At 34.8% G+C, this 70,023-nt stretch overlaps 9 protein-coding genes across 12 annotated transcripts in view; 3 read left to right on the top strand and 6 right to left on the bottom strand.

The window, feature by feature from the left end:
• Positions 1 to 2,666: 2,666 nt before the first annotated feature.
• Positions 2,667 to 3,440, bottom strand: LOC115951910. Its single transcript, XM_031069034.1, has one exon. The coding sequence runs from the start codon at positions 3,438 to 3,440 to the stop codon at positions 2,667 to 2,669; it is 774 nt and encodes a 257-aa protein (XP_030924894.1).
• Positions 3,441 to 3,545: 105 nt separating this feature from the next.
• On the bottom strand, positions 3,546 to 4,214 carry LOC115951909. The gene has a single exon (XM_031069033.1). It carries the CDS (start codon positions 4,212 to 4,214, stop codon positions 3,546 to 3,548), a length of 669 nt encoding a protein of 222 aa, XP_030924893.1.
• Positions 4,215 to 15,186: 10,972 nt separating this feature from the next.
• Positions 15,187 to 20,595, top strand: LOC115954176 (acid phosphatase 1). Of its 2 annotated transcripts, XM_031072082.1 has the most exons (5): positions 15,187 to 15,254; positions 17,596 to 17,725; positions 17,985 to 18,368; positions 18,849 to 19,061; positions 20,325 to 20,595. In XM_031072082.1, the coding sequence occupies exons 3-5, from the start codon at positions 17,989 to 17,991 to the stop codon at positions 20,500 to 20,502; spliced, it is 771 nt and encodes a 256-aa protein (XP_030927942.1). In that variant the 5' UTR covers positions 15,187 to 15,254; positions 17,596 to 17,725; positions 17,985 to 17,988; the 3' UTR covers positions 20,503 to 20,595. The 2 variants fall into 2 exon arrangements, with proteins under 2 accessions (XP_030927942.1, XP_030927941.1); XM_031072081.1 differs by lacking the exon at positions 15,187 to 15,254 and having other exon boundaries at positions 17,654 to 17,725; positions 17,936 to 18,368.
• A 2,103-nt stretch (positions 20,596 to 22,698) lies between these two features.
• On the top strand, positions 22,699 to 26,428 carry LOC115953373 (V-type proton ATPase subunit E2-like). Its single transcript, XM_031071000.1, has 6 exons — positions 22,699 to 22,937; positions 23,549 to 23,649; positions 24,056 to 24,212; positions 24,795 to 24,988; positions 25,122 to 25,221; positions 25,967 to 26,428. Exons 1-6 carry the CDS (start codon positions 22,836 to 22,838, stop codon positions 25,988 to 25,990), a joined length of 678 nt encoding a protein of 225 aa, XP_030926860.1. The 5' UTR covers positions 22,699 to 22,835; the 3' UTR covers positions 25,991 to 26,428.
• Positions 26,429 to 26,603: 175 nt separating this feature from the next.
• LOC115953372 (BTB/POZ domain-containing protein At3g08570-like) lies at positions 26,604 to 31,068 on the bottom strand. The gene is made up of 4 exons (XM_031070999.1): positions 30,796 to 31,068; positions 29,409 to 29,475; positions 27,905 to 29,056; positions 26,604 to 27,436 (listed from the first exon to the last, which is right to left on the bottom strand). The coding sequence occupies exons 1-4, from the start codon at positions 30,867 to 30,869 to the stop codon at positions 26,912 to 26,914; spliced, it is 1,818 nt and encodes a 605-aa protein (XP_030926859.1). The 5' UTR covers positions 30,870 to 31,068; the 3' UTR covers positions 26,604 to 26,911.
• Positions 31,069 to 35,271: 4,203 nt separating this feature from the next.
• On the top strand, positions 35,272 to 36,957 carry LOC115953970 (protein RETICULATA-RELATED 3, chloroplastic-like). Its single transcript, XM_031071808.1, has one exon. It carries the CDS (start codon positions 35,554 to 35,556, stop codon positions 36,682 to 36,684), a length of 1,131 nt encoding a protein of 376 aa, XP_030927668.1. The 5' UTR covers positions 35,272 to 35,553; the 3' UTR covers positions 36,685 to 36,957.
• A 2,372-nt stretch (positions 36,958 to 39,329) lies between these two features.
• LOC115952803 (putative zinc transporter At3g08650) lies at positions 39,330 to 45,687 on the bottom strand. 2 transcript variants are annotated; one of them, XM_031070080.1, is made up of 6 exons: positions 45,329 to 45,540; positions 44,153 to 44,850; positions 43,410 to 43,694; positions 41,660 to 41,788; positions 41,259 to 41,356; positions 39,330 to 40,448 (listed from the first exon to the last, which is right to left on the bottom strand). In XM_031070080.1, exons 2-6 carry the CDS (start codon positions 44,627 to 44,629, stop codon positions 39,635 to 39,637), a joined length of 1,803 nt encoding a protein of 600 aa, XP_030925940.1. In that variant the 5' UTR covers positions 44,630 to 44,850; positions 45,329 to 45,540; the 3' UTR covers positions 39,330 to 39,634. The 2 variants fall into 2 exon arrangements, with proteins under 2 accessions (XP_030925940.1, XP_030925941.1); XM_031070081.1 differs by lacking the exon at positions 45,329 to 45,540 and adding an exon at positions 45,616 to 45,687 and having other exon boundaries at positions 39,635 to 40,448.
• Positions 45,688 to 53,985: 8,298 nt separating this feature from the next.
• Positions 53,986 to 57,876, bottom strand: LOC115954184 (histone acetyltransferase TAP1-like). 2 transcript variants are annotated; one of them, XM_031072094.1, is made up of 8 exons: positions 57,718 to 57,874; positions 57,397 to 57,488; positions 57,245 to 57,305; positions 56,081 to 56,261; positions 55,421 to 55,520; positions 55,183 to 55,283; positions 54,485 to 54,578; positions 53,986 to 54,336 (listed from the first exon to the last, which is right to left on the bottom strand). In XM_031072094.1, the coding sequence occupies exons 1-8, from the start codon at positions 57,750 to 57,752 to the stop codon at positions 54,257 to 54,259; spliced, it is 744 nt and encodes a 247-aa protein (XP_030927954.1). In that variant the 5' UTR covers positions 57,753 to 57,874; the 3' UTR covers positions 53,986 to 54,256. The 2 variants fall into 2 exon arrangements, with proteins under 2 accessions (XP_030927954.1, XP_030927955.1); XM_031072095.1 differs by lacking the exon at positions 55,421 to 55,520 and having other exon boundaries at positions 55,183 to 55,308; positions 57,718 to 57,876.
• Positions 57,877 to 66,420: 8,544 nt separating this feature from the next.
• Positions 66,421 to 70,023, bottom strand: part of LOC115954163 (KH domain-containing protein At3g08620) — a 5,695-nt gene continuing 2,092 nt past the window's right edge. Inside the window, exons 4-7 of the mRNA XM_031072068.1 lie at positions 68,398 to 68,514; positions 68,151 to 68,267; positions 67,813 to 67,956; positions 66,421 to 67,084 (exon numbers count right to left, since the gene is read on the bottom strand). Of these exons, the coding sequence (XP_030927928.1) occupies positions 66,938 to 67,084; positions 67,813 to 67,956; positions 68,151 to 68,267; positions 68,398 to 68,514 (525 nt within the window). The 3' untranslated portion in view covers positions 66,421 to 66,937. The remainder of the gene's footprint in view (positions 67,085 to 67,812; positions 67,957 to 68,150; positions 68,268 to 68,397; positions 68,515 to 70,023) is intronic.

The raw sequence follows: 70,023 nt of genomic DNA, 5'->3' as shown, positions 1-70,023 counted from the left end.
GATGTTCGCTAAAGGTTCAGTTTCAATCCATTTAGTAAAGTAGTCAGTGCCGATGAGTAGATACCTTTTGTTCCCTGCTGCCTTGGGAAAGGACCCGACGATATCCAAGCCCCACTGAGCAAATGGTCAAGGGCTGGACAGGGGATTGAGGATCCCTCCTGGTTGATGTATGTTTGACACAAATCTTTGACACTGGTCACATTTCTTCACATATTCATATGCTTCTTTCTGCATGTTTAGCCACCAATAGTCTTGGGTGATGGCCCTAGGAGATAAGGACCTGCCTCCTGTGTGGCTTCCATAAATCCCTTCGTGTAATTCCTCCAGGATTAGTTTTGAGGCCTCAGGGTGTAGCAGAGCAAGTATGGTCCAGAAAAGGAACGTTTATATAGCTTCTGGTCCACGGATAGCTAGAATCGAGAAGCTTTTCTCCGTATCTTATTAGCCTCGGTCTTCTCTTCAGGTAAGATGTCTTCCTTCAGAAACAGTACAAAAGGGTCCATCCTGCTAGGTCCCACTCTTACCTGGTGGACATGGATCACTCCTCTCTTCGTTACTGAGGGTTTGTATAGATCTTCCACAAGGATGACCCGGGGTAAACTTTGAGCCGAGGAAGTGGCAAGCGTGGCTAAGGAATCAGCATGTGTGTTTCCACTTCTAAGGATATGCAGTAAGCTAAAAGAATTGAAATGTGACTATAGGCGTTTAGCTTGGTCTAAGTATCCTTGCATTCTTTTGTCTCTTACTTTTAATTCCCCATTCACTTGGCCAACGACCAGTCTTAAGTCTAAGAACATGTTTACTGCTTTTCCGCCCAGTTTCTAAATCATGGATATCCCCTCCAGTAAGGTCTCATATTTAGCCTCATTATTCGTGGCCGAGAAATCCAGTCTTAGTGATTTTTCGATGGTAATCCTTTTAAGGGAAATCAGAACTAGCCTCACTCCAGAGCCCCTTTGGTTTGCTATGCCATCAACATATACTTTTCAGCATGTGGGCCCTTGTAGAGAGATCGTGCCAACTGATTTCTCATCCATGTCTCACGTCCTTGCTTCTTCTTCTAACGAGGGTTCAGCGAATTCAGCCACCAAATCTGCGAGGACTTGGCCCTTGACGGAGGTTCGAGGCATGTACTTGATGTCAAAAGCTCCTAGAATCGTGCCCCATTTAGCAATTCTCCCTGTATAATCGGCACTCTGAAGTATGGACCTGAGAGGAAGCTGGGTCAGAACGATAACTGTGTGTGCTTGGAAGTAATGGGGAAGCTATCGTGTTGCTTGAACCACCGCTAGGATGGCCTTTTCTAGTGGTAAGTAACGGATCTTGGCTTCATGCAACGATTTGCTCACGTAATAAATTGGTTGTTGTACACCGTTGTCCACTCATATTAACACTAGGCTTACTGCATGAGGGGCCACAACGATGTAGGCGAACAAGACTTCATCGGCCTCGGGACTGGACATGATTGATGGCCAGGATAGATATTCTTTAAGTTGTTGGAAGGCCAAAGCACATTCCTCAGTTCACTCAAATCCCTTCCATTTATTCATCAAGAGGAAGATGGGTCTGCACTTGTCTGCCGACTGATAAATAAAACGCTTTAAGGCAGTAATCATACCGGTAAGCCTTTAGACCTCCTTAGGATTTTGAGGCGGTTGCAAGCTGTTGACAACCCTGATTTGATCGGGACTGACCTCGATCCCTTTTTGGGTCATCATATAGCCCAAGAATTTTTCCGATCCTACCCTAAATAAACATTTGGATGCATTGAGACGCAGCTTGTGTCTCATCAGAATTTCAAAGATGTCTCCGAGGTCTCTCACGTGCTCGGACACCACCTTACTCTTTACCACCATGTTATCTATATAGACTTCAATGCTCTTACCTAGCTGCAGTTCAAACATTCTAGTCATAATTCTTTGGTAGGTGGACCTTGCATTTTTCAAACCAAAAGGCATCACCTTGTAATGGTAGTTTCCGATAGGAGTGACAAAAGCTGTCTTTTCTTGGTTGTCTACGGCCAATGGTATCTGATGATATCCTTGAAAGGCATCTAAGAAGCTCATCTGAGAATGGCCCGCGGTCACATCTACCAACTGATCTATTCGAGGCATAGGGAATGGATCTTTTGGGCAGGCTTCATTCAAATCCGTGAAGTCTACACAGACTCGTCATTTTCCGCTCTTCTTCCTTACCACTACAGTATTGGCCAACCACTCAGGGTAAAAAACTTCCTTGATAGCCCCTGCTTTTTTAAACTTCATCACCTCGTCCCTAATAGTGTTAGCATGTTCCTTTGACGGGCGCCGAGGTGGTTGCTTCTTGGGAGTAATGGATGGGTTAACATTTAGATGGTGGCAGATGAAGCTCGGATCAACCCTTGGGGCCTCGTAGGCGTCCCACGCAAATACGTCCATGTTTTCTCTGAGAAACCCAATTAGCTCTTCTCTCTCTTGGGGAGGTAGTTCCGAGCCGACTTGAAAGAACTTTTTCGGATCATTGCCAACAGCAACCTTTTCTAGGTCCTCACACTTCGTTTCCTTGGTTGATCCATTACCGGGCAATGCCGGGGTTGTTGATTGCTATAAGCCCTTTTTAGCGGAGGCAGAGGGCTCAGCGTTGGGTCGGCGTGAAATGGCAGCGACCATGCACTGTCTAGCCACAAACTAATCCCCCACAATCTCTTTAACCTGGCCCTTTGACGGATACTTCACCTTCTGGTGCAGAGTAGAAGAGATGGCTCCTAAGGCATAAAGCCAAGGTCTAGCCACAATAGCTGTGTAGGGTGAATAAGCGTCAACCACAATGAAATCCACCTCTACCACATCTGAACCGGTTTGTATGGGCAGTCTAATCTGGCCTCTTGGAGTAACGGTATTTCCCTCGAAACTTACTAGAGGGGAATCGTACGGCATTAGGTCCTCAGGTTTTAAGTTCAACCCCTTGTACAGGTCGGGGTACATTACTTCCACGGCATTGCCCTGATCTACTAACACTCTCTTCACATCATATCCTCCTATCCTAAGTGTGACTACTAGAGCATCGTCATGGGGTTGGATGGTTTCGATCTTATCTTCGTCCGATAAGCCCAGCATTGGTGAGGCTTCCTTCTTGGCCTTTTTGGACTTCCGATCGTCGTCCTTGATGGATAGTCGAGCCACAGACATCACTCTGGAAGGACAAGAGCCGGTCCTTCCCAGAGCAGCAAGAATGACATTTATTGTGCCTATAGGAGGTCTTAAGGAGGTGTCTCTCTGGAACTCCGAATTCGCCTGTTCTTGTTGACCACTGGAATGATGCAGGAGGTGCCTTAATTTTCCCTCTTGGACCAGCTGGTCTACGTGGTTCCTTAAGTTCCTGCAATCTTCGGTGGTGTGCCCCGGCTCTTGGTGGTACTGGCAATACAGGTTTTGGTTGCGCTTCATGGGGTTTCCTACCATCTTATTTGGCCATTTAAAGAATGACTGGTTTTTTATCTTCTCCAGAACCTGATGCACTAGATCTCGGAACATAGCATTAACTGTCTGCGCGTCGGCAGATGCGAATTATCCTGCAAAGTCTCTCCTCGGTCGGTTGTTGTTATTAAATCGGTCCGACCTGAAGTCCCTCCTCTCTTGAGGGATAATCTTTGCTTTAACTTTACCCAATTGCTGGTCTTCTTTAACCTTTTTATACTTGTCAATCCAGTCTATGAGCTGGCGCAAGCTGGTAACAGGCTTTCCTGTTAGGGACTTTCTTAAACCATGCTCAGCTGGGAGACCACTCTTGAAGGTGTTGATGGCAACGTCATCAAAGTTACCCTCTATCTCATTATATATCTTCCAGTATCTGTCCGAGTAGGCTTTCAGGGTCTCCCCTTCTCGCATGGACAAAGACAGTAGAGAATCTAAAGGCCAAGAAACCCTACTACACATGATGAAGCGAGAGCCAAAGGCCTGGGTGAGCTGCTTAAAGGAAACTATGGAGTTTGGCTTCAAGCCATCAAACCATCTCATCGCCACTGGTCCCAAGTTAGACGGAAATACTTTGCACATCAAAGTCTCGTCTTTGAAGTGAACGGTCATCCTTTGGTTAAACTGGCTTACATGCTCTACGGGGTCCGTTCGACCATTGTATATGGTGAAAGTAGGTTGATGGAATTGCCGAGGGAGCTTAGCCCCTTCTATCTTGCGTGTGAAGGGTGACTTAGAGATCCGATCCAATGCCTTACTCATGGCGTCGTTTACTAGGCCTTTACGAGACGGACTTTTGTGTCTGCGTCTATGGTGGTGCTCTTCCTCATAAGAAAAGGTCTTACTCGGTGGGGTTCTTGACCTTTGCCTATAATTGTTGTCCCCTTCGTCATTAGAGGACGTATCCAAACTGGAAGGGAATCGCTTCCGCTGCACACGATGTAGTTTCTTTTTTAATTCATCAATCTCTTGCTGCAGGACTTTATTATTGTCTTGTCTTTGGGACACGTGACTTCCCACCCTAGAATGGCTTTTGCTTGTATGGGTAGTACGCACAATACCCTCTCGATATTTCTCTTGATCCCTTTCCTGTTCAAGGTTAAGGAAATTGTCCTGTCATTGAGAACCTGCATGCTCCGTTTGGTGTGGACCTGCTTGGTGCGGACCTAATCCCACCATGTTTAATCATTGCACTCACTGATGCCCAAGTTCTTCTCACAAATGACGCCAATTGTAGGGTCACAATTTGTAGCCCAAGCCCAAAATGTATGGAGTCTTGACCCAATGAGCCTAATACAATAAATTTGTAGAGAATTGGTCAAAGAACCAGGCCTTAATGAGTTGGACAATGGCTAGTATTGAATTGCATGACGATCAAACACAAATAAAGGATGCTGACATCAATAGACTTTCATTATGAGGAGGTTAGACCTATATATAATGATCACTCTTGGATATCGGAATGATTTAGATTGCTATAATATTTTTTCTTTCTCTTTTCCGATTTCTTTCTCTTTTCCGATCCCCTTCTCATGGAGGGTCTCTCACATTATATAACATTTTTTGGGCCATCTTGATTCTACACTTGTTGATTATCTGAGTCCCTACTTGAGTGCCCGTCCCATTAGACACCCCTTTCAGCCTTCTGTGAGTTGTGATAGCTAAGGCAGCACTGTTCAGAGATCTTCTCCACATAAATGCGGCCAGAAAAGTAGCTGCAATGAATTTAATGCGATGATAGCAGCTTTTCCTTAGATATTTTGAGTTTCCTTCTTTCTCATATGTTCATAAGGCACATTCCTATCGTTAGAGCCTTTTGGAAGGTCACTCTAATTGTTAGAGTACACACTTGAGCTACATTCGTCGCATCCGAGGAGGTATTCCTCCTCGGATCATGTTCCATTCATTTCCTGCTTATGAGATTTTAACTGGGGATCCCTTAACAACTATTTGCCCCTCCTCGGACTTGTTAATTGTCCCGAATGAAGCCCAAAGCCCAATATATGATATTGGGCCCTTGCCCCTACAATACCAAAAAGTGCAGTGGGGCTATGAATAGTAGCAAAAATAAGTTGAATAGTAAAATAAGCTGGCAAACAATAAGCTATCCAAACGGACATATAATATACAAAATTTATGGTAATTTTCCCTAATTTTGTACACTTTAATTTCTTCTCAAAAAAATTTTGTACACTTTAATTATTGTAATTTACAAAGAGAATAAAAGCAATATAATATCTAAACTAAAAAAAACAATTGCAAAATTTATGGTTTATAATTGGTTTATAATTGGGTTACAAGATCAAACTTCTAGAGAGGATTTTTAACAATAAAACACATCTAAATACAAACAAACACATCAGATGATTGAATAGTCAATCATTTTTTTTAAATAAAAAAACTAATACAAACAACAAATTGTAAATGGAAAGGCTTCACTAGTGGGAAGTACCTACTCCAATATTAGGAAAAAAAAAGTGTTTTAATAATAGTACAAAACTTAGATTCAATGCTCTACTGCACTTGACCAAAGCCAGTCTCTAGTAATGGAAGTTTGATCGAATTTTATCTTTTCATATTGCTGCATATGTTTTCAATAATAGTTTCTTTCATTTTTCTCCAATATGTTTGAAATTAGGAAAAGAAAATGCTATTGACGTAACCAATGCTTGGTCCATATCATCCATTTAGTTCGATCAAACCCTATCACTACGCCATTTACTTAATTTAATTACCACTAATTCACTTGGAAAATTTAGCTAAAAAAAAAAGTTTTGTTGACTAGGTAAGCATCCTATATATAATAAGATGAGTAATTATGAACCTTGTAGACCATTTCCATGGAGGTGGTGAGTCTAGTGACTATCTAGTGAATTAGGAAAATTATTAAATACTTCGGGAGTATTATAAATGCGTACTTCCCTTTTTCACATGAATTGTGAATCTTACCATAAATTTCATTAGTGAGACCTACAGTTATGTGAAATGAGGAAGTGTGCATTTATTGTAATACGGGAGTACTCAATAATTACCCAGTGAGTCAACCTACACATTATTCATGTTCTTAAAATCACCCTAGTTAATTACAATCATCATCTCACATTAAACACAACAAAGATTCAGGAAAATGACTACACATTCGAATCACTAGAAAATAATCTAATTCTTTTTTCTTTTCTTTTTTTGAAAAAAAGAAGAGTTACTAATTTAAGTATGAGAGAGTTAATGGCTTGTACCTCAACCATTTTCTCCTTAGAGCATTAGCATTGGTGGTGCAAAAAAATTAGCAATTTAGCACCACAAAAAGTTACTTTTATTTATTTTACCACACCACTTTACAGAATACCTAACATCAATGGTTTTATTTTAGCATTCAACAAAATAAGATGGTTGTGAACTGTAGCTCAACCGCCAATTTTTTTGGCTTTCCTTTCACTATTGCAGCATACTTTTTAGTATTGGTGATGCTAAAAATAATAATATGACTTTTTAATTAGCACCACCAATACTAAGAGCATCCACATCAGTGGATGCAAAGTCTTGTATAATAGAAAAAGACACCACTTTTACACATTTTACCTAAAAAATACTCCACATCAGTACTGTAGTCTTCTATTTATTATTTTAATAATTTATTCTCTCTCATTGTCTCTGGTTTCGGTCATCTCACCTCACTCTCCTTTTCTTCATTTGATCAAATCATCCTCCATTGCTGCCGATCATCTTTTACTTGCTGCCGATAAATCATCAAGCCACGCTAATCGCCGATCATCAAACCATGCCGATCATCGAACCACGCTGATCTTCCATTGCCGCCGGTCATCGAACCACGCCGATCAAATCATCAAACGAAGGCCTCTCCGATCATCAAACCACGCTGATCAAATCATCAAATCGTCAGTGTGTTTCGGGTTGGGTGGGTGATGATTTGGCTTGACTGGGTTTCGGGTTGGGTAGGTGATGAATGGGGTTGGGATTGAATGGATTTGGGATTGACTGGGTTTCGGATTGAGTGGGTTGGTTTTTCTTGATGATGGTGATTGGGTGGTGATGATGGTGGCTAGGTGTGGAGGGATCGTTGGTAGTGATGGGTCTGTGAGAGAGAGGGGCGGTGAGGGAGAGAATAATAAAAATTTGTAAAAAAATGAATATTTTATTGTATGAATGTGTAAAATAGATAAACTGATATATTTATTTTGTAAAAATTGATGTATAAAAAAAAAAAATAACTTTCTTCATGTAAAATAGATAAGAAGTTTGCATCCACTTATAGATGCTTTAATGCTCTAATTATCATTGTTTTTGTAGATTTCCAAATCATGAAACAATATTAGATTCTCCTGCGAGTCCGTACAAAGAATGGGGTTCTCTCACGCGCTGATGGGAGCCAGTGAACCACTATATATATTCCTTGGAAGCAAAGTTTAAAAGCTATATATCTTTCCAAATTAAAAGCTGCTCGTACATGATTTGTGAAAGCTATGAATGAGGAGTGACTACTTGTGATGACTAATGACTCACTCCTCAGTGGGTGCCAAAAGGAAACCGATATAAACCGTGGAATTGGGAAAAAGACCCATCGAATCGCATCTTTCTTAAAAAGACACCTGCCTCCACATGCTTTCTCTGACTCATCACAGAGATTATAGATGCAGATCCGCTACATAAAGGTTGTGAGTAATTATTTTTTGTGGGTTTACACTTCTTTTATTGAGCACTCTTGAATATACACCCTGTGAAATCATGTTTTAAAAAATACAATTCCATAATTTTAATTGAAATCATGTTGACATGATATTGTTTCTAATTATTAGTATTACCACTCTTAAACTTATGAATTAATTTAATCTAACAAAAATAATTGTTGTACATTGAACCCCAAGCAAGTATCTCTTTCAGGATATGTAGATCTACATCTTAAGCTTAATTAATCAAGCAAAAATAAAATTAGAATATTAATCAATTTGTCCAGGGCCCCAAACCAACACTGAAAGCCAAGTTGCAATGGCAATATTCTAATTCCACTTCATAACTGACAACCATTTGACACACCAACTCACCAAAGTCTTGACGTTTGGTAAGAAGCTCACCAAAATGAGTTTTCAGATGAGGCTTGGGGGGAAAAATTATAGTAATATACCATATATCTGATACATATATAGCTACTCACATGATATCGAAGACATCATATACCTCAGCTTCTAATGCGTTTGACTATTGATGAAATAATTAATTATATAAAACTTAAAACTTAAAAGACTTATCAATTGAAAACTTGCTAAAAATAAAAGAGCTTGATGTAATATTGGCCTAATAATTTTGATACTTAATAGTCTGAAAAGTGGATTTATGATCATGCTACTCAGATATTAGCCTTAATAATTTTATTGGGTTAACAATAATACTATTTGTAGAGATAAGGGCCCAAGATCATATGTTGGACCTTGGGTTTAGTCCGAGGACGTTAAATGGTCCGAGAAAGGCCAAATAGTCATTAGGGATTCCAGTCCAAAGTCTCAAAAGTTTGGAATGAATGAGGGATTGTCCGAGGAGGAACTCCTTCTCGGATATGATGAATGTAGCTCAAATACCTATTCCAGCAAGTAAAGTGATCCTTCAAAAAGCTCCAATAATAGGAACGTGCCACATGAACATACGTGAAAGAAAGAAACCCAAAAATATCTAAGGAAAAGCTACTACCACCGCATTAAATGCACTGCAGCTACTTTTCTTTTTGCATTTATGTGGAGAATACCTCAGAACAGTGTTGCCTTAGCTATCACAACTCACATAGAGTCTAAGAGGGTGTCTGATGGGATAGGTACTCACGTAAGGGCTTAAATAATTAACAAGTGTAGGATCAAAATGATCCAGAGGGAGCTATATAATGTGATGGATCCTCCATGATCAAAAGAGAAACACTGTTGTAATCTAAATTATCTTCATATCCAGTTTTGATCAATTTATACCAAATTATCTTCTCAGACTGAAAGTCTATTAATATAATTTGTGTTCGATTGTCATTCAATTCAGTGTTAGCCGTTATCCAACTCATTAGGGCCTAGTTCTTTGACTCACTCTCTATAAATTTTATTGTATTGGACTTATTGGGCCGAGCTCCCATACATCTTGAGCTTGGACTATAAATCGGGTCCTTACACTATTGACACAACTTTTTTTCACCATATATTTGATAATCATTAAAGTAATCAATTGTGAATGGTGGAAAAAAATTGAGTTTATGAGTGTTTGTTTTCATTTTAACAAATGTAAAAATTGTTGTGAAAAAGTTGTATTACTAGCATTAATTATTGATCGAGTTAGATGATGCGTCTTACTTATTTTTTAATTATGGTAAGACTTTATTCTCCTTATCAATCATAATTCCCATCCAAGTTTATTGCTCGGTATTTTTTCTCAAAAAAAAAAAAAGAAGTTTATTAATGTACGGTGGAGAATCAAAGATAATCACTAATGGGCCTGGGCAAAATATATTGCTCCTAAGGCCTTGACATCACCGAACCAGTGATTTCAAATTACTAGGACCTAACTGTTCACTACTTTGCTCCTCCGGCCCATTTGTGCAATTACTCATGTATGGCCTCAGCCACAAATGACAGCATTTGAAAGCATTCACCACGTTTCAAATTTTCTTTTAAATGTACAAGATCGAAGAATTCATTTGAAAATTATTAATATGCTCATAACGACAAAATTCCATTGTTGATAGTAGTTTTTCAAGATCTGCAAAGTCTTGCGGATAAACTTTTTTACGAACAAACAAATATTATCAATTATTAAAAGTTCATGTGCCTCTTGAAGATCTAGAGTTCACTAAGAATAAACAATTTCATTGCATTCCAACTAAATCTATGATTAAATTCTTTTAATTGAGAACAAATTGTAGCACCGAAAAATATCTATCTTAATATATAATGATGCTTAATTGTAGACTAGTAATATAATTGATGCAAGCTCAACCTCGTTTCTCAACATGATTCACAATGTTAAGTAAAGCCTCTCATCCATCTTCTCTAAAAGTTTAGATAAACACTTCAGTGTATAAAACAAGAAGTATGGCATCAAATTCTAACATGATCTTTATACAACTATATGACATCCATCTTCTCTAAAAGTTTAGATAAACACTTCAGTGTATAAAACAAGAAGTATGGCATCAAGTTCTAACATGATCTTTATACAACTATATCTATGACGTCCATCTTCTCTAAAAGTTTAGATAAACACTTTGGCATATAAAATAAGAAACATGGCATCAAGTTCTAGCTAACATGACCGATCTCTAGACAACTATATGAATAGACGTAGAATCATTCCTTATAAGATTTAGAAAAGCACAACTTAATTTTTTCCATTTCTTAATTTTCTACCATTGATTCTCATCAATCAACAGTGAATGCATATTATGCCTAAGAATTCTCAATATATTTTGAGAAGATAAGAATTCTAAATAGGTTATTAAAAAGAAAGCTTAGTAGAAAAAAAAACGTACCTTATTAGGTGAATATTCAAGTCATGAAGGACATATTATTGTTTACCACAAAGGTTTATTAGTCATATTTTTTAATTTACTATGTGTCCAATAATTTTCTAACTAAAAAACTAATTAATGTTATCATGTAAAAATGAAAATAAAAAAATTTAAACGCAAGGACAGGGAAAAAAACGTTCTAGCATATTATCTTAATAAATAAATCCCCTCTTTACACACAATATCAAAGATTTATCCCTCAAAAGTTTTATCTTATCAAATTGAATTACATAACCCCTAGTGTTTTATATCTCTTTCTATTCTCACTCGCTTTTTTGCATTTACAATATTTTTCATTTCATTTTAACTGTAACATTTACAATCATATATACTTATAAATATATATATATATATATATATATATATTTTAAAAAAATCTGGAGGAAGGGGGGCCTAGGTGGCGGACCCCTTAGTGTTATAGATAATGTGCTTCTAAGAATGATTAGACAGACAATTTCTCTTCTCCCACTCATGTTTGTGGATATATCATGTTATTGTTGGAAAAACATAGTTTGTATCGCATACAAAATACATGCAGCGAAAAATTAATGGATCTACTTTATTCGCAATTGATAACATATACTATGTAAATTTCAGAATTTAAGAACAAAAGAGTGTACCTTGGTGCGATATATCATGTTATTGTTGAACAAAAGAGTGTACCTTGGTGCTTCTAAGAATGATTAGACAGACAATTTCTCTTCTCCCACTCATGTTTGTGGATATATCATGTTATTGTTGGAAAAACATAGTTTGTATCGCATACAAAATACATGCAGCAAAAAATTAATGGATCTACTTTAGTTGCAATTGATAACATATACTATGTAAATTTCAGAATTTAAGAACAAAAGAGTGTACCTTGGTGCGATGAAATTCAAAACCAAATATTAGAAGTACTTGAGAACACTTTTAATTTTCACTCCAATTCCACTTTTGCCCAAAAAGTGTGGTCTCTCAATTAGTTTACACGTATGTGTTCAAAGGAGAATAAGGGAGTGGTTTATACTCACATACACACCATTTCCATACTTTTGAAAATTTTGTATGTTTCTCTCCTTATATATAACTGATTATCTAATTGGGCTAACATTTTAGACCATTCCAATTGGGTTTTAGTATGTGGCTTAAAGTGAGACTAAAAGGAACAAATAAAACACTAGCTTCAATGAGTTTTAGGCTTTTCTGTTAACTTTTGACAAGCCCAAAATTACCATTAATTATATTTAATACCACTATATAAATATAATTGCACTCTAAGCCTTATTAATAAATTATATCCCAAGACTTAATTATATATTCAACCCCTTCATTAAAATATTTGTAGTAATACAAAGTCATAAATATTGACTGCCACTTAAAAAATTACTACATCTTAATTCTTGAGTACCCAATTTAATCATTTAAGTTATTCATCATATGTTTATGAAATCCAATTTCATAAATATATACTTTAGTAACTTCTTACTAAAATAGTTAGACCTAACATTCTAAATGATCAAACTCATTAAACTTTTTTTTTTTTTTTTTGAGAATAACTCATTTAAACTTATTTCAAGAGAATATTTTATATCTCCATTAAGAGATTATGAATTTTATCTTGAGAATATATGTTCCTTTAGCATTAAATGTGACTGTCCAACATACTGAGATTTTGATCGTGACTTTAGATCTCACTCCTAATATATCAAAACAACCTACATTTCATGATCAGGTTCATTATTCTCTCAGGATTAAGAATTTATGTAAATAGAAGTCGTGAGATTTATTATTCATTTGACAGTCATTAATAGAATAATAAATCTCACAGCGGCCTAGTTCAATATGTTTTAACACTTAAAATATATCAACATATCAACTAGAAGTCTCCATTTCCATGATTAAGACAAATCGTCTTAGTTGATATGGTATAATCTTCGCAGATAAAATGCCCAATTTCATCACCAACTACGAACTAAAATTCTGAGTTTACAAAGAACTTATGATTTATATCTTCTGTGACTAAATCACATACTATGCATCTCATGGATTATATGATAATGTCCAAATATTCATGTTACCATTATTTTAGATAATAATAAAACAACTTTATTAATCACAATATAATGTCATACATAGTATCATATAATAGGATTTAAAGGGCACATATCCTAATAGTTATAACTTTCTTGACCATGTGCATTTCTATATGCTATTGCAATTTGCAACAACAAATAATTTCCTTATAATAACGTGTGTTCCACATCATGATCAACATGAGTCATTAGGTCTTTTCTCACTATAATCCAATCCAATCCAATGGCGTTGACATATATCATGGAGAAGAAGAAGATAGATCAATTAGTTTAATAATCTTGTCCTAGTATATGAACAATGGAAAAGTTAATGGATGCTCTAAGGGTATTAATTTAGGATATATTTTAAAAACTTTTTATGAGAAAAGAAAAATGCAATAAATTTTTTAGACGACTGTTTATATATCTCATAAAAGTGATATCAAAATTTTCTTAAAATAATTTATTAACAATTGTCCTAAGTGAGATCACCCTATAAACAAATTTGAGAAACTAATCGCGATCAGATTCCGAAATGGTCTGTGGAAAACAAACAAAAACACAAAAAGGTTTCTAACTCATTGACCTCAATGGTCAATGCCCACCAATCAGCTTCTTTCTTTTTCTTAATTTCTACGCCGACCTAAATTGGTCTGCATACTACTGGGCGTGGCACACTCGATTTTCCAAAATGACTCTCTGATCCAATTTCTTTGCAAAGGTTTCCAACTTATAAATTCCAACAATGTCACGAATGTAAATGGTATGACGACTGTTCCCACTTCCCACCACTATGGTTTTTGTTGAGATGTGGGCTCTGACTCTGTTCCCACTTTTGGACTACTAAACATTTACCAATTGGTATGAAATATATGCTTTTCACATTATGGATATGATTGATTGTAATGGTATATAAATGAAAATAATAAATTCATATAAAAATAATGTTATTGTACTTAAAAATTAAGGTGTTTAAAGAATCAAGTTGAGCTAAGTATTAAAAATTCATACTGGTTTATTTATTTGTATTTCGAATACAAGTGGAGCTTGAGTTTATTATCAAACAAGATTACATATTTGAGTTTGGTTTATTTTACTGTAGAACAAGGTCGAGCTTCTCCATGAGTTACTTGATTGATTAACTTACTCTTTTCCATTATATAGTAAAATCATGACTATTTTTATTTTATTTTATATAAGATAGAAATTCTACTCTAGTCTAATCTAAGTGTATATGTGTGTGAAACTCCCTTCTAGAGACTTAAACCCTGATCTTTGCCCCCACACCCACAAAGCATTTATACTTGTGGAGTGACCACTGCACCAAGGGTGCGCGGTGGTATGACTAAATTTTTTTGACCATTCACAAATCTATGATTTTCTTACAACAATTTGATTGTCTATATTATCAATAAGCTACAATTAATAATATGATATTATATGGACCTAGTATAAACTTACACAATTTCAAATCTATATAAATAAATTTTTAGAAAAATATACGTATAAAAATATAATATTATATATAATTAAATCGAGTCTTATATTTACGAGTTTATTCATGAACACATTATTATGTATGAGCTTAACTTGTTTAATAGTCAAGCCTAAACTTGAACTTGAGTTTAACTGATTTGCTAAACAAACTAATATAAACAAGTTTTTTTTTTTTTTTTTTCAGAGTTGAGCTCGAATTGTTCATTAACAGCTTATTTCATTTACAACACTACTTAAAATATATTATCTTATATGTTGTAAGGACTAAGGAGGGTTATAAAAAATATTATGAAATGCTCAATGTCTAAACCTCCCCAATAGACCGCGGCGGTGATCTCTTCTGAATCCATATATCCTCCGTGGTGGACGGTGGACCACGTAGCTCTCCTCTGACATCTGGCTATCCACCATAATAGATCACACTCATTTTGCTCTCTGACGCCATTCCCACCAAAAACAAAATTGAGACTTTGACAAACTAGTAGTTTCTTCATGAATATTTTAATTTTGTGGAATGCTTTTTCGCTCTTTAAATACCTACTTGGTAGTTGCTCCTAAGATGCACATAGATTACTTTGATCAGCAAATTTGGGTCAAATATTGCAACTTATTGTGCAACATTTTTTTTTTTTTTTGGGGTGTTTTGGGTAAATGTTGTAGGCATCTCGTTTGCCACTTTTATAGGTAACTCTTTCTTTGGTAAGCATTCTTCTATGGATCAGCTCTTTCAATCTCTTATTTAGATTAATTTCCTAGTATTCTCTTGCATTCTGTTGTTAGGTGGTTTAGCATAGCACGTATTCTTCACCTTTTCTTGTTTTTATTTTCCAAACCCCCTCCAAAAAGAAAAAGGAAAAAGGAAACATGATGTCCCATTCTTTGTTGTATCTCATGGAGTCCTCAATTTGTATCACGTCTCACAACAATCTGAAACCATGTAGTACTAGATGAGGATGGCAAAACTGGACACGATCTGCAAACCCATGGGTTGAGATTTAATGGGTTTGTATCATATTCGGGTTAACACAACTGACCCATTTAATAAATGGGTTGGGTTAGTGTTCATCACATGGAACCCGTTTGACTTGTCTGACTTATTTAATTAAATAACACTTTACTAATATACCCTTCAAATCCTAGGTATATAAACTTATTAGTTGTTGTGGTTTATTTTCTTTGACATATTATGATTGATTATTTGTGATATTAAGATATGTTTTAGTTTTAAATGAATATTTGTGATGCAGTTACTCATTAGTTCTGAATTTTATATTAAAAATATTTATTTGTTTGGTTTTTCATAATTCATATCAATTTGGTTAATGCTAAAATTAGTTAGTTTTTTTTTTGGATAAAATCTAATAAACATGCCAACACGACTGACCTATTTAATAAATAAGTTGTGTTAGGATTAAAGAATCTTAACCCGTTTAATAAACATGTCGGGTTAGAGTTGACCCATATAATCGAATATATGAGTGAACACGACATGAACCCGACACGCGAACATGAATTGCCACCCCTAGTTCTAGGGTTGAACTACTTTTTGAAAATCACTTATATATGGTAAAATTACACTTTACCACCATAACCTATACTTTATATTACACTTAAAAATCTTAATTTTTCGAATACACGTTTTACACCATAAACTATGGCACTTGTTATACTTTGTACACTGACATTAAGTTTTCTGTTAACTTAGAATGGAAATTCAAAGTTTAAGGTATAAAGTGTAATTGAGAGTATAGTTTAGAGTGATAAAATGTAATTTCTCATTTGTTTTTAAGGGACTGAAAAGAGGGGCAATTAAGTGTTTTTACATGATGCAATACTTTTCCATCCAAATTAACAACAAATTTGATATTGGAGTGTAAAGTATAACAAAACTCATTTTTTTAAGGGACAGAAAAGTGAGGCAATTGAATCTTTTCACATTACACTATATTTTTCCATCAAAGTTAATAGCAAACTAGACATTGGGTACAAAATATATTCAGAAGTCATAGTTTATAATGCAAAACATTGCATTTAAAAAGTTTAGGATAATAAAATGTATTTTTTTTCTATAAATAAATTATCATAGCACTGTATATTGACTTGTACATTTGGAAAAACAAAACACGAGCTTATATTATTTAAAGTCAAAAGAGGATCTTCCATATTGATCATATTTTAAAATTTTAAGTGATGGATGGTGGCCAAAAAGAGTTTGGATCAGCAAAGTGGCAATAGATTACCTTAATTAATAATTTGAAAGTATCAATTGTAAGTTTCTCCAATCTGAATCATGCAATAGATTTTGGGTATCTGAGCTAGACATTAACCCACCCACCCACCCCCACCCCCCTATTTTTTTAATCTTTTCTCTGCTTTTCAATTGGTAAATTTTGTATGGAGCGAGAATACCTTTCTTTTAAATGGCATGACATTCATTTGTGGGCTGATACATATTCTCTGTTCTTCCACTTTCTTTTAGAACGCTATAGATCATCCAAAAGTCATCTTTAAAGCTCAATAGGTGCATCTGAAGATGCTTCTTGTGGCTTTCCTTCATCCCAAGAAAATTAGATTTTCTTGATATTTTTTTAAAGAAAATAAAGAATAACTTTTGTTGAACACGCTAGCTTTTTCGGTGACTTTGGCATCTATATATTCTTATCTTCAAGTACACAAAGATAATCAAAACTTGGTTATAGAAATTTGGTTGCATTATTTAAATTTTGATTTATTACTCAACAACTGAAAATAATACCCTTTTTTTGGGGGAGAACTTGAATTGATGGTAGGGAATTCCAAACCTATTGAGATTATCTACCAATAAAAAAAACTTTTTTGGGAGTTAATTTCTCCTAGTAACATAGTTTGCCAAAATACAGACAACAGAAATAGGAAAAAAATTTCTAATCGTGCAAACCTTACTCTATTTGTCATCAGCCTTTTCTTTTAGATTTTTTTTTTAGCTTGTTTGTTTATGTATAACTTTTCAACACCCTTTTTTTTTCCTAAGCTTAATCATATTTTTTTAACCAACTTTCAGCAAATAAGCAATCAACAAAAAACTAAATTCAAACAGACATATCAGGAGCACGCCTTGGTGAAAACTGAAAATCTCATTTGCAAGTGCATTTTCTAGTGTAAGCGTGAAGACTTGGCCAAAGGAAGCAAAAGTAAGCTCAGTCACACTTATGATTTTAACTTTTGTAAGTCTCATTCGCAATATTGACACAGAATAAAGTAAAACTAATCCCACCCCACGTTATCCTTTGGCATCAGCAGTGAGCAAGCTCTCACTGCTTATGGCTTTATCATGCTCTTATTATGTGTTACCGCTCGTGTTTCCAATCTTGATACTAGCTATTTGTGCCTGCTTGCATTAGCTTTCTCTCATTATTAAGCTAGCTCAGCTCATCGGGCACACATGATCAGGGCCATGGTACATCAGGTACGAGAGGTTCTCATTTATTTGTTTTTAGCGGTGTTCTACAAGGCAACTGGTACTGTAAAGCCTTATTGGAGACCAGGAAGCAACTTGAGTCCTGATAATGATCGTGCCTATTGCTTAAGCTGGAGGTTGGGTGTAGAGACCAACAATGTGCGTGCATGGCGTACCGTCCCATCTGAGTGCAAGGAGTACATTGAAAATTACATGACTCGTGGACAATATTACCATGACCTCAACTTCATTACCAACCAAATTTCAAGTTATGCAGATGAGATTGCTCTTTCTAACGATGGCATGGACGCCTGGATTTTGGACATTGATGATACATGCATATCCAACATCATTTATTACCGAGGAAAGAGATATGGGTACGTTATATTATGTGAATAATTACTTTAGTTAGTGTAGATTTGTATCCCCTTATCAATGGAAAAACTTATCAAAAATCATTTTTGAACTTCCAAAATTGTACTACCCTAAATAATAGATTGTTAAATTTCATTCACTTTGTCACAATCATGAAAATACTTTAAAATGTTTCTCATTAATCTTTAAACTTTAAAAATTATTTTTAAAAAGTTCTTATTATCATATAATGGATGAAAAATGTTGAAATGATAAATGAAATTTATGTTGTATTATAGGCTAACTCCTTGTTATCAAAATAACCTTATTATTTTCATGAATTCTATTTAGTTCGTTAGTATTTTCCATCCATCTAATAATGGTAACATTATTTAAACATTTAAAATATAACAATGATTTTGAAACAGAAATTAAATGTTGAGGACCAATTGTATACCATTTGTCTTGAAATATATTTGGTTTCCATTTTGTAAAATGCACAGGTGCGACCCATATGACCCGCTAGGGTTTAAGTCGTGGGCAATGAAAGGAGAGTGTCCAGCCGTTCCTTTCATGCTTGGGTTGTTTGACAGATTGGTTCAAAGTGGATTCAAGGTGATCTTGCTCACGGGAAGAGATGAAGAGACCCTCGGCCAAGCCACAACTGATAACTTGCTTAGCCAAGGATTTATTGGTTATGAACGTATCATTTTCAGGTAAGATGATAACAACTCCTATGTTTTTTTCACTCGTTAAATATATTAGATTATAATACTCACCATCATTGAAATGATTACTGGACAACAAAGTAATAATACTGAAAAATCCTGTGGAGTACTGGTAAAAACTAAAACTAATATATTCTACAGTTGCTTGGCTAGGAATGCCCAGTGTTCCATATATATGTTATTAAAAAAATAAAGGGCAGCCGAGTGTGTATATGCCAAATTGCCACATCATCAAAAGTCAATTTTATATTTAGATATTGTCCTAGTCAACATCCATGCAATATAAATGTAAAAATCCCTGTTCCTTTGACCAGCCAAGAGCCTTCCATATCCAATAATATTCTTCTTCTTTTTTCTCTTATTTATATTTATTTATTTATTGATAAGAAAGAATTTTATTGCACACAAATCCAATAATATTCTTGCTGACATTTTCTACAAGCTTTTGATTTGTTTGATATTTGATACTTACGGTATATTTAGGGTCCCCTTAATTAGTATACAAGTATATAATTATAATTTGTAATTATATGTACTTTAAAAAATATATATTTATCAATAATTCATCAGGTGTTTTTTTTTTTTTTTTTGCTAAATATTTGTGTACAATTTAATTTGATTTATTTTTAGAAAATATATAAGAAATTTATTATTATTATAGTAAATACCTATTAATTAGTGTCTTTAGGACACTTTTTTTTTTTTTTTTTAATTTTTAAGATAACTCTTTCCCTCCCTAAACTCCCAAGCACTTTGTGCATGAGAAAATGTGTCAATTTAGTTACAAAGTCCTTGGTAGTATCTTTAGGGCACTTGTTAAAACTTAATCAAGATTAAAACTAATGGGTTGTAGAATGGGTGCATTGCATATGGGCTTAAGCCTTTTGCTAATTTGAAGTTTAAACTTTTTTTTTTTTTTAATATACAAGATAGAATTTCTACTCTAATCTAATCTAAGTGTATATGTGTGTGAACCTCCTTTTTGGAGACTTGAACCTCGGCCCTTGTCCCCTACATCTCACAAGTATTTATACTTGTGAAGTGACCACCGCACCAAGGGTGCATAGTGGTTGAAGTTTAAACTTTGATGGGTGGGTAAAGAAATCAATGTTAATTACTAATTAGTGGTTTATTTTTCTTTTCTTTATTTGAAGAATCAAGTTTAAGTCTTACCCGTCTCATTGATGTCATTGAATTAAAAAAAAAAAAAAAAAAAAAGCATTTTTATCCTTGTGATTCTTTACCACACAGGACCACGGCTTATAAAGGGCAAAAGGCAGTGACTTTCAAGTCTGAAATTCGGAAGCAGCTTGTAGAAGAAGGTTACAGAATATGGGGAAATGTTGGAGATCAGTGGAGCGATCTTCAAGGAGAATTTACGGGCAATCGGACCTTTAAGCTTCCTAATCCTATGTATTTTGTTCCTTGAAATTGTAAAACCTTTGTATTTGGAATATTGTATATCCAATTACAATCACCAGTGTTCCTTTTAAGTTTTATCAATAACTTGTCACAAATAAGTCACGCGATGCGTGAGAATAAATAATTATTTCGTATGTTCAATTAAGTCTACTTTGGTCCAATTTGATCCACTCGGTCAATTTCGGTCCCCTTCAGTCCATTTTAGACTAATTGAACCTTAAATTGATTCTTTTATATAGGTTACATTTTCAAGTTTAGCTCAAATTTTTTTTTTTTTTTTTTTGGGGCTGAAAAGTATGAAAGTTTATTATTTTTGGGTTAAACTCTTTAGTTTTGAGTTAAAAAATACAAAGAAAATAGACATTAGAAATATGAGCCCTAAAAATGCAATAAAAATGATAAATATTCAAAAGTCTTATTCGGTCCACATTGGTTCTATATATCTAGTCCATTATGTCCTCTTCGGTCCAATTTGGTCCATATGGTCCTAAATTCCTAATCGGTCTATTTGGTTCTATTTAATACATTCTGTCCATTAAAGCTCTATTCGATCCATTCGGTCTTATTCAGTCTACTTCAGTCTTATTCGGTTCACATTAATCCTATTCAATCCATTCTGTCCACTTTGGTTTTATTCGGTCCTTTTCGGTCCACATTGGTCCTATTCGGTCTATTCTGTTTACTTTGGTCTTATTCGGTCCATTTTGTCTACTTTGGTTTATTCGGTCCATTCTGTCCAATTCATTCCACTTTGGTCCCGTTCTGTTCATTTGTTCTTATTCCGTTCATTCGGTCCCCATCGGTCCTATTCGGGTCACCTTGTTTCTATTTGACCTATTCTGTCTATTTGGTCCACTTTGTTCCATTTAGTCCAATTCGGTCCATTTGGACCACTTCAGTCCATTTTGGTCCACTTCTATCTATTTTTGTGCACAAGAAAGACATATTTGGGTTGAAAGCACCTAATCAAAATTCAAATTTACTAAAAAAATATAAATCTCAAACTCGTAAAATCTAAAATATTAAGCACAACATTTATTATCGTTATGCTTTTGTTGTTGAGCCATATTAATGTAGTATTCTAATCAGGGCCGGCCTAATAAAATTTGGGGCCTAAGGCAAAAATTTTATATAGGGCCTTTTTATATGTAAACATTAATTAAATAAAATTATATAATACTAATTAAATTAAGACTAATTTGATGTAAATACAGAAATTGATGAATAATACTAGTTATGAATATTATAGTTGAATCAAAAGGAACTTACTTTAACTTGGATATATGATTATACATAGTTAAGTACAGTTGTAATCTAAATTTTAATTTTATATATTCTTTTTAAGAGAAAGAGATGGATAGATATTATTTGGTGTGTGGCTTAGTAGAAGATTAGTCATCATTGATGATTTATCACATTTGCAGCATTTTATTTGAAACATCTTAGGGTTTCATTTGGTTAAATTTTTATTGGTCTCCTATTTTAAAAGCCTGGTTAGAAATGAAAAAGAAAAATACTAAAAATACCACAAAATGTTCACAATAAATGTGATTATGATTGTAATTGATGAATTTCAATAACTTAATTTATTTATGTTTGAATTACTTTTTTATGTGGTTGATGATATGTCAGTTAAATCTATAATAAAATTTGTGGTATCTTTAGCATCGCTCTTAAAAAAAAGTACCAATTATTTAAAAAATGTTATATTTTTATAAAATTTTGGGCCTTTTACTAAGGGAGATGGAGCCTTTTTTTAGTAGGGAAATTTTTTATTTATTGTGGGGCCTTAGGCCTAAGCCTAAGTTGCCTAGGCCTTGAACCGGCACTGATTCTAATCCACTTCGGTACGACTAAATTTAAGTGAAAGTTCTTTTAAACATAAAGTGTATGGATGTACAAATGTAATCTTTATGTTAATTATTCATTTGTTTTAATGTCATTGCTTTTAAATGAATTTGCAGGAAGTTGATTATTTATTGATAATGGTGTGAATAATTGAGGAGAAATTAGTAAAAACACGAGTCCCAAGATTCGTGAAATACGGGAATTATTAGTAATTATAAGGATTTGTTCAAACTTTATTTATTTATTTATTTATTATAATTAGGATTTGTTCAAACTTGGAACGTCCAAAGTTGGAAAGTTCGGAAGAAACTTCGCACTTGAAAGGACCGTATGTACGTATATGTGGTCTTCTCTTATCATTTTTACGTGGAACTTATCATATGCGTTAGAGCACGTTTTGTTTCATTTTTTTTCTGAGCCATTTTTTAAGGTCTCTGATAAAGGGTCATCTGAAAAGCCTGGGAATAGAGTTAGTGTTCGTACGTAGTAAGAATGGAGGACGCAGATGTGTCTAAGCAGATTCAGCAGATGGTGATGTTCATCCGTCAAGAGGCCGAGGAGAAAGCTAACGAGATCTCTGTCTCTGCCGAGGAGGTCTGTTCTAAACAATGATCGTTTAGAAACATTGTGACTTATATCTTTTAGCAAATACATTAGTTTTGCTTGTTGAAAAAAAAATTTACACATATGACTGACTTTGTTATTATTGTTGTTGTATCTAATAGTGTTCTGTCATTTAACATTTACATGCACCTTTAAATTTTTTATATTTAATCTGAATCACAAAACAAAATGAAGAAATTGAGAGGATTCTAATTCATTTGAATGGATCTTCGCTTCTTTCTAATAAACAACAGATCGTTTAATGGCAGTATGTTTAAGAGTATGTGTGTCCCCTATAATGGTTTTAGATTAGAGGGAGCCCTTGCCTTATATGTTACCAACAGTTCCAATACACATGCATAGGGAGTAAAAACCTGCCCTGTCATTCTGTTAATGTAACTATGTAAGACACAATGGACTTGTAAATATTTATTATTTTAAGCGTTGTCTATACTCCAAACAACCTCAATTTACTCTTAACAGAAATATGGCTTTGGTTTTGGTATGGTATGGTATGAGGCAGAAGATATTGGATTCATTTAAATGTGTATTTCTAAGCTATATATAATACAGTTATTGATACATTTTCTTCTTCTGTTCAGGAGTTTAACATTGAGAAATTACAACTGGTTGAAGCTGAAAAGAAAAAGATTAGACAAGAGTATGAGCGGAAGTCGAAGCAGGTTGAGATACGTAAGAAAATGTGAGTTTTCATTTCATACATCTCTTCCCAAGCTTTATCAGCAATGCAGCATCGGTTTTGTTGTTTTGTGGATGTGGCTCTCAATTCTATTTTAGTTTTTGTTATCTGAAAGGTTTGTGCCTTAGCATATTAACTGCTTCAATACTTAGTGCTTGGCACTGGACAAAACTTCTGTTCATGATCTTATTATGCAACTGCACATTTGAACACAGATGATACTCTTCTTCTCTTGCTTGTATATGTTATATTTTCTGATTAGTGATCCTTTAGTTTTTGAAAAGAACAGATATTGTACACCAAGAATAACAGATAAAAACCATATAAATTATAATTCTTAACGGTTTTCTTTCTTATATTTCTCTGTATTTTCCCTTTGAAATTCATACAAAAAATAATTTCTGTGCAGTGAATACTCAATGCAGCTGAATGCATCACGAATAAAATTTCTTCAAGCACAAGATGATGTGGTGAATTCCATGAAAGAATCTGCTTGCAAGGAAATTCTGAGTGTTTCCCAGGACAAGAGCACATACAAGAAGCTTCTTAAAGACTTGATTGTTCAGGTAATCACTATACATTGAGTTATCTGAATCTCTTTCCAATTTGCTCATTTAGGCCACAATTGCATTGGTGAAACATAATTCTGGCATTTGTTCAATTCCTGATGATCTATATATCAGAAAGACCCTTGCATCTGTTTCTTTTCAAATCACTTTGTTTGCCTCAAATTTGGAGCTATGTGCATTCCAGCTGTTAGCTTATGCCTTGTGCAAAACATAGGTGATGATTAACTTGCATGGTCTAACTTTCATATGATTAAGTTTTCTTGGTCTAATATATAAATCAGAATTGGCTTTCTCAGACGTATCATCTTAGACTCTTAGTTATTGTAATAAGATAAACTTAGATTTCAAGAGCATGATTTGCATCAAATCTCTTGTTTTTAAGTTTGAATTTCAACTACAGATTCAATTTGGAATTAACATGACAGATATCATTCTTCTTATTATATGTAATATATCACATTTACTTGTTTTACAAGCTAGCTGTCCTCTTTGAAATTTCCCAGTTTAATTGATATCTTAATAATGGTTTTTTGCCTATATACAGTGCATTGACTGGAAACTTCTTCTTGTGATTTCTAGAGCTTACTAAGGCTGCAGGAGCCAACAGTATTGCTGAGATGCAGAGAGGTTGACCGTAGGCTTGTTGAGTCTGTTTTGGATGAAGCAAAACGAGAGTATGCCGACAAAGCCAAAGTACATGCCCCTAAAGTTACCGTTGACAAAGTGTTCCTCCCACCACCTCCAAGTACAGCTGATTCCCATGAAACCTCTTGGTAATGTTTAACTGCAGAACATATCCAAGCAGACAATTTTATTGCTATTTGTTCAAAAATACAATCTTATTGCTAGAGACCATGCTTTTACTGATACAACTGCTGACCCTTATTTTGGTTAATTGCTGAATAGCTCGGGTGGAGTGGTCTTGGCTTCACAAGATGGGAAGATAGTCTGTGAGAACACCCTTGATGCACGGTTGGATGTTATTTTCAAACAGAAACTGCCTGAGGTGTGTATTTAGAGATCAAATTGAATAATCTTTGTCCTTTGTCCTAACCACTAGTAGCCTAATTTTTTGAGTAATGCTAGAAGTGCAATTTTTTCACAATTTTTTTCATAATTTGCTAAGATGGCAACTTGTGATTAGAGCATTTCATATAGACCCAATATTGACACTACTTTATTATGCTAGCTTAAAAATTTGTTAAAATTTTTGATCACTAGACTTATTGTAATTTTTTATGCCATTGTCCAATGACTTCTCTCATGATATCAACCCAAACACTTTTGGCTCATTCTTCAAAATCCATTTTGTATGTATCAATTTTTTTATATTAAAAATAAAGTAATGAAAAGAATATCCTATATTTATGGCGAGAAAACATTTTTAGTTGAAATATTAAGAATCTTATACAATGGCTGACTTGGATCAGATAAATTTCTGAGCATTATTATGTATCAAAAAGATATATAAAGCATTTATTTAATTTCTTCTCTTAATTTATCTTTCCTGAAGTTTGATGTTGTGTTGCTTAAAATCTCCAACGTGTATATTTATTTGCAATAACTTGAGTGATTGCATTTGAATTTCAATAACAAATATGGTTTATGCCTAACTGTATGAGTTTGGACAAGGAATTGTAACTGAGGTGATGAAATCATGGCACTAACAAAAGTTTTGATAACCTTTTTTTGTTCAATTGATAGGACTTATAAGTAACACTAAGAAACTAATTTATTTTTCATACTTGCAGATCCGAAAGCGCCTTCTAGGATAAGTATCAGATACTTATCCTTCCCGTTGCACCAGTTTTTGCTAAGGACGGGCATGCATGTTTCCAAGTGGGTGCCTAGTCTCCTGCAGAGTCAATTGTTGACCTCTGGAAATAAGTAATGTTTTACTGTGGTTTGTTCTCTATTAAATTGAAAAGAGTAATAGTTTTCATCTTCATTTAAAATTCTTACTTTCTTTTACATGTACATGCTGTTGGCATTTAACAAGAATGATGTTTTAGGAATTAAAATAATCCTGTTGGTGTACAGAAACAATCAAGAGTTTAAACCCTTAAGCATTCTGCAAATGCTTAACATTATGAAAACTCTTCCAATAAAATAGCATTACTGTGAAGGGATATCTCTCTAAATCAAATGTGAGAATACTTTTCCCAACAATTCTTGTAGTAATAGTTACAAGCAATTTTACAGTGTTGAAGAAATGCTAATAATATATCACTATACATATGGGAATTTGATGCATATAAGTGTAATGTGTGCATGTAAGCCTTGAGAAGGTAATAGAGTATGATTTTGAATATAATAGAACCACGAAAAAGAATATGTGGCTAACTCTGATTAGTATGTTGAGGATCCATAGTCAACCATGCTCATGAGTTAAAAACCTATTTTGAGTTAAATTATTTGTTATAGAGCCTTGGGAAGGGTTAGTTGACTATTGCAATTAAGGAAATTTTGGTTGGCATTCTAAATAAATTCTGAAGAGTTGGCAGCTGATATCAGGTTGTTGGACACAAGCACCTTTGGTCTTTTGAGCGTGGCCAACTAGGACAGTCCCATTGTTCCTCTATCAGTGCTGCATGATCCTATTAAACTGAATGCCATATCATAAAGAAACATGAACTTGTATACACTCAAAGCCTTTGGTTCTCTTTAGAAAACAAAATCAAATATAAACACTAAAGCTAGGAAACAGAATGCCTCCTACTCCTACCAGTTTTCCCGTCTGCTCCACGAGACTTCCGACCATTTTTGTGCCTCTTTCCTCCTGCTGGACCGCTAAAGATTCCAATCCTTCCAATCCCTTTAGAGAGTGAGGTCAAGAAAGTTTTTCCATTCCCTGCTTTATCAATCATCCCTTGTTTCATAAACGTCTGCTCCTTCTCTAACTCGCTAAGCCTCACTCGCATTCTTGATACCTCAAGCTTTAGTTCTCGGTTTTCTCTCCTAAGTGAAGCATAATTATCTCGAGGGGACATTGCAGCACTGGGGACACCACTGCTAATTCTCTGCGACAGAAATCCATCTCCAGAACTTCCTGACAAAGCATCCTTCAGACGAAGCTGCTCAAAATAGAGGACTCGCACTGCCATCTGTACTGGGAGTCTATCATTCTGTGCAGCATGATTGCATGCTTCCTGAGAGAGCTTTTGGCAGTCTATGAACTTGCAGAGCTTCTTGCATTCATTATCAGTTAGCATTGAATGAGCCTTAAAGAGAAAACAAATTATAAAATGTTAGAGATTAGCAGGGGAAAACTGGAGAAAAAAAGTGTTCTTCACAGTTTCATAGCATTTTACAAGTCCGTAATGAGAATTAAAGTTCAATATGTACACTTATTTGTTGAAAATTGGCAAAAGAACAATTGTACCTTAAAAAGATTGACTTAAAAAAGTTGTACATAAGCAAATTAGCTAATAAGTTGATGGTTAGAAACTACTGATATTAGATGCAAGAAGATCATCTTTTGAAACATAAAAAATCGTCACTTCCAATGAATGAAAAATGAAATCAAGCATAATAGAAGACACAAAAGTAAGTTTGATAATAGTAGCAACTAAGTCGTGTATAGCGTGGGTGGCTGTGAACTGCAAGATCTATCTTTGGTTGCAACAATAATGGAAATGATCTGCCAAAGGTTACTTATAATTTTAAACCATTGATATTGCAATATTTACCTTCAAATAAATATCAATTGCTCTATAAAGCCCATCATCAATGACACGAGCATAATCAGGCAGTATCTCAATCATAGCAATAAATTTCTGTAGACTCAGATAAGGATCAGGGGCAATTTCTGCAAGATATGCATCAATAAGCTGCCCTACTTTCAACATAGAACCATGGCTTGGAGAACCAAGGCATTCTGATTCATAGCCATAATCTTCATTTTCCTCCTCTTCAATTCGCTGCAGGAAATTCACCAATATCCGATGGACAGTATCAACATCAAATAATGAATCCCCAGTTTGGACAGATGGTATAAGCAGATCATCAAGTAAAACCACTTCCAACCTAAGAGCTATCCTCCTTTCGAGCTCAAGCTTGCATGCAATGGTAGCATCCACCATGATAGCCATCCTCAACATCCCAAAAAGAAAATTCATGGGAATGGATGAACTTTTCTCTGTTGGCATTAGACTAACAAGAGTTTCCACAATTGCCTTCTGGTCATTTTCTACCAAGCCAGAAGTTGGTCTGGTCCTTGCTGGATTCCATATTTGACACTTTCCAATGCCTTTTAATGATGCTTGAGCATAATGAACTAAAGATCCGACAATGCTATCAGGTCGAACACCCATTCTCCCCATGGCACAAATAACTCTCTGATAGAAATCAATCCTCAGCACTGAGAGATCTTCAACCCACCACTCAAGACCACTCCTAAGCTCCGTAGATTCACTGTCACATTCCAACCTAGACAAACCTGATACTAATTGTTCCTTGCAAGCATTCATGGCAATAGCCTCCACACATCTACTTGGAATTCCAACCTCCTCTGCTATTGGAGGTAGCATCTCACAGGTGGATAAGACTTCCACTGATTTTTCAAGACTTTGAACCACAACCTCATTCAGGTAAACCTCCGTTCGTTCGATGAGATTTTCTTCCCGGTAGTTTTCAGTCATATCCAGGTATTCTGCAGCACAGCGTAGACGTGCAACATTTGCACATGTGATTTCAAAGTTCATGCCATAACAGAATTTCATAGCTAGTTCAAATGTCTGGGGGCCACCTGGTAAGTTGAGGAGCTCCAATTTAGAAATATTTGAATCCTTAGCATCAGCAACCATCTTCCGAATCTTTCCACTCCGTGACACCAGGGGAAACTTCAGTGAAACAGACCAAAAAGAACAATTTGATTAGTTCTGAAGAAACTTTAAAAAAAAAGTGTTTTGAGTTCAAATTAATTTGCTTTAAAATTTGAAACTTCATGTACATGGTCTGCAATTGCAGAACCTTAGGTGCTAAATTTACCCGATAGGATGTGTAAAATGTCATAGGTTTAACATTAGTTCTCACATTAACTCATTGAGGCTAACTCAAGCCCTTGTAAACTCGAGAACATACAAAAGATTTTAGCTCACTGATGTATTTATTGAAATGAAATAGATTAGAATTAGTTCACAAATGGTCTAAATAGATATCAATAGCATTATAACCAGACTGATTTAAATTTACCTTGTGCAGCAGAAATGACTCCCCATCTACCACAATTGTAACGTCCCCAGCAACATCTGAAAAGATACTGCATGCAAATAGAACATCTAATGTAAGCAACTTTCACATGAACAATAAGCATATACAAAATAATCAAGAACATTGCTACTATCTAAGGGAAAGTAAAACAATATCAGAAGAAAATAATGGGATTATCCCAATTCCTTTTTATTATCAACTTTAGGATTTAAATCTCTAGAACAACCCTGGAAACAATTCATGAGAGTTTGGTAATGGATTAGCAGCAGCTCTATGGACAGTTACTTGACATTTATTCGACATGTCTGGAAAAACTATTCACACTGTATAATCTGACCAGCCAAACTTTATGCTAGGACCAATGAAGGTTACAAGTCTCAATAGACTAGTCTAGGCAGCTATATGTATTCTTTTCTGCAATAGGACTAAGAATTAACATTTCAATTAAATGAATTGTTGTTAAAGAGTAAAGACCAGACAAAATCTCATATAAACGGATCCTGCTGTGAGATATTTCCACTGTTACAAAGGAATCAAATTTTATCTGAAAAACTTTGACATTTTAGATTCAAAAATAGCCACTGTCTTTCCCAATTGATTGGCAGACAATGACATGGAAAAATGACGTCGGTATAAAAATTTAAAAACACCATGAGAATAGTTTAGCTGAGTATGCATAGAGTCCCTTCAAGAACAGTAGTTTGTACTCTCAAACATGTGTCTCGAACTCACTTTTAAGCTCAACTGTCTGATATATTTGAGATCTTAAGTCTTACCCTTTGTTCTCACTTTGAAAAACCACAGAGCCTGAGATGATCAATCTAATGGAACCTCTAGCAAACTTAACAATATTAGAATATATAAATTTATACACAACAAGTCTTAGTCCTAAAATATTGGGGTCGGTTTAGGATCCTCCACAAACTAGTCCTGTCCGGTCACATGTATTCTTTAATTTCTGGCATTTCATACTCTTTTACTTAGTAATAGTTGATTTGTTGAATCAGTGATGCGCAGGATCATTATAATATCTATGAATTTATATAGAATCACGCAAATAAAAACTACAAGCAGGACAAAGAGACCTTTTTCAAAAATTAAAATAAAAACTATTTTTTTTGGAAAGAATCTTAAGACTTAGAATAAAGAACATTCTGAGTTAAATGACAAACTGCAATTTCAACAAATAGAAAGACGTGCGAAAGGCAAAGAATTTAAATAAAGTAGCATGAAAAATCTATGAATGCTTTAAGCCCTTCAACAAATAAAAATCAAAACTTGATCAAGCAGACCAAATAAAAGTTAAAAATTAAGGGAAACAATCAAACAATTGCTTCATGCCAAGTGAAGATATGAGTAGAGTACCAACCGAGTAGTGAAGGAGTTGCAAAACTTGGGTGTGGGAGAACGATTATAGGAAGAGAAAGAGGTCTCGGAGACCATGTTTTAGTCTCAGTTTTTAGAGTGTTCACTTGCTCACTTCTTATCTAACTAGCCCCAGAAGAAAAGCAAAGCAAATAGCCTAGCTACAACATGTGATGTGAACAAGTCTCGTGGAAGAAAGATGGAGGGAACATGAGTGAATCAATGCGGATTCCCCTAACTAGCCTCCTCATCATTAGTAATTTACAAAACCAAAACCCAATCTTTTTTCTTTTTCTGACACATGCCCTTCCTCACCTTAAAGCTAGCTAGCTAGCCAACTTTTGCTTTTGCTTTTGCTTTGCTTTGTCTTTCATTGCATTGTATTGTTTGTATTGTATTTTGTGCAGTAGTATATTCTTTTGTTATCACTACAAGCTTTACTTTTTCCTTGTTTTTCTGATAGGAATCGATTGCAGAGTCGAAAAAATGAGTTTTTTTTATTAGGTGGACGTTACGGAAGGGAAGCACCACTACGTTAAAAATCTCGAATTTACCAATTGTGTTCAGTGTTCATCCGTTTCTAGTTCAACTTCCATGAAAGTTGGAAACGTTTATATTAACGGCTACTTTTTTTATTGAATTTTATTCACCATCAAATTGAATGGTATAAATAGCTTTATCATTATCGATAAAATTGAATAGCATAAAAAGTGGACTTTTGTTGGAAGTAATTGTAACATGATCCTCTAAATTTGCTTGGAAACGGAGAAACTCCATCTCTTTTTGTAAAAATTTAGTAGTTGGATAATTCTAAAGGCTTAAAATTAGTTATTACTTATAGTTTAATGTAATGAAATTTTAAATGATGTGATGGTTCAAGGTTCAAGCTCGTCCAATCTGTACCTCTTATAAAACCTTGATCTCAATATAAAAGAAATAGAGAATTTCGTTACATATAAAAGCAATATTTGATGTTTTGGATACATTTTCATACTCAATATAGATGTGTACACAAAAAAAAAGATTTAATTAACTTTGAGACAAAATTTCTTAAAAAGAAAACGAGACAAGAATGGTATTGTAAGAATAATCCAAGATGAAAAGTATGAATGAGAATATCCTCACTTGTTTTTTTATTTTCAACAATCTAGACCAATTTATGGTGCAAGTTATTAGCAACATAATTCATAATCATAAATAGATATGATAATTTTGTTTTCTTTTAAACATTCAATAATTATAATGGAAGTGAGAAATCTGAATTCAAAATATCTTCTTAAAAACACGAAAGAATGTTCTTGACACAAAAATATTATAATTTTAAAATCATTGTGATATTATAAAAGTACAAAAATTTATGCCATAAAGCCATAAACTATACTAGTATTGTATCTGCGGTATTCTCGTATTGTTGTACTAAAATTCGAACAGGAGCCACAAAGACAGAGGGGCGGCAAAGCAGGTAGTGTTGTTAATGTAATGAAATCCAAGGGTAGGCTTGACGAGAAAAAGAGAAGACTGTGGGTAAAGGCAGAGAAGAAGGTGGTGTGGGGGCGTGAAGTTGAACTGACTCTGACACGACACAACTGGTAGTGGCACGGAACTCAATAAAGATGTAATTATTAGCAACAAGTACGCTACTACATTAATCTTACTTTTCTATTTTATTTTTTTTTTTTTTTGTGTGGGTATAGAAATTAAGAATCCCAAAATATTCCTATCTTTCTCATGGAGTCCTAGATCTTTGTTGACCACTAAAACCCATATCTTTCCGAAAGAAGCAAATTTAATTCCTGTTCTATCCTCTCCCCTACCTGCCTATTAATTTGTAAGTCAGGTTGTGTCTACCTGCACAGTACAGTGCCTTGGTCGGCTCTTGATGGATTCATTTTGCCAATATGAAAATAACCTTACCTACCAAAAAGCAAAGAATCTGAAATTACTTAGCAATGCCTGACATGAAAATTGATAGAAAATTTATCAGACATCACCAGGGTTTCCTGCGCTAAACAAGAATTTCATCATGTGTGGGAGCAGTAACAAGTATATCATGTATTAGAGATATATATATATATATATATATGCATCATTTGTGTAACTCATAGGATGCATATATCAAATCATGAAATGATAAGATATATTTTCATGTGATAGGACGCCAAAGATTACAATTGGAACAAAAAAATCCAAGTGAAACGATGTGTCGTTTTCTAGAAAAATTCAAGATCAATCAAAATCTATGGAGTTGTATGGAACCTTTGCTTTCTTTTTCTTTTTTTGGTTAAACATCACATAATATTGACTAGGGAACAATAAGTCTGTTACAAACATGGCCAGCTTTGTCCATTACTAGCAAATCAATTACCACTGGCGGTGGGTTATACAAAAAGAGATGATCAGTATAGAGGTCAGTCGTCATCTTTGCTAGTCTGTCAATGCAGCTGTTGGTTTCTCTATAAACATGTTTCACCAGGCAGTTAAGGAACGACTTTGTCAGGTTCCTGCAATCGGACAGCAGTGGTTCCAAGTTAAGATTGACAACAATTGGGTTAGTGATAAAATATACAAAAAAAGTAGCATCTAAGTCAACACATAAGTTATCAATGCCCAAATGTTTGGCTATCAGGAGACCTTCCTTAAGTGCCCAAAGCTCCGCGGTGTTACTAGAAACATTTCCAAACTTCTTCACAAACCTAACAACCCAGTCCCCCTCGTTGTTCCGAAAAATTCCTCCACCACCAACCTTCTTTGGGTCCCCAAACACTGAGCCATCTGTATTCAACTTCACCCACCCGGGTTGGGCCTTACTCCACTTCACTTGAACCTGGATTCTACTTGGCTTGCTGGGACTGTTTGGCACTATAGCATAGAATTCAGCACTTTTCTTAATACAAAGAGCATTCAACCCACTCTCAACATTTCTATCCTAGAATATGGCCTTGTTTCGTTGAAGCCAAATATTCCAAAGGGTTTGGGGAAACATAATTTTCCAAGGAATGCGGGGTCTAGGGAAAAACTCTGTTGAGTCGCAGTATTTCTCTAACCAATCAGCTAAGGGAAGATTAAAAAACTCCATGTTTGATTCAGCTAAGGGAACCTTTGCTTTCTCTTGGAACTAATGCCATCTCTCCCACTCTTCACATCACCTAAAAGTACCCTTATTTGCATTTTGTTATTTTCCTTAATTTTTATTTAATTTGCACACATTACAAGTTATAAATTTCACTAAAAATGACAATATATGTAGAGTACCATCTTCTTTCACATCCAACATTCATTAAGCCTAAACACATCAATAATTAATAGTTAATTCTATGTGAAAGGGATTTTTTCCCTACAACCATGTGAGTCATCGACAAGGTCCCCCCAACATCTTGAACGTAGGGTGTGTTGTCAATATCACTTGCAAATGGCATAAGGAAGCCACCTCTCACTAACCACCATTGGGAGATCAACCTCACTAATTGGTCTTTAGTCAAGTAAGCAAGTTTTTGTCTCTTGCAAACTTCAAATTGGTGAATTCTTGCAAGTCCAATCCTCGTGCTTATGGAAATCTAGACCATGATTCCATTTTTCATTCTACCTACGCAAGGTCAAATTGAAGGATTTTTCAATCCAACCTAAATTTGGTTTGGTTGGAAAATTCTCAACCCAACTCAAGATTGAATCGATGAGTTATGTATTTGTGCTTACATATTTAATGTCTTATAAGAATTGTATTCATAAACTATTTAAGAAAAAAAAAATCCATCACAATATGCCTAAAATTTACAAATTCATAAAAACTAATTTTCAAAATACAAAAATAAATCAAATTAAAATAAGATAATATATATGTGTGTGGGGGGGTCAAACAGGCTGAAAAAATTATTAACTCGAGCCCGGTCCAACCTTGGTCCATTTTATTTTTTTAAACCTCCTCTTCAGATGTTTAATTCCAGGCTATTTTTTGTGGTAACTGTTGTTTCCTAATGTGCCCACTGTATTCTCATTAAAAAAATGAAAAGCCCACTTTATCAAAAAAACACACTCCACACCTTTCCAAAACAACCAACCCAATATTCTGAAGTTCCGATCCTAAAACTGTTTCCCAGGCCCTAAGAAAGTCGGGCTGGTTGGAAGGCCTGAAGGCCCACGACTCATAGATATTATATATATATATTTTTGCCTGATTAAGTGCCCAAACGAACACTAGATTAAGCTTACTAGCTAACTTGGTGCTTGGTGGTGTGTGCCCATTTATCCACGAGATCCATATTTCCGTCCAAGTTCATCATGCCCACTATTTATTTTTTGAGAAAGTCGGCATTTTTTTCTATTTCTTTGTATGAAAGTTGGGTCTATTCATTATAAAGATTTTACTAATGTATGTTTTAAGAGCACATAATAATTAATTATTTTTAAATTAGTAAAGATAAAATAGAAATAAGTGGAACAAAGACAAAAAGATTTATATCGACAGAAGCGTGTGGTACATTGGTACAGTGAGACATGACATTTGGTTCCGTATTTCCAAAGGGTTTTAGTTTTAGGCATTTGTTGTCGCTGTTTGAGTTGGGTTGTTGAGTTTAATTTCAAGTGTACCACCTCTTCTATATTAATACCTTAACCCACCACCTCTTCACCAAATCTCGTTCATTGAAGCCTGCTTTCCCAGAAATCGATTGCTCGAGGTCGAGGTTGAAGCAGGACACTCGAACGAAACCTCGATTCATAAATCGCTACGATCTGTGCTTTTCTCTCTAACACCCGCATTTCGAAGATGGGAAGCATGGCGGCTCAGCTTCAGCTTCGTTGCTCTAATAATCCTAGACAATATCGCTGCAACAACAACGTTAGCGATAATCGATTCAACGCTGCCCCACCTGCTTCAATTTCGTTTCCATGTTCTTCTTCATCATCATCATCATCATCATCAGCATCATCATCGCTCAACAACAATCAAAAGCGCTCTATAAAATTAATCCCCAACAAGTTATTGCCTTTTGCCGGCGGAGGCAGCGACGGCGGAGCTGGGATCGGACGTGGCGGCGGTAATGGAGGCTGGAGTGGAGGAGCAGGAGGAGATGGGAATGATTTTGGTAATGATTCTTCTAAGTCTTCTGGGAAAGAATTTGGGCTTTTGGGTTTGTTTTTGAATGGATGGAGATCGAGGGTTGCTGCAGATCCACAATTTGCTTTCAAGGTTCTAATGGAAGAGTTGGTGGGTGTCTCTGCTTGTGTTATTGGAGACATGGCTTCTCGACCCAACTTTGGTCTTAACGAGCTCGACTTTGTGTTCTCAACTCTTGTTGTTGGATCCATTCTTAACTTCACTCTTATGTATCTATTGGCACCAACGTTGTCTGCTTCATCGGCTTCTCTGCCTGCAATCTTTGCTAGCTGTCCCGCCAGTCATATGTTCGAACCCGGTGCTTATTCCCTTCTCAATCGATGTGGGACTTTTGTGTACAAAGGAGCTGTCTTTGCTGCTGTTGGTTTTGCTGCTGGGATTGTAGGGACTGCACTTTCAAATGGGTTAATCAGTTTGAGGAAGAAGATGGATCCCAATTTTGAGACCCCCAATAAGGCTCCTCCAACACTGTTGAATGCGCTCACTTGGGCTCTTCACATGGGGATTAATAGTAATTTCAGGTACCAGACTTTGAATGGGATTGAGTTCTTGTTGGCTAAGGGGTTGCCTCCGTTTGCGTTTAAGTCCTCGGTGGTGGTTCTGAGATGCTTGAACAATGTTCTTGGTGGGATGTCCTTTGTGATATTGGCTAGGATTACGGGGTCTCAGAGTGCTGAGGAAGCTAAACCAGTTGCGGTGGAGGTGGGTTCGGTTGCAGAGAAGGAGAAGTTGATTGATGGGAGTGAGGATTTGCAGAGCAATCAGTCGACTTACAAGTGAAGTTTTAGTTTGGTTTGGAGGTTCATCCTCCATTTTTTTGGCTCTATTTGTTAGTGATGTTTCTGCAATTTTCTCATCTGTTTTCATATGTCCATAACTTGGTTGGGTTGTGGCCGTTCATTATGATCATGGTCATAGTTTAGCTCTAATAAAAATCAAACTCCTACTTAGTTCTGGGTTTTTTTCATGGAGATGGTACCTGGTAGCCCCAACTCAATGAGTTGCCTGGCTCTAATCGAATCGAAATGTTTTATGTTTTGACTTTCTTGTTAATTTGGGATTGTAAGTTTAATATCTTAAATTGACAAGTATTATAATAATAATAATAATTTTCGATAATTCAATAGTTATGATAGTTACAATGGGGTAGGGTGATTTGAACCTTGGAGTTTTCCATTGAAACATAAAGAGGTAGTTGAACTATAAGCTCTTGGCTGCCAGTTTTATTATAGATAGGTACATTTATTGTCTTCTTCTTTTTTCTTTTTTTTTTGTTGGTTACAACCCACCCCCCCCCCCCCAACGTGCAGTTCTTGTCTTCTGATATTCAAAAAATAGCACAGAAACATTCATTATATCACATAATAGCTGTGAGAACGATGAATTTATCATGCGTATGTATTGGATGTATAATAAGATAATTATTGCTCTCTTTGACATTACCTATAAGTGGTTTACAACAAAAACAGTAGGGGTCGGTCATTCTCCAACAATCTCATCTCTTAAGTTGTGATCTATGATAGTTAACAAGAAGTGTGAATCCAACAGTACCATCTAATTCCACGAAGAACAAGTATTTTGCTCTGGGAGGAATAACCTCTCATCATTGTGTCCAATCCAGCAATATCGATACTGTTTTATTTGCCACTTTTGTTGTTGCTCGAGCTATGTGATAGGTTCTGCAACTATCCTGAGGTCCTGCTTGTTATCACTCAATCATAGCACTTCCAGCAAGAAACACATCTGAAGAGTTGGCGCTTTCAACTCTGATACGTACATAAATCTTTCAAGAGTTGGCATGCCACCAGACAGAGCCACCACGTCAGACAATAACTTGACAATTATAGAAAATCGACAGTCTCTAATAACTATGAGAAAATCAACAATTTTCATAGCCATACATTCGTCAATTAGTAACAACAGAACGGTTTTTTTCCCCCCCTTGAGTTTGAAATGTGTTTGAATCAGAAGTATGCCAGGGTAAAATCGCAACCAAAGGAAAAAATCAAATCTTATTTGTTCTGTCTTTAAGAGGAAGAACATTAATGATCTTATTTACTAATCTCTTATAAAATGGCCTAGCACAAGTGACAAGCTCAGACGTTGGAAGATAACTGTGCCACAGCTTCATCAACATATGCTAAGTGCACCTAATGATTAAACATCAATATGAGCTGCAGCAATATGAACTCATCTGACAGCCTCTGGTGTAGAATTGCAGTGAGGTGAGTGCAAGCATACCAACTTTGTAAATGCTAAACGCATAGCATCAAACACCACTCCCACTGCAATTATTTCATCAGAGGATATTGTTATCTTAATTTTTGGTCTGTTTTGTTTTCCAGTTTAGAAAAGTTGAGACAGATACAGAAAGAGCAAGAACACATACCTGCTGCTGTAAAAAAAAAGAGTCTTGAGAGACGAGAGCTTTTTCTTCAGACCTCCGCGCGAAATCTCATTACTCACCCACTCCTATTACGATTTAGGACTCTTGCTTTGCTTTCAATCAATCTTAACCGACTTCTTCTTTAAAAACCCAATTTTTTTTTTTTTAATATTTAAATTTTGGTTGCCCTATGTAGCCTTCAAAATGACTTGACACTCCTATAAAACAGTTTTGTTATTATTATTTATTTAATTTATGCTTTGACACTTTCCTCTTATAATTTATCCATCTCCCTAACCGTTAAAATTAGTCCATTTTATCTTTAAAAACAGAAACTAGTCAAGTTTACATCACTACCAAACTTTTTGAGGAGTCATTCCTAATATTTTAGCACAGGACTGAGAGAAGCAGGTAATCAAAGACGTGCAGAGATTTTATTGGCAAAATGGTTGTTGGTAGGAAAATTGATGGATAGATTGGAATTGTTTTGAAGTCACAGGCTAGGTGGATTTTTTTTTTCTTCAGAATTGGTGTTGAGTCTTGGGAGTAGTGTTTTTCAATGGGGTTGTATCAACTCATTGTATAGCCCATATGCTGTAGTGTTTACTTAAGATTGTATCAGGCTAGACCTGGTTTCATAGTAGCCGTTGGGTGTGTTTTCTTTCCCCTGTGCCAGGGGCAGGCATAGACCTGATTTGTAATGGTCTAAATTCCAGCTGAATTATACGGAAAACAAATAAAAACAAACCACTCTGCTAAGGGCTGGCATGCAACTAGACACAGCCACCACCTTAGAAAGCTGTTTGACAATCATAGAAAGTCATCATGAGAAAATAAAGTCTAATAAATCAGCAATTTTTAATTTTTTATAGCCTTACATTCACCATTTGGTAACAACAATGGGGTTCTTAATTTTCCACCAATATCATTTTCATCTCATAACCTGCTCGATAAGATTGGCAGCTGATATGGAGAAAACGTTTTTCATCGAATTCCATTTTTTTTCCCCTCTAAAAGTGAAATATGTTTGAATCAGAACTATGCCCAAGTAAAGTGACATCAAAGGAAAATTCAAATCTTTATTTGTTCTTTCTATAAGAGGAATAAAACAATGACATTATCTATGAGCACTATAGGAAACCTCTCATCTCCTAGCATACTTCTGAGGAACTTTTCTTCTATAACACCCCTTTGCACTGAATCTCTTCTACAATTTTTTTAGTGGTATCCTTTGCCTAGCACAGGTGCCAAGTTCACATGTTGGAAGATGATTGTACTAACCACATTAGTGTATGCAAGAGCACCTAATAATTACACATCAGCATGAGCTGCAGCACTATCAACTCATCTGACAGCCTCTGGCGCAGAATTGCAATAAGGTGTGTGCAAGCAAACCAACTTAGTGAATGTTAAACACGTAGCAGCAAACACCACTCCCACTACAAGCCCGCAACTTCCTTTCCGTGTCTCCAACCTTACTGCTCTCTTGATTATTCTTCCAAAGCTTGGGAGTAATCCCCCACAAGCAAACACCATCACATGGTCTAGACCTGTGTAGTCAATTCCTGCAAGAATAGCTCCAATTGCAGATATTGGACCTGTAACTCCAATTAGGGCAGCAGCTGCAAGGGACCCATGCCAGCTGTCAGTAGCCCCAAATATGCAGCTAGCCACAGCTGCACCCCGAGGGAATCCATGTAGAGAGACAGGAAGGACCATGTGCCGACCAAGTCCAGGAGCTTTTGGTGCAGCCACTCCTAGTGCAAGCCCCTCAGCTAAAGCATGAAAGGCAACTGCTCCACATGACATGAATGACTGAAGGGTGTGAACACTCAACGGGGGACCGGATATTGTAGGCAAGTTATTCACCGACATTCTTTTGCGACTTGCAAGCTTCAAGACACTGGAACTTGTAACATGGACAAATGCAGCTCCCATTGCAAGCAGTAATACAAGAGGCATAAATCCCATTTTTGATGAGAAAAGTAGCTGTGATGGTCGCCAGGCACCAAGGACAAAGGCAATGCCAGAAGCTGTGCCCATTAGAAAAGCATGCTGAAGATGGAAAGCAAGGGCAAATGCAACAAGAACAACTCCACCGAGCAATGGCCCAAGACCAAAAAGTAAGGAAACAAAGAAGCCAGAAGCATCCTCTGAGCTGAAATGCAGAGAAATTTAAATTTTTCAAGAAGAAAAAAAAAGGAAATGCAACCAAAGTTGGTTTAAAGGATGTTTTCCGTCTTATATGGCATTATCTTTTTTTTGGGGGGTTAGAAATCCTAATGCTACTACATGAAACCTCCCCTCCCTCTACCCCAAGCACTTTATGTGGGTGGGAGGTACCAATCATTCTTATAGGGCATTATCAATATAAAATGCAATTAAAAGATGTTCACTGCAAAGCTTGAACAATGTCATATCAAAGTGATCTATCTGTGAATCAAAACTAACATGTAGCCAACTGAACTTCTGGTGAGGGCTCATGATCAAAAAACTGAACTAGAAGAAATAATTTACAAACAGTTAGGAAGACTAAGCCCCAAAAATTAGGCTCAGATCAAGAAATTGCAAATCATCTTTAAACAACTGAATGAAATAATATATAGAAGGGAAAAGCACAACAATAGTGGGCAAGAAATAGGTAACATGATAATTTCATCATACAAATTACAAAGACATAGTAGAGGCTTGGAGAACAAGCGGTTGACAACTAATTTGGAAGCTTCAAGAAGTAATATAGACTTGTATTTATTAGTTATTTTCTTGTGCATGTACTAGCTTGTAGTAGTTTAATGATTACTATGATGTTGTATATGATAAATTGTTGATCAGTTTTTTACAGAGAGATGAACTGTGACCTGGTTGGAGTCTAGAGATGGTGTAAGTTCCCATGAACCATAAACTTATAATTATGTAAATTTTGGTCTTTAGTTCTTTTCAACAACCAAAAATTCTAGAATGAACTCACTTGTAGCCATGGCTGAAACTCTGAAAAAAAGTGCTAAGAGCTTCCATAAATGCCACAGAAAGTGTAGCTGCTGATGCAACCTGGGAGGAAGAGGCCTCCTGTAACAAAAAAAAAAAAAAAAAAAAAAAAAAGGCATGAGAAACTAGCATTATCTTTCTGGAAATGAGAAACTTCAAGCCAACAAAATGCAATAAATAAATAAGAAAATAGTTCCAAAAATATTTAGAGACTCTTTGACCTTCTCTCTCTTCCTAAGGTTTCTCTTTCCTTTTTCCTTTTCTTTTTTTTGGTGTGTGTGTGTGTGTTGTTTTTTTTTTTTTTTTGGGGGGGGGGGGGGTGGGAGATTCAGAAAATGAGACATGGATCCAACCAAATACATATGAGTTCAAGGAGGCACATACCTTAAATGCATCAGGGAGTACCTCTGCAACTACCATCCAGATCATACATCCAGCAGCAAATCCCGTACAGAAAGGCAAAAACTTGTTAAACGCGTCAGCACATATAAATGAAGGCACTGCTACGAGAGGCTGCAATACAAAATATGCTAAAAGCCATTGAGTTAAAGATATCCTAATTCATATAGAGATATTTAGAATATTCAGATTCTACTCTTGTTCACCACTCAAAATAAACTTTAATTTCCTTTCACTTTCAACTCTAAATGAGTATATGCACTTGAAAGTGCAACTTGGACTAGGTGCATTTAGTATGGCATCAACCGAAAGAAAAACAAACCCATTAAGGGTTCCTTTATTTTTTTTAACTAAAATGAAGATCATATTAGCGAGCAAAACTTTAATTTCCTTTTGCTTTAACCTCTGGATGAGTATATGCACTTGAAAGTGCAACTTGGACTAGCTTCGTTTAGTAATTAGTATAGCATCAACTGCAAGTAAAACAAACCCATTTTAAAGGTTCCTAAATTTTTTTTAACTAAACTGAAGATCATATTTTCTTGCAAAGCCCTACCCATGTTTGAATGGGTTGTTTGGATTTTGAAATTCTATAATTGATACAAGAATAGGTCATCATTCTACATAGTATATTTTAAAGGTTCTTTTTTTAAATAAAAAAAAGGCTTATGGGCTTAGGCATACAGCTCATCACAATGATTCATGGCTTCATACAGGGGCAAGAAATCTTGTTCCCTTTTATTAAGGAAGTGAGAGTAAAAGGTAGCACAACGGGCCAACATAAGATAAAATTCAGTTCGCACAAATATCTTAGCAGATCTTAAAATCTGTTCTGTTTCCCCTGACTCTTCATGCACGGGGAGGTCTCCACTAACACATTAATATTATAAATTTATAAGTGAATTGCTCCTCAGGTTCAATATGGTTCCTACCTATCAATCCAGTACCCTAGCAGACACAGATCTTTTGATACAAAAGATGAATGATCTGACACAAAGAAACCAACAAATCATCCATAGGGATTGGGTTGGACTCACAGAGTTTCCATTTGCATCCCTCCACAAGAAACATGGAGGTTCAAAGCAAGTGTCCAGAGAACTTTGGACACTAGCTCTTTCTTTATTTGGAGTACATTGGGTTATGCCTAAGAGGGTGGTGGATTTATTGGCTTGTTAGAAGAGGCGGCTTCCTAGACATCTTAATGGAGACATTTGGAATGCAATCCCTCTTTGTGTAATGTGGATCATTTGGAGGGAAAGAAATGAATGGACCTTTGAAGACACTGAACAACCTATGCTAGTGGTGAAGTTGGTTGCGCACTTTATACGAGTGAATGGCAACTATAAGTGGTCATTCCTTTTCTAGATTGTTAGAATTTTTTAGATTCCTGTAATTTTTTATAATTCCAATATACTGCTAGTACACCTCCTGTGTACTGTTGTTATCTCTTTTTCCCTTCAGGATTAATAAAATTTACTTATTTATCAAAAAAAAACCATACTAAGATCATTTAACAAAACATAAAGGGCATTGCAAAAGTCACTGTATAAAGCTAGAATGGAAGAAAAATTTTACAAACTGAGATAAAGTTGATCTTCCCAGACCATCCATTTATCTCTAATTTATTTTCTTTATGTGGAGAGACCCAGTAGATCTTAGAATACTTTTTGCCTTTAACAATGTGAGAGATAAATATACTCAAAAGTACAACAGATTAGAAAGCATAACATATTACCTGAGGTAATGAAGTAATTACACTCCATAACATGGCTTTCTGTGGAGAAACACCCCTTGATGCAAGCACCATACTCACAGCTAATCCCTCCGGGATATTGTGCACAGCAATAGCCAAAGTCACTAAAAGACCTTGAGAGTACCCCTTTGAGCCAGCAAATGAAACACCAACACCAGAGCCCTCCCCAAATGAATGAAGTGTCATTATGCCAATAACAAGAATGACTTTAGCTGCATCTGCACCTTTTATGTCCAACATGCTTACTTCCCCATATTGTTCAAGAAGCTGAAACCCAAAAGGTGAGTAAGAAATAGTTAGATCTTATACACCTTACCTTATGTAATATGTATTAGGCATATATTGGCACGACTTAGGTCTATTTCTGTTCAAGTTTCTTCACATGCCATATTGACATCTACCAAGCTGATATTGTAGTTACTTACACTGCCTTATCCTTCTTCTTTATTTAGTAAGTTACAGTCACCCCATGGGTCTTGAATCCACAACCTTTACCAATATTCAGAAAAGCAATCAAGCATGTTTACAAGTATTCATAATAAGAAAGATGAGGCCAAGAGCCTCGAAGATCAACTAGCACTTCCCTTTGTTGATTTAAATCCCCCCTCCCCCATTGTAACTATTGAACTATCAAAAATAGAATGATGAGAAGCAGAAAATTCTAAATTCCCAATGAAAGGGGAAACCAGAAAATGATGTGAAAAATGGAAGACCAAAGTCATCACCTTTTTACAGAGCCAAATGAATATTCCACCAGCTAAAAGCCCAATCACAACCCAATTTCCACCATCATGCCCCTGCTGCCCTTCCTCTATGAGATCAAAACTCGCAGCCAACATCACACCAGCAGCCATTCCATTGCATATTCCAGCCCACTGCGGATCAAGCTCCACAAAGAAGAACGGGACTGCACCTAAACCAGTAGCAGCAGCCATTGCCAGTGTAAATAACGCAACTGTTGACCATGAAACTTTGCTGCTTCCACCCTTAGTCTCTCCCAACACCTTATCAGTATCCTGAAAACTGAAAGAATTCTCTGTAACAGTGCCATCTATAACATTATTTCCTACATCCTTATGTGGAGCGGTTCTCAGCTTTCTAGAAATTTCATGTTCAACCTCTGCAGTAGCAAAAACAAAGAACAATATAGAGGAGAGCAGCAAGAATAACAGGGGTCCCTTAAATCTGAACTGCATTTTCATTTGTAAAGATGCAACAAAATAATCATCCAAAATCTCAAGCAACTCAAAATATATCCTTCCAATGAAGTAATCAAAAACACCGGTCTCTCTACTCTCCCCGACTGCAAATCATACAGCAAACAACGTTTCTCATATTAGCAACTTCCAGAACCCCTAATTCAGGGAGCACCCAGAAGCCAATTTAGGTACAGGCACCAGTCCTTGTTAGATACCAGCTTTAGCTGCAATACAAGATCAGATTTTCAGAAAAAGGGTATAATGCTTGATAGAATCATATTACCAAAACATAAACATTATAAGAATTTCCAATAACTTAAGGCACAAACAAGAGAAAAAAATTGAAGGAATTTAATGGAATTAATTACAAAATCTCATCTAAAGATGATAACTTTTTTCTAAATCAAAGAATACCCAATTCCACAATCAACAGCCTCTCCAACATTCCACTTTAAACCCAACAAAATTAACAACTAGAACATAGAAATTAAAAGGCTAAACTTGATAATCTTGATCAATGCCCCCATCAAAGAAATCAAAATCCAAGTCCAAAGAGAGAGACAATTCTACCATTTTTCGTTTCCTCAAAAGAAAAAAAAAATTTTGAAATTGCAGATACTAGTCAACAAATGAGAGGATCAGAGAGAATCCGAACATGAAAATTAAGAGAAAATCAAAGAAAAAGAAAATAATGGAACTTACCAATACAGACAAAAAGAGGGAAAGCGCGTAGGTTCCAAAACAAAGGAAAGGAATAGATTCAATAGAATAAAACCGCCGAGTTAGTGAGTCACAGCAGGGTGTGTCAAAAACCCGGCGATTTTAAAGAATCGGTGAAGGTAGGTTCCAAAGGAAACCTTCAACAAAACCAATCCTGTTAATTATGTTTTAATTTAGAAGATAGATATACAAGTATAGTGTAAAATATCTAACTTTACAGTACATGGTTTAAACGTAAATGTAAATGTAATTGTGAAAGAGAAACATACGAAGTTTTAGTTTATAGGAGTCTTTTCAAGGATAGATTATTATTTTGCGCCCGCACGTTGTTTTCTTTTCAACCTTGACCACAAACAAATACTACCAAAATTGAAAGTCCAAAAACCAGCGACTAATAAAGTCTACTTTGCTCACGCGGCACCACCGAATTAGGAGAGTAATTTTCTTTTCAATTTCTTTTTTATTTTGTTTTTATTGATAATTCAATAGGTAAAATAGGGAGGGGAATTTGAAATTTGAATCTTTGGAAAGATACTATTGGATAATTCAAAATTAGTTAATTGAGTTACAAGTCTCTTGGTGAAATAACCGGTTAAGAATGAAGTTACATCACTTCTACTTGATTCATGATTCTATTGCTAACCCCGCTTTTATTATACACTAATTACAACAAATTTTATTTTTCAAATTTTTATTAAACAAATTTACAATAAATCTTACAAGTAGTTATGGAAAAAGTTGTAAACCTTAACATGGAGAGTTAACGATTTTCATGTTGCCAATACCCATGGAAACTATTCAAACCGAGTAAATATCTTGAACCGAGATACTATGTCAACCGAGGAAGCTTAGTTTTAATGGAGAAATGGGAATCCAAGGAAAAAAGATTAGGACTGTGGAGAGATGTCTCGAGAAACACGAGCATGTGTCCTAGAAATGAAGGGAAGGGAGGAGAGAAGAGGGAAAGCTAATAAAAATGATCATATCCTTGAGTCGAGATAGAAAGGCGTTCTTCAGAACTGTTGTATCAACATTAATGATAGCCACATACTGACGATTGAAATTAATTAGCATTAAGTGTTAAGTGACTCAACTGTTCATAGGAGTTAATGAGAGCATTAAATGTAGATTAACTCAACTGTTCACGAAAGTTAATGAGAGCCTATATGCAATCATATTTTAGCCTAATTTACAGATAAAGAAAAGAAAGACTGGATGTCCATCACCATCACTCCTCTTTTCGCTTAGGATGAAGGCAAAAATATCGGCTATAAATACCAACCCCCTTCCTTCAAAAGAGGTCACAAAGAATAGAGTGGAGAGAAAACCCGAGCAATAGTTAGAAATTTAAGAGGAGAGTCATTCATGAGGGAAAATTGTAATTCTTGAGTTCTGGTTGTGGTTCTTATGTATATAAAAAGAAATCTTATTGTATTGGTTTAAATGGATGGGAGAAAAATACCAAGATAAAAATTAATATTTGCATTGAATAAATCCATTATGATAAAAAAAAATGTGAGGAAATTACACTTTACCCTCCCTAAACTATCCAAATGCACACTTAACCCCCTAAATTATTACTCGTATAACACTTGCCTCCCTAAACTATAAGAATGCACACTTACCCCCCTAAACTATTACCTATGTAACTCTTTGCATCACATCCTATGAATAATTGTTTAGGGAAATAAGTATGTATTCTCGTAGTTTACATGGATAAGTGTAAAAAATGTAAAGTTTAATAGGGTGGGGTAAGTATAGAATAGAATATAGTTTAAGGAGGTAAGTGCAAAAGATGGTATAGTTTAGGGGGTAAAGTATAATTGCCCCCAAATGTCAATATTTTCCTTTTCAAATGTCACGATTTAAAAAAAAAAAAAAAAAAAAAAAAAGTTAAATAAAAAGAAATTGACGGAAGAAAAAAAAAGGTTGACTGGAGAAACTCCCCAAAATAAAAAGGTTGACTGGATTCTTTTAAAAAAAAAAAAAGGACTTGAGAAGAGAATATGCAGGAGTACAATGGAATACACTACTAATCATAGAGCTGGCACTTGATTTTCTTTTTCTTTTCCCGATCAGGTAGAACCGGATTATTATTCAAAAATCGAATTATTAAAATTAGTGCAGTTAATTTTGAAAACAGGTATTTTATCCGTATCTCAGTTTGAAATGAGGTGTTCAGCTTTGGTTGGGTAAATCACACTTATTATTTCCCTTAATATGACCCTTTAATTTTTTTTTATTATAATTACCATAATTTTAATTTATGGTGTATAATTTATATGGTGTTCTGATTCTGACTTCCAATGTTATCCAAAGATGGTATTCCATCATGGATTTTACTAATGTGTGCCCTAAGGGTACTCAATAGTAAATCAATTTTGAAAAAGTTTTATCGGAAATTGAAAAAGTTTTGACAACTTTTTCAAAAATAAATTTGTTAATGTGTGCCCTAAGGGCACACATTAACCGGACCCTTCAAGGACACACATTAACCAGATCTTTCAATCATTTCTATATACACAACAATTTTTTAATATTCTGTTTTTGGTATCAGAATAATACTAAAGGCACACATTAACCGAACTCTTCGATCATTACTATATACACGACAATTTTTTAAATATTCTGTTTTTGGTATCAGAATAATACAAATGCGGATGCCCTGTTTGGGTGCAAATTTTGGTTATCCTGTCAAACACTCAAAATCCTCTTTTTTGGACACTACAGTCCTTAATAAACTCAAAATCCTTGAGAGCGAAACTTGCGAAAGCTACATAGGTGGTAATTCTCAGCACTTTGTCAAACCAATCCAAGTTTAAAGCATATTCTGCCAAAAATAAATAAAGAAGAAAATCCAAGCATAGAGAGCATCACTTAAGGACGGAACCACATGTATATATATAACTAAGGGGTTTGTTATAAAACTCAGTTTTAACTCCAAACTAGCATTATGCCTGTGCGATGCACAACTTAATCAAAATTTACATGTAAATAGTTTTTTCTGTATTGATTTACTTAAAATTAGATAATAGAATAGATAATAAAAATAAATTAATATTTCACTTTTAAGTTATATAATGAATGCTTATTGTGTAAAACTAAGGTATTATAAAATGCATATATATATATATATTGAGCTTTAAGGCTCAATTAATCACCAACATACATTTAAATAGAAAAACCTTGAATTTAATAATTAAAAACTATCCAAAACAATAATTGAAATCATATTTGTAGTAACACAATCTATTTGTCCGCTTTGGGGATTTTCACCTCACCTCAGGCCAAGGGCTTGCCTTGTAGCCGATATTGGATTTTGGCTTGACACCCGCACGGCTTTGTCCCCTTAGCGAGTGTGGGCATGCTCATTGTGCAAGAGTCCCACATCGCTTAGAGAAGCGCTCCCCCTTATGAGTGGTATCCTATTGCCTTCAGCACAAGCTTATAAGGCATAGGGGGAGCGCTTCTCTAAGCGATGTGGGACTCTTGCACAATGAGCATGCCCACACTCGCTAAGGGGACAAAGCCGTGCGGGTGTCAAGCCAAAATCCAATATCGGCTACAAGGCAAGCCCTTGGCCTGAGGTGAGGTGAAAATCCCCAAAGCGGACAAATAGATTGTGTTACTACAATATTTAAGTGAAAAACTCAATACAATAATTAAGAACAATCTAAATTACTAAAAATTTAAAATAATGACAAATTTTGCAAAAAAAATAAATAATAATGACAAATTCAAATCCACGTAAGTTTGAAGCAAAGCTTACAAATTTTGCTTCATAACATTGGCAAAAAATAATATACGAAAAAAAAAAAAATCATCTTACGTATTCTAAAACAAACATATTTATTGCACTCTTTTAATAAGTAATATATATATATGTAAGGACTAAAATTGGGTTGGTCCCAAAAAAAGATTGGGCTCAAACCTAAGCGGCCCAAACAATAAATTTGTAGAGCATGGATGGAAGAATTAGATTTATTCCAGGAGAAAAATGATTAAACTTGATAGTTTGAGACTGTTAGTCACAAGTAAGATCAGAAAATCTGTCCTCGAAATAGCCCAAGGAGTTTGTATTATGTTGTCTTGTTCAACAATAAAATTATACAAGAGTCACAGTCCTGTTCTTAGACAATCTCTCCTCCTTCTTTTAGTACCTCTTTCCATGTCATATATTCCAGTCTTGGTGTCGCCCCTACCACATACGTGTAGGTTAGATTCGAGGAACTCCTTCCTGTCTCATCCAGCACTTCCCAGAACCATTAACTAGTAGTTGTAAGGCTGCTTGATCACTGTTCAGGCGTCACTTCCACATTAATGCGGTCAGAGAGTTGGTTGGGAGTCATTTAATGCGGAGGTAGCAGCTTTTTGAAGATATTTGTTGCCCTTCTCTTTTCTTATCCCATGTACAACGTTTAACTCTTAGTAATGATGTAACTCCGAAGTAAGTCCATGATGAAATGACACTCGAACTGACCTCGGACATATATTGCCGAGATGACTTTTATCCTCGGACGCTTGTTGGACTTATCTTATATTGTCTCTACTCTTCTCTTCACTCCGTTCTTCTTATAATCTTGTCTGGACCTTCTCGGATGGTCTAACGTCCTCGGATCGAGCCATAGGCCCAGTTAATGCTGCCTTAACAGTGCTTCCTAATTATTTGGCCCCCACAATATATATATATATATATATATATATTATGGTGAATATGTTTATATCATGAATAAGATTTTTTTTTCTTATATATAATTTTTAAATTATTTTTTAAAAATAATAAAAATGTTTAATGTGGGGCCCAAACGATTTATGGGCCAGGTCCATCTACCCGGGGAGAATCCGAAGGCCCAAGCCAAGGAGGGCTATGGCCCAAGATCGGCAAGATAGCCTTTGGATACCGCCGAGGGCAGTTCAGTCCTCGGCAGACCCAAAGTCCCCCCTGAAAGAGGGGTAAAAACGGTATAAGACTGAAACTTGTAAGAAAGATTTAAAATATCCAGGGAAAGCTGCTCTTACTGCCACTCAATGCTCTGAACCTGACAGAGCCGCATTCTTTGGCTTTTACAATCACTCCCAACGACTTTGAGTATGGGCTGATGGGACAAGTATCAATCTTGGAAAGGTTGACCCTATACGTGGACGAAGGACAATGAACGCAGGCAAATATAAAAGGAAAAATAAGTAACCTAAAGAAGGGACTGGGGAAAAAATGCCAAAAACCAGAGTCTCCCAGCCCACCTCCAGGAGAAAGACTCCATGGGTGAAGATAACCTAAACACGCACGAATACCACGAAAAACCCACCGCCTGGCGATCAAGGCCTAGCCTTTTAAACCCACGCTCTACAAATGATATTGTTTTGGGCCTTTTTACGTGCGAACCCCACACCGCTACGGTTCGTTACGAATCGCGTCCTTACATTTAATAATCTTAACCCAATAAAAAAGTTACTAATTTTACTTGTTCAAGGTGGGCTTCAAATAATCAACTAGCTTTGGTTCTTGAAATTTACTATTTCTTTTTCTCTCAAAAATTTCTCTTTAATTTATATTCATAGAAGAATACAAAATTTCTCTTTAATTTATATTCATGGAAGAATACAGGTTACCGATTAAAACTCTTAAAATACATATTGATAATCACAATGAAATATCATACCAAACCCTCAAAAAAGTAATATAGCTATCATAAACTTTATAAAAAAATACATGCAATAAAATCAATGCCTTACAAAGAATAAGAAAATAAAATACGGAAAAAAAAAAAAAAAAAAAAAAAAAAGTAACTTGGATGACCAAATAAAAAGTAATTGAATGACACATCGAAAAGAAAGAAAAAAAAAAGTAACTTAAATGAAGCATAAAAAAAAAAAATATATATATATATATATATATATATAAATCAACACATAAACTCAAAGTTACAGAGAAATTCCTTTAAAAAAAAGTTATGAAAAAGAAATTGAAAATAACAATTACAGAAAAGAAATTGAGAGAATGAAGTCTAATATATGTGCAATTTTAGCAAAAAGGGTGAAGGAAAGGTAACAACAAATATGTTTTTGTATTTATCTAAAAAATTGATAGAGATGTATAGACAAAAGTTGATAAGAATAATTATAATTTTGTGTCTGTGGGGCCCAAATGATTTATGGGCCAGGCCCATCTACCCGGGGAAAATCCGAAGGCCCAAGCCGAGGAGGGCTATGGCCCAAACTCGACAAAATAGCCTGTGGATATCGCCGAGGACGGCTCAGTCCTCGGCAGACCCAAAGTCCCCCCCTGAAAGAAGGGTAAAAACGGTATAGGACTGAAACCAGGAAGAAAGATCTAAAATATCTAGGGAAAGCTGCCCTTACTGCCATTCAATGCTCTGAATCTGACAGAGCCGCATTCTTTGGCTTTTACAACCACCCCCAACGACTTTGAATATGGGCTGATGGGACAAGTATCAATTTTGGAAATGTTGATCCTATACGTGGACGAAGGACAATGAACGCAGGCGAATATAAAAGGAAAAACAAGTAACCTAAAGGGGGGGGGTTGGGAAAAATGGCCAAAAACCAGAACCTCCCAGCCCACCTCCAGGAGAAAGACTCCAGGGGTGAAGGAAAACTTAAACTTGTACGAACACCGCGAAAAACCCACCGCCTGTCAACCTGGGCCTAGCCTTCCAAACCCACGCTCTACAAATGATATTGTTAGGGGCCTTTTCACGTGCGAACCCGACACTGTTACGGTCCGCCATGAATCGCGTCCTTACAGTGTCTATACATGAGGTGTTTTAAAAAATAAAATAAAAATTAAATGATTTTTTTTATAAGAAAGTAAATAATGATAATTTATTATTAAAAAATAATAATAATAACTCCTATTAACGTTAGACCACTAAATGATGTCTAACCTCTGTCTTTTTCCTATTTTTTTTTTTTTCCTTTTTTTCCTTGAAAAATCATCAAACTTAAAAATACAAAATTCATCAACAACACCTATCTAAATCCAGATTCATCAAAGTTAATCTCTTCAAAACAAATTGTAGGTACATGGATATGGTTGCTAATCTCTTTAAATGAAATCGCATTAAGAATTTGAATTGCAATTAAGATTTTTAGTAACTTATAGATAAATTAATAATAAAAGGATTAGATGAAGAATTTGGATTGTAATTAAATTAAAATTTTTATCAACTTAAAAATTATAGGAAAAGAAGATAAGGACAAAATATATGTATATATATATTTTAAATCTAATAAAATTTCTGCAATTTGATAAAACCACTTGACACAACCACAGATTCTAAGCCCAACTTTTATTATATAGTATATGATTTGATTAAAAAATAAAAACTCCATTCTCTCCCCCTTATGTGCATGTATTTGTTTTTAAATAAAATAAAATAACTCCAAATTTTGATTGTAGAGAAAATATATAGATGATGCCAAATAATATATATATATATATATATATATATATGTATATTATCTCTAATCAAATTTAACACAAATCTCTCAGCTGTTGGTTGTTTACAATTACGTCATCACCATTGCTTTGGCCACTTCGATCTTGAAATCCTGACTCGGATTTTCTACTAGACTCAAGTGGGAGTACGATCCTTATCTAACAAAAAATAAAAAGTGGGAGTAACTTGTGTCTTTTTAGTTTTTATGGGTATTGAAAGCTGAAACACAGAGTTGTTATAAATTCAGCACCAACATTGATTATTTTCAATTGAACAAAGAACTTAAAAAGCGGTGCTTAATTATTGTCCCTCCCTTATAAGAACTGCTTTGGACTCCCAGGAAAGAAAACATAACTCAGTGCAAATCGAGCTCGCATATTTGCATTTCTTTGTTTGTTCAAACACGTTATAATCAAGTGCTAATGAGCACATTGAATCGTCTATGTGACTTTACCCTCACAATCCTGACACGATGGGGTAATTATAAAGGGTGGTAGCTTTCAAATTCTTGTTAAAGAGTATACATAGCAATCACCATTATTTTTTTTTAATGCAGTGCTAGTCTTCCTTTATGAAGGTACATTTCTTATATGCTGATTTTGCCGGGCAATCCAAACAGTACTAGTATCGTGTAAGCATGCCTTACCTTAATGATTATAGTATGCAGTCTCCCCTCTTTAACTTAATATATTTATTTGATGATGAGCATCCACTGCCTAAACATACACGTGCTATCCCTGATGTGCTTGGTAGAAAGAACCAACTCTTTGGAAAACTTCAGGATAAAGAATCAGAGTGATCTTCCTTGTAGAAGGAAGCCTCTTTGAGCAGTCACGTATCCAAAATCTTCTAACACAATAGAACAACTATTGGGACTTAAATCTTTTCAATAATATGGTGGATTGAGTGCAATTGAATTCAACTTTATTCAATTATGTCCTTCATACCAATTAAATTGGGATTGGTTATAGAACCTCATAAAATCAGAGTCAAACTCATATTCATCCTCATCTTTCTATTCTATCTTAAATCATTCTTTCCACCTTCCTATTCAATATATCATCCATTATTGTCTACCCTAGTGATTTTTGATTTCCCCTGCCTCTTTTCACCACATTAACTCCACCCGTATCAATGCTTAGAGTCCTAAACTTGGATGAAAGAGGAGATTGCAGTAAGTTGGCGACCAACATAAAACTTCGTTTTTTAATATGAAGAGATCCTTTACAGATATGAGTAAGCCTCCCAGCATTAAAATATATGGAAAAATTCAGTGTCTGTTATTCCCTTAGTCCAGAGGGGAGATAACTCACATAAAACCATTAAGCATCAATGTCATATCTACAAACTACAAATGGGGAAATTATCAGCCTTGTCCCAATTCCCATCCAAACCCGCCACACAAATCAATGTCAAAGGAAAAACAAGCTTGACTTTGTTGTGGTGAGAATTAGAACTTTGGGTACCAAAACATACCTTTAATACCTTCTGGGTCAGGTTCAAAACCTAAATTCCGATAGAACTCTACAACTGCAATGATAATTGAAGAGAAGTGAGGCTTTGAATCCCACATACAAAGAAAAGAACTATCTAGCAGAGAGTTTAAGTTAAAAACAATGGGCTGATAAATGGGCTTTCTACCATAATGAACATAAAATCAATCATTCGCTATTTATACCTTGACTATCTGCGAAGAGTGTTATATTTCCAATGTCTCTTTGCAGAAGAGCCCTTATAATATTTTCAACAAGGGTCTTTCCAAGGCCTTGTCCCTGAATGATCAAAACATCATAAGTAAGATACTGCATTTGCATATAATGAAAATCATCTGTTAAGTCTTGTTGTTACACAAAGATGTACTTAGGTCCATGAACACATGGTTGCCAACTTCAAGAATGCCTTTACTTTTTACCAGTGAATCAAAAGCAAAAGATCTGACATCTAAAACCAGACCCAAATTGAAACATCTGAAACAAAAGTGTGGTGGGAAGTCAAACACCAACACTCATTTTTAAGTCGAATTGCAGTATTTCCTTGAGCCCAAACTTGCAGCTTTATCAAAAGAAGACACATTTTTTACAAAATTAATACTATAGTTATTTGTTTAGTCCACTTTTGACCCCATTCAGCCAGCCCATTATCCTATGTCATAAATAAATGTAAAATGCATTCAACTAGATATCCAGAAACGGAAGCTGCCTGTATAAAACTTCAAATTGTGCTGTTGTATTTCTTTAGCATGACTGCAATTTCAGATTGATACACATGCTTCAATAAGCTTGTATTGTTAGACTTCTCTTTTTGATGAGCAATAATGATTAAAATCCTCAGTAACGATATGGTTGCCCATCCATGCTTAAGTAACACATATTGTACCTGATATGAAGGATCAACAAGGACATCCCATATTGTAGCATTGAAAGCATGATCTGATGTTGCACGAGCCATGCCAATTAGCTTCTTTTGGTCACCCCCTTCTGTCAAATAACTTCTCCAAGTACACTAAGATGTTCAACAAATAGTTTTAGATGTAGTAATAAGCATGAATAGAGCTTATCATGACCAATCATATGGAATTGGAGGATAGTGCCACAACATCAAACTTAATAGTTACCTGGTTCAGGTGATTTCCTAATAGAGTGCAGGGTGGCTACCATGTAGCTATTTTTTAAAGCAGCAGCTAGTTTTGACAGTGGCCTCCGAGGCCAACCCACCTATTAACAGCATGATATTATGCAATTTATGGATTTGATCATCACCCAAAGATTTTACATAACTAATGACTACCTATTCTTCAAACAGGAGAGTGCTTTTGCATTTCACATGTGTGTGTGTGTGTATTTCTTTCGATCAATATAAATCAATTACAAGATGAAGGAGCCTCAATAGGCATAATCAGCGTCAAAAAGGTTTTATAATTCAAAGCAATCATGGTTGGTGTCTAGCCAACATATATTATAAAATACAGCTAACAGATTAACCTTCAGTAGAAGATCAATCAGCCAATATAAATTTAAAACAAAATTAAAATAAAACCAAGTCTCAGTCAATTTACAAAATGCTTCTTGATACAAGGACTTGATCTATGAAAAGAGTCACAAAATCACTTGTACCCCATCAACGCATACATGATCCATGTACACAATGCATTACACATGAACTTCAAATCCAACCAGCATATAACTTCAGTAATTCTGTATGCATGTACAAAAGAGATACTAACAAAGAAATACTGAATGCATGTGCAAAAAAGTTACCAACAAAATATAATTACCTTATCACATAGGGCTTGAAGATCATACACATCAACATCTCCACCTGAAGAGAATATTATTTGTTCAGTTGCTCCATCTGGTTGAGTCTTCTCAATGAGAACAAACTCTTCAGGGAGAGGTTCCTCTACCTGGGGTTCAGGGGATGTTTCTATGACTTGTGTGGTATCGTCCTTTAGAAGCCTGCAATAAGAAGAAAGTTAAGGACCTTTTAAATAAAGTTAAAGCAAGAAGCAGTTGAAACTTCTTGATAGAATTGCACCATTGGTTTATGGTTTACCAGCGAGGAGTAAATATATACACTAAAGAATGAGATCTATATTAGATAATAACAGAATATTGGTTTTGTACCAATAAAGCTTAAAGGTTAATAATCTTATAATCATGTAGTGTACACTGGTGCATAAGAGATATTATCTTACTCTTTTACACCCCAACTAATAGTAGCAAATGCATATCATATAGTGGTTAAAGTTGCAGCTCTTAATAATGAAACCTTTATTCCGAGCTAAGGAGTCAACGTGGTATTTCGCTACCAACATATGGGAAATTGTGGCTTATTCACCTTCTGACATTTTCTAAGCGAGTCTAGGACTTAAGACCGTCTACAAGAGTACAATTCTACTGCCTGTTCATCTTGGGAAAATATAGTCAATTCATACAAACACCACCACAATTCATACAAGCACAATAACCAATATAAACAGAAAAATTCAGCAACAATCCACAATCAAGACACCAAATTTTTTCATGGAAAACCCTCTAATCGGCAATTCAAAACATCTTCCCTTCTTAGAACATACAAAAACATTTGTGCATGCCAAAACCAGGCAATTCAGCCGACTAATTGACCACTGAAACACAAAGTGAGTTCCCTAAAATACCATTTGTATATAATACACAACATTACAAACACCCATCCAGCAATAGAGTGATAGAAGTATTCTTAAAATTACCCAGAAGAGCATGTGTTTCTTAATTATATACTCAGCGTGTGGATGAGTTTCGTTTGCATGAAATTATTTTCACCTCAGAAGAGAATAAAAAGCTTTTTAAAGTGGTACATTTTCCAAGCTACGGTTATAAACTAAATTAACTGATGAAAATAAACTCATACAAACGCACACGAATTCTTCATCAAATAACAGCAAATATCTTAAAATTACCCAGATTTAATGGACTCCCAAAAGCCAGCCCTGAGTCTTAGACTCTTATGCTTCCTTCTCCCTGCAAACATATATAGATTGTATTTGTAACTCAATCAATCAAATCTTTTACTAAAAGAACATACCAAAAACACCCATGTAGATATATGTACCTCCTCGGTCAAGCCCATAGTTAAGGTTGTGAGCAAACAATAACTTATCATAAACTTGCTGCCCTTGGAAATCAAATGAAACAATTGGGCATCTGAGACATATATATAAAATGAAAGTTCGTTATTTTCTCAGAAACCTTAAATCCATACATAACAAGAAACCCACAAAGCATTATTTTAAATAAAAGCCAAGTGAAGTGAAGCTCACTACCCAAGTACACAAAATTTGCAAAAGATTTTTCATTTTTCATTTTAAATGGACCCCAAAAAAAAATTTAAAAAAAAATTAAAAATTTTAGAGCGTTGGTGATGGTAACTTACAGAGAGGAAGGAGCTACAACGTTGTGGGTTAGCATTTTTTTTTTTCTTTGGGGTTTCTGGGTGGATTTAGATAATATTAGGATATTGTTTTCACAGCCCCAAACGCCCACACAAAAACGATCAAGTCGACGGTTGGTCAACGACCCGTCGTTGAGAAACGACTTGCGGTTGATGTTGGTTTTAATTTTTTGGCATTGCAATTTGCACACAATGACCCAGTTTTCTTCTCTATTCTCGTTTGGGCCAGCCCAATAAGTATGGCCCAAAAGTGCAATCCTATTTGATGATCTTCGTTTGCCCAAAACAATTTGTTGTCTTTATGTTTATTATGAGTGTATGTGTAACCTCTGATTCCAATGTTGTTTGAGCAATTTTTTTAAGGGTGTTTTTTCTTACCCTTTGCATGTTACATGATGCATTAGCTCTCTCAACTCTGGTACTTGATGCATGTCACATTGTCAGATTATTCGTTAAAGGGTCTGTTGTTGTGAGATAGTATTTGGACAAACTTCTGATTGATGTTTTAAATGAAGCAATACTTAATACAATTAGTATCTGTACTTGAAAGAGCTTGTGATTTTTATCTTAAACATGCAGCGCAACTATGTGGGATCCCAGTCTGATCAGTTGAGAGGCCTCAAGCTAGTTTAACTACCAAGGTGGTTCTAAAAGCTTCAACGGATGAAGCCTATCTTTCTCTGCTGAATCTTATGAGCACCAAGTTAGATGAGTTCCTGATGCAAACAGAAAAAATCAATTGGACTTCAGAGGAGATATATCTTAGAATGGGATGAGTGTATTAATGAAGTGATCATTTATATTGACACTCTTATATCCATATCACAGCATATTATACCCTTGGATGCTCTGTACAAGGTTGGGAGTGGAGCTCTTGATCATATATCTAACTCAATAATGGCAGCTTTTATTAGTGATAGTGTCAAGACTCAATAGGTTCAATGCTAATGCTGTTATTGGTATCAACAATGATCTAAAGATGCTGGAGTCTTTTGCAGATGAGAGATTCCATAGTACTGGCTTGAGTGAAAATGAAATATACAAGGAAGGTAGTTTTAGAGGCTGTTTAATAGAAGCATAGCAATTGATAAACCTTTTGTTAAGCAGTCAGCCGGAGAACTTCAGGAATCCAGTGATAAGGGATAAAAACTATCAACATACTGGATTATAAGAAGGTGGCTGGAGACTATCTACAAGAAATTCAAGGATTCTCCTTATGGGATCTTTGGAAGCCTTTCAAGCCCATGCTCTAGAATTTTCCTTAGCTGGGGTGAGAATTTTTAGCAGCAAACAAAACCCTCAATCATCTCATATTTTCTTATAAATAGACATGGCAAAACAGGTCAGAATTTTCCGACCTGACCCCGATTTTTTTGACCTAAAGCAAAAACGGGTTAACCTATGACCCGATTCGTGTTTTTTGCAAGTCAACCCAACCCAACCCAACCCGAACCCGAACCCGAACCATTATTTAAAACTTTTTTTTTGGTAAAAAAAATAATAAAATTAAGATAATATTGGTTTAATTGTTTGTTGTGAGTTTTAAGGAAACAATTGAGACATTTACATAACTATGTATGCAAATTAATTGAAAGATGAATGATTGAACATTCTGTAATGAGTAAAAATTTTTAGATATCAAATAGCAAAGTACATGCCAAGATAATCTGGTTACCGTACAGTTAAAAACATGGATTTAAAATTCTAGACATGTATGAGAAACATTCACAAATGTGAAAATAGTGAAGTCAAAGTATCAAATTAATATAAATTATGAATGCTTAGACTTATTTTTTAACAATTTATGTCCAAAATAAATGGCTTTTCAAAATAAATTATAATATTTCCTAGAGTGTGTGTTGCTTAACAATGATATGATATTCATAAAAGAGAACATGTATAAATAAGCAAACAATCAAACTTTAATATATATTTCAAATTGAAATAGAGTACCAACCACAATTAACAATAGATTATAAAATTAATTTTCTAGATTGTAAATTTCTTATATATTTTTATTCTTTGTCAAATGAATTATCTAATAAGTCATTTGTAATTTTGTTTTATATATTGGGATGTTGATATTGTGTAGAAATAAAACTTGTGTATTTGTTTTACTTATCTTTGTGTTATTTTGTTTTAGATAGCAATGTTAGGATTTGTATAATTTTAAAATTATTGAATAAGTATTAATAACTGTAATTCATTCTTAATATAAGTGATGAATTCAAAATAATGTATTTTACATCAAGTAATTTGTTGCATGACTTTTTAAATGGCAAATACATTTTTCTTAAAAAAAAAAAAAAAATCATGTGAAAAATACAGGTCAACCTGACCCAACCCGCAACCCGTTTGACATGCAACCCAATTGACTTGACCCGCCCGTTTTGCCATGTCTACTTATAAACATTGTCAACCGCACCTTCCCTTATTTTGCAAAAGTTACATAGTAGCAGCATCAATGGGAAAGGAAATTTCCTTTGTTTTTGCCTTTCCCTTTTTACTCAAATCATCTTTAGCTACTTCCTTTTTTTTTAGAGCGCTAAGACTATCAAAATTTTGCATATATGATATGAGTTGAAAACAATAAAAAAATATTACTTTGATAATTTAGCTACTCTGTTTTTGCTGAAAATTTTTCTATTGGGCATTTGTGAAGAGTTCGAAACTCTGTTTGTGAGTGCACATTAACAGAGTTGTCATTGTATCTTGGAAAGCAACCGCCTGAGCCATTTGCACCGACAGATTCATTCCAATGGGGGCGAATTCGCTTCTTAAGGACAACGAATTTAGTTCCATGCCTTGGCGATAAGTTTTATTTAATCTTTAATTTTATACGCTTTTGCACTTGTCTATTTTGCTTATAAGTTAATTTGAGCATATCTTGTTTTATTGATATATTATTGATATTACTTTGTAACTTTGTTAATCAATTTGGACAATTTTCCAAACTATACTTCCAACAATGTGAAGCAAAGTGCTCAAAAGAAGTCAATGGACATGCTGGAGAAAAGACTGAAGGACTTCAAATGATAAGGCTTGTAATATATATCTTCCTCAGAATTATGAGTGTATTTTTTTTTTTCTTTCAGTAGTTCAGTAATCAGTAATTAGGAGTGTATATATCTCTGCTGAATATATAATTTTGTATTATCCTTGTTGATATTAAGAAAGGGTAGGATTCTTCAGGTTTCCTTATAATTTATATTCAAAATAAAATTTTCTCACATTTCTTTGGCTAATCAATTTTAAGTCATGCTAGGTCCTTGCTGCTTCAATCTTTTCATCTTTGCTCTTTCCTGGGAAGTTAGCCCATTATCATTGAGAAAGAACTTGCGAGTGCTTTGCTTTTTGTACTTCTTTTGCTTTCAATCTATAACTTATTTCATCTATGAAGGAGAGAGTGTTGATTGGCATCATATAAGTTGATGGTCTTTACTTCTTTGGACTTAGAAATGATGTGAGCATAGGAGGGGAAAGGTGTACGTGTACCTAGAAGTCTCAGACATGTTATTTCTTTGAGTAGTGTTTGTAATCTTGGGCAAAGTTCATTGGACTGGACACGATGCAGACACGTGACCAATTTTGGGCTTGCGTCTGAATAGTGTTGGGTCTTGCAATCCTACTTTTTCAGCTGGCCTGGCAATGCTGTCAAGTATGCCAGCAACTAATAACTCAGTAATTCAGAATTTGGTTGTTAACTATTAAGGAAAAAGAAAAAAGAAATATAAGCACATGCCTACCTGAAGAACCAAATAAACCGGTGTTTGCATCAAGTTGTTTGGGAGGCAGATAGGCTGGCAACTTCTCTCATCTATATATTGGCCTGCTGCTTGCCTTTATCAGACCATAAGTTTGCTGGCCAGTTATCCTCTCTGGTATAATAATTTATTGCTTCAATGAGGAGTCATTGTTAATTTATGTTGGAAAATTGTAAAAAGAATAATTGATCAACTAGTATAGTATTGAATTAATATATAAATCTGTAAGTATATTAAACAGTGAAATTAATACAATGCAATTCGTTAAAGAAAAGGTTTAGTAAAATGCAAAGTTTGTTTTGTTTTTGTTTTTTAAAATGAAAAAAAATAGTCTTAGAAATGACATCTTGGTTATTCCTTTCATCTATATTACTAATAAGAGGATTCCCTTTTAATACAAACTAAAGGGAAAAAAAAAGGACATGATTTGTACTGTTATTTTGGTACAAAAAACCGTTATTCTGGTAAAAAATATATTTTTCCCTTTTAATAATATCTCATGTACAAAAAGGGGAAAAAAACCACTATTTTCATTTGTATTCAAATGTTTGATATCTATCTGTATTTGTTATCTATTTCAATTCAAATACATTTATAAAAAATCAAAATTTATTAAAAAAATCAAAATTACTTCTTCCGAAATAAACCCACTACCTCACGTAATGCTACCTATTCTTATCTTGTATTCAAATGTTTTGATTCTTATTTGTATTTGTTATCTATTTGAATTCAAATACTTCAATTATGTTTTAAGCTTTTTTCTTTATCTTCTTCGCTCTGCCTAAAATTTAGGACATTATCTCCATCTCATTTTTAAACATTATTCTATGTAGGGATGGCAATGGGGCGGGGCGGGGCGGGGCCGAAGGATGAGATCTTCACCCCCGCCCCGCATGGATTTTTCTTGCCCCATCCCCACCCCGCCCCGCATGACGGGAAAAATTTCTTGCCCCATCCCCGCCCCTTAAGGCCCCGCGAAGATCCGCAAAGCCCCACCCTACACCGTAAAACTTTATTTCTTGTTAATTTTCCCTACAACTATTACCATTTTTTCAAATAAAATGACATGTTTCAATAATAAAAATATACTTGAAATTATAAATAAATTTATCCTATCAAATCCAACTAATTTTTAGCAAAAACTAAATAATATTATCTAAATGTTTAACAAGACAATATCCCTGACCCTCATCATCTTGTTCTCCAAAAATTAAAAAACAAAAACCCAACTTGTAAAATAGATATAGATTTTAACAAGCATAAAGAAGCAGTGTTGTTAAGCAGCCAAATGTCCACACAAAATTACAAAAACAATGACACAGACACATATTTAAAACCATAGACCCGTACCTCATTAAAAAAAATTATATTATGTTCATGATGAAAAGTAAGTTGAGAAATACTGTATGAATCATAAATGAAATCATCAATTCAATATTATATAAATTTGTTTCTAATAAAGACAAAAAAAGAAAAAGTTAAAATTGATACCTTATTTCCAACTTTGCTAGACAGAAAAAAGAGGTAGAGCCACGTTAGGTAGAATAAAATAAGTTGATGATATTTTTGTTTAAATAGTAGGGTTTTAGGGTACGATAAAATTACAATTTAACCCTTATTAATGCGGGGAGGGGCGGGGATGGGGCGGGGTGGGTCTAAAAAGTGTAAACCCATCCCCGCCCCGCCCCGTGATGCGAGTCTAAAATCTCGCCCCATCCCTGCCCCACTACCTTTGCGGGGCGGGGAAAACCCGCACGGGGCGAAGTGGGGAGGGGCGGGTCAAGCAGGGCGGGGAAAAATTGACATCCCTAATTCTATGTTACCTTACATTTCTTTTTAAAAAAAATACAATATATCACTTTTAAACATTATAACACTAAAAAAAAAAAAAAAAAGCATTAGTACATGCGCAAAGCACGTGTGATGAGTCTAATATCTTTGATAAAAGAATTAAAATGGCTTCTTTTTTTTTGTTTTTTGGGAGATGGATAGATAGTGGGGGAGGAGAAGGTGGGGGCTCAAACTTCAAATCATAAACATGGAGCACTATAAAGAATGTCATTACCACTAGATTATCACTTGAAGTTGAACCTCTTTTTTTGGCAAATTGGGTACAGTTTGGTTATGATAATTATGTGAAGAACATGATATTATTATAATAAATGTCTGATTCTTATCTTGTATTCAAATGTCTGATTCTTATCTATATTTGTTATCTATTTGAATTCAAATACTTCAATTATATTTTAGGCTTTTTCCTTTATCTTCTTCATTCTGCCTAAAACTTAGGACATTATCTCTATCTCATTTTTAAACATTATTCTGTGTTACCTTACCTTTCTTTAAAAAAAAAAAAATACAATATATCACTTTTAAACATTATAACAATAAACTTTAAAAAAAAAAAAAAAAAGCATTAGTATACGTGCTTTGCAAGTGTGATGAGTCTAATAGCTTTGATAAAAGAATTAAAATGGTTTTTTTTTTTTTTTTTTTTAAGAGATGGATAGATAGTGGGAGAGGAGAAGGTGGGGGCTCAAACTTCAAACCATAAACATGGAGCACCATAAAAAATGTCATTACTACTAGACTATCACTTGAAGTTGAACCTCTTTTTTTGGCAAATTGAGAACAGTTTGGTTATGATAATTATGTGAAGAACATGATATTATTATAAAAATTTTGCTCCTACAAACTACGTTTAAATGGATGAAGGTCCTTGTTTTAGGGAATTTTACTTACCGCATAAAGATCTTTTAATCTTGATATTTCTTTTATAATAAATAGTCTAAATTATGTCATATCATTATTTCATTGACAAAACCTCCTAAAATAATGGAGTAAAAAAGAAAAAGACAAAAAAACTGAGACTCGAGTAACATTATGTTTGCAAAGAAAAAGAATATCCCCCCCGCCTCTCCTTCCATAAATCTCCAAAATTACACTCAAACCATTTTCTTGAAATTCTTCAAATTATTTAGAGTTGCTCCACGTTGTCGCCTACAAAATCATACAAAAACCAAAGATGCCATGATTGGAGGAGAAATTTGAATCCTAAATATCTTTATTGGAAACACTAATAAGTATAGACTAGCCTTATTTTTCATTCATTGCAATTTGATGTTTACACGTTTTCTCATTAATATTACACATTTAAAACTACTAATACATCCAAAGTGTCATGAGGCTAGCTTCAAAAAATTAACAAATATTACATGTTTATTTTGTAGAAAAAAAACTATGTTTTTATTTTATATATATAATTTTTATTTTGATAATCTAATTTGTAAATAGATAAAGTAATTTGAAAATCAATAAGAGACTGGCCCTATTTTTTAGGCAATGTTTTAGTGGGAGTTAGAGTTGCATTTTAACCATTTTGTCCTTTAGTTATGTCTCTACTTAAACATAGGGGGTAGGAGTGTTCTTGAACCCAAAAAATGAAAATCTCAAACGGGGAAACAAGTCTTTTGACCGTTTATATGCATTTGAATGCATTATTATAGGGGAATCCATACAATTTCTCAACCTAATCTCAGCATGCTTTTTGATAAAATGGAAGTAACAATAAATCCATAATATTATCATAATAAATCATGTATATTCCTATGCACTTTATTTATAGTGGGTTTAACCCCTAAATTTGAGAAACTAAACTTTGTCCTCCCAACCAATAAGAAGTTGTATAGTATCAACATCTAAATCTATGGAGTTCATATAATCACTGAAATCCTTATTAATGATTTATTTGTATTGATTAAGTGTTCGTTTAGAATCCGCTTATTTTACTAAAATTGAAAACTTTTTGTTGAAAGTACTGTAAATAAAGGTAAAAGTTAGCTGAAATAGTACATTGAGACTTATGAATAGTACTAAAAAGTGTAGTAAGACCCATGAATAATAGCAAAAATAGCTTAATAGTAAAATAAGTTGGCAAAAATAATCTTTGCCAATCGAACAAAAGAATCACGTGTATGGTCCAATACAAATACTGAATAATTTCACCTGCACTTCATTTCATTGAAAGAAAATTAAGAAGAGAAGCAATTGCTGTATTTCCGTTTGTCATATATAATTAGTTATTTCATTCTTTCTTTTTCTTCTTCTTCTTCTTCTTCTTTTTTGGTATTTCTTAAAATACTGGTTCTTATTCTAATGTAATCACCATCTCAATGTACTAAATTTGCCTTTAGTTTTATGTAGCATTACTACCAAGGAGTTCAAATCTACTTTATACATTCAAAATTTTCAATTTAATTATATTATTGATATGTTTTATCTAATTTGCATATAATTATTGATTAAGTCTGCATTGTACGGGCACAATACTAGCTAGTAATACAATTGGCCATTAGCAATCTGCCTCCTTTACCATGTCCTTTTATTTAAATAAAAAATGGATCAATTAGAATGAAAACGATTGCCTGGACCATCCATCATGCTTATCTACACCGAATCACTCCATTTTTCCATTCATATATATGAGAAAAAATGTCTTTGATGCAAGGCTAGCGACAAGGACGGTTAGCTAGAGAGTTAGAGAGAGATGTTAAAGAGAATGTGTCATTTTTTTTTTTTTTTTTGAGAAAAAGAGAATGTATCTCATATATCAGACATATACTTTCTTCCTCTCACAGCGTGAGTCAAAAAGCGTTGTGAGAGTAAAAAATAATAATGAGGGCAAACATGCACCGGGTGAGAACTTGGATCGCTTTTGATAAGCCCCCATTACCTACCAAAGTACCAATACTTATAATTTTACAAGTTCAATACTTCAAGCCATCAAAACCTGGTTGAAACATTCAGCTTACACACTGACCATTTAAAGCCACCAAAAGGTAGAAAACTTTATGCTTGTACAGGCACTCTATTATGCATCATTCTGAATATATTAAATACCTCCAAAGAAAAAATAAAAGTAAAAAAAAATGCTTGAGATGGTCAAGAGAATCAAGATATGACCAACACAGCTAATTTTTAAAAAATATGGAACATGATGTACCTAAAGAAAATGTGGTCCATTGTCTTTAGGTCTAATACCCACATTTGTCTTTAGGCCTAATACTTGCACCATTAATATATTATATATATATTCCACACTTCTCAAAAGTCACTAACACAAGAATAAATCCAATGAATGTATTAAGTTTACAGGAAAAACTGACCTCAACAAACCTAAACTCAACTATATAGCTTTTTTTTTTTTTCCTTTTTCTTTTTGGTTTATTTTTTTTTTCCTTTTTGTCTTTCTGTTCCAAAAAAAGAAAACAAAAAACAAAACAAAAAATAGGAAAAACCCACCCGAAAGCTCACCACCAAGAACTGTTAGCCTATAATCTCTTGTAGCTGTGCTGAATTGAGACGGATGGCAAGGTATTTTCAGCCAGAATTTCTGGAGCAGAGCACAAAGCACTTCAGACTGGGAATAATGAGAGAGCTCAGCGTCCTGTTTTTGCACGTTTCATGCCACTTGAATTGAAAGGAGAGATACTACCGCTTGGCCCAGGACTCTCTTCTCTGAAATTTGAATTTAGCATAGCTAATTCACGCAACTGCTGCCTCTTAATAAAATCCTGAGACTCGTCCTGTATATTGATGAGAGACAAAGATGGAAAGCTTATGTCAAAACTAAGGACAAAAATGCTACTAGTTAATATATTTAAGGAGAATTGACTAGAAACTACTGCACATAACTTCTGTAAGTAAGAATTTTATGTGGGGAAGGAGGGATGTGCATGGCTCAACCTAGCAGACTTTGAAATTCTTCTGATTGTTTAACTTATTTCTTAACTGAGATTGTAAGGCTGTGAGTGGGAGCAACTTACACAAGAATTAATTCTACTTGCTAAGTCAATTTCTAGTGAAAAGTTTCTAAGAGATATGGCGAGCAGAAAGTGTCCTCAACTGAATGCTTGCCTCTTGAGTCTTGACCACCAAAATGGCCCTAATTCTTATAAAAAAACAGATGCTAAGAAAAGAAAAACTGCTTCAAGTTAACCTCAAGCTTGAGCAGAAGGCTATACCAAGGAAAACCATAGAGATTTACTATAGAGTCAGTGTGACTATTTGCTCCCATTGCTTCCTAAAATAATTCTCATCAAATGGAAGAGCAGACTCCTCTGCAGCTTAATTATACAAATGCCTCAATTTTGATCAAATTTTCCATCTATGTGCTGTCTTAAAGAACAAGTAAACATATCTAATGAACAATAGAGGTTCAGGACATGTTACAAATAGTGGAAATAATCATCTGCGATAAAACTATGTCCAATTTCAAAATATAAAGCAATAAAACTAGGTTAGAGGTACATACCACAGGTTTGAGCAATTCTTCAATAATTTCCTGTGCCTGCCTCAGCCTTATATCAACAACATTGGCAGGTAAATCAGCCTCAATTAAGATGTGGAGTGGTTCATTCAGGTGCTCGTAGCCCGGCCTTCCCCTTAGCTTTTCTTCCTTGAGATTGAAAAGAACAGAAAATAATTTAACATGCAAATTAAAACCAATCTTGAACATGAACAATGTCACATCAAATGGCACATTAAGAAAAGCATTATATTTCCATGCCAGTTTTGCCTGAATCATCATTGAAAAAAAAATGCATTTCTAATAGCAGCAGAACTGGAAAGAGTGGTGTGGGTGTGTATTACCTTGTCTGGATCCTTTATTGACCCTTTCCCTCTAATATATACACGGCAGCCTGTTGTTGCTTCCACTCGTTTCAGGGAATTGCCTCTTGGGCCCAGAAGCCGCCCAACAAAATTGAACTAAACATCCATAAATAAACAAGTACTTCAGGTGTTACTAGTTAAAAAGTTCTGTTTCTAAATTGGTGGAACAAGTGTATAAAGGCAATCACATCTAACTTCATACACTAGCATTCTGTTTAAAGCTTACATTTGGGTAAGTATCAACTGGAATTTCCAAACGCAAAATTCTCTTGACAGTGTAGGAACTAGGACTTGCTGGTGCACCTTGCCAGTCCATTGTCATTCCAGGGGGTCCACTTAATCTCTGTTATGTAATGAAAGATGCTTAAAATTTTATATAAAGATGCTCAAAATGAAAGAATTAATGAAAAAAATAGGGAGAGAAAAACAATAGCATGTGGTTTTCCAGATGCAGAACATTCAATAAATATTCTTATGTATAGAGCAGAATATAAGCAGAAAGGATCAATGCAGACAGCAAAAATAATCTTACTTATCCAAAAAAAAAAAAAAAAATCCAAGTTTTAAGCGAAGACTATATTAAGGCAGCCAACAACAGCGTGGACCAGAGATGAACATGCAGACAAAGCATATCAAAACATATCATGAACTGCAACAACCCTCACATAACTCCAAAAGACAAAAATATTAGTATGGTCAGACAGATAACTCATTCTTTTTTTTCTTTGCACTAGCCCAGCGCCAGCCTAGATCAAAATTGGATACACCTAATGAATCTTGTGACATACAGGTAAAGTATATCATCATGAAAAAATAAGACAGTCCTCTGGTGAGCTTAAATTACATGTGAAAATCAGGTTGCTCATTAAGTCAAGCATACTTTTTACTTGTCTAACTTTCCCACCTTCACAACATTTGTGAGCTTGAACTGATATTGGCAATCATATACTTTGTAGACCATGTATTTCCAGAATGATAGGAGGATAACATTAAAATAATATCAGTTTATTCAAGTGTGTGAATATTAAAAAAATAATGGATTGAAGGGAGAAAAAAAAAAAAGTACTCTCACTGTCACACAGATCAATGGTTGAGTAAAAAAGGACATATATATGTTCATCATTTTTCTGTTTTATTTATAAACAAAAAATAGTTCATTATAAAGAAACCTTATATACATGGGATGTATACATCAGATTAAACAGCAACTGTGTAATTTATCAATTTAAAGCTCCTCTCTCAAATCAAGTCCTCATTATGCTATCAAGTGCACCAGCGCAAATCTTGCCACAATAAAGGGAATCAGGGGAAAGTTGTAAACCAGCAAGAGTCACAGAAGTCATATATTTTAGACTGGACATTTGTGAACTACTTTTCTTTTTTTCTATTGACCACCCTTCCTTCCAAAGTATCAGTTTTATGAAGTAAAAAGTGGGTCAACAAGTCAATAATTTTCTTGGATTCATTCGCTTCAGTACGGTAATGTATGGGACCAGAGTGTTTTTTTTTTACCTTTAATGACACAAGTCGTTTGTAAAAACTTTAAATGTCCATCCACTAAAATGATCCTTGACCTACACACAGCAACCATGGACCTCGTCTAAATTTTGACCCCATTCTCAATGAACTGGTTTTTCTTAGCGGATTCCACTACTTTATACAATTCAATTGGTGTATAAAACGGAATAGGCTTGATCTGTCATTGCTGCAGTCTCAACCCTTATCTTAGTGCCTTCCAATTATACAAATTGGATGTATGAATAATCTACCCAAATTCAATTATGAAGTAAACATTGGACAGAGGAGGAAACACCCCTGACTCAACACAGATCACACATTTGCAAGCTTATTT

Source organism: Quercus lobata, chromosome 7, assembly GCF_001633185.2.
Source record: "Quercus lobata isolate SW786 chromosome 7, ValleyOak3.0 Primary Assembly, whole genome shotgun sequence".
In the NCBI taxonomy this organism is placed as follows: Eukaryota; Viridiplantae; Streptophyta; class Magnoliopsida; order Fagales; family Fagaceae; genus Quercus; species Quercus lobata.
This window is presented reverse-complemented; position numbering and strand designations above follow the sequence as displayed.

What these genes read in the sequence shown, in the direction of transcription:
- LOC115954176 (XM_031072081.1), top strand. Translation starts at nt 17,977, where the DNA reads ATGATCAGGGCCATGGTACATCAGGTACGAGAGGTTCTCATTTATTTG. An exon ending in TACCGAGGAAAGAGATATGG is followed by an intron (nt 18,369 to 18,848) that starts GTACGTTATATT and finishes TAAAATGCACAG; the next exon opens with GTGCGACCCATATGACCCGC. An exon ending in TATGAACGTATCATTTTCAG is followed by an intron (nt 19,062 to 20,324) that starts GTAAGATGATAA and finishes TTTACCACACAG; the next exon opens with GACCACGGCTTATAAAGGGC.
- LOC115953372 (XM_031070999.1), bottom strand. Translation starts at nt 30,869, where the DNA reads ATGGTCTCCGAGACCTCTTTCTCTTCCTATAATCGTTCTCCCACACCC. An exon ending in TGCAACTCCTTCACTACTCG is followed by an intron (nt 29,476 to 30,795) that starts GTTGGTACTCTA and finishes ATTTGCATGCAG; the next exon opens with TATCTTTTCAGATGTTGCTG. An exon ending in AGTCATTTCTGCTGCACAAG is followed by an intron (nt 29,057 to 29,408) that starts GTAAATTTAAAT and finishes GTTTCACTGAAG; the next exon opens with TTTCCCCTGGTGTCACGGAG.
- LOC115954184 (XM_031072094.1), bottom strand. Translation starts at nt 57,752, where the DNA reads ATGCTAACCCACAACGTTGTAGCTCCTTCCTCTCT. An exon ending in TGGGAGTCCATTAAATCTGG is followed by an intron (nt 56,262 to 57,244) that starts GTAATTTTAAGA and finishes TTCTTATTGCAG; the next exon opens with GCTTCTAAAGGACGATACCA. An exon ending in TTCAAGCCCTATGTGATAAG is followed by an intron (nt 55,521 to 56,080) that starts GTAATTATATTT and finishes TGCTGTTAATAG; the next exon opens with GTGGGTTGGCCTCGGAGGCC.
- LOC115952803 (XM_031070081.1), bottom strand. Translation starts at nt 44,629, where the DNA reads ATGAAAATGCAGTTCAGATTTAAGGGACCCCTGTTATTCTTGCTGCTC. An exon ending in TAATTACTTCATTACCTCAG is followed by an intron (nt 41,789 to 43,409) that starts GTAATATGTTAT and finishes TTTGTATTGCAG; the next exon opens with CCTCTCGTAGCAGTGCCTTC. An exon ending in TACTCCCTGATGCATTTAAG is followed by an intron (nt 41,357 to 41,659) that starts GTATGTGCCTCC and finishes TTTTTGTTACAG; the next exon opens with GAGGCCTCTTCCTCCCAGGT.
- LOC115953970 (XM_031071808.1), top strand. Translation starts at nt 35,554, where the DNA reads ATGGGAAGCATGGCGGCTCAGCTTCAGCTTCGTTGCTCTAATAATCCT.
- LOC115951909 (XM_031069033.1), bottom strand. Translation starts at nt 4,214, where the DNA reads ATGAGTAAGGCATTGGATCGGATCTCTAAGTCACCCTTCACACGCAAG.
- LOC115953373 (XM_031071000.1), top strand. Translation starts at nt 22,836, where the DNA reads ATGGAGGACGCAGATGTGTCTAAGCAGATTCAGCAGATGGTGATGTTC. An exon ending in TTAAAGACTTGATTGTTCAG is followed by an intron (nt 24,213 to 24,794) that starts GTAATCACTATA and finishes TGTGATTTCTAG; the next exon opens with AGCTTACTAAGGCTGCAGGA. An exon ending in TCAAACAGAAACTGCCTGAG is followed by an intron (nt 25,222 to 25,966) that starts GTGTGTATTTAG and finishes TCATACTTGCAG; the next exon opens with ATCCGAAAGCGCCTTCTAGG.
- LOC115951910 (XM_031069034.1), bottom strand. Translation starts at nt 3,440, where the DNA reads ATGGTAGGAAACCCCATGAAGCGCAACCAAAACCTGTATTGCCAGTAC.